Here is a 72,089-nt window from a genome sequence, read left to right as displayed (position 1 = left end):
CGAAGGGATAGAGGACTCTAGAAAGGAGTGAAAATTCTCGAGGGGATGTAGTCTGAAGGTAACCTCATGCTTTCTTTGTTGTCATATCTAGATTTTATATGCAACAACTAACCTAGTGGTTTTAATGTACAATACAAAATCTATAGCATGGCATGGTCACATGGGCAATATTTTTGAGTCGAGTGCATCGACAAAATATGCTCCACAACAAACTGTGGTATCACGTGGTATCACGATGAAGTTTGAGCAAGAGAGTCGACGACGGGCCACAGATCCAAATACTATAGTAGATGATATGGAGTATTTTGGCAACTTGCAAAGTGTTATATCAATGGATTATCATAGCTTCTTCATGATCATATTCGATATACACTCTCCAAAATGGAGCAGGGCCTTTGACTAATCACATCTCTCTCTCTCTCTCCCTCTCAATCTTCTTCTTCTTCTCTTCTTCTCCTTCTCTCTCTCTCCCTCTTCTTCTTCTTCTCTTCTTCTCCATCTCTCTCTTCCTCTTCTTCTTATTCTTCTTCTTCTCTTCTTCTCTTCTTCTCCTCTCTCTCTCTCCCTTCTTCTTCTTCTTCTTCTCTTCTTCTCCTTCTCTCTCTCCCTTCTCCCTCTTCTCTCCCTCTCTCTCTCTCTCTCTCTCTCTCCCTTAGCGCTGATCACCGGGGGGGGAGGGGGGGGGCCGCTACGGCGGCAGGCTGACAACCACCAGGGGGGACGTGATAATGACCAGGGAGGAGGGGCTGTGGACTAATGTCGAGGAGGAGGGGGGGCTGTCTGCTGCCAACGGGGGGGGGGGGAGGCATTATCCAGGTGGGGGGGGGGGGCTGTCCCGGATGACACGGGGGAGGGCTTCTTATAAGGTGGGGGGAGGTGGTAAGGGAGGGAGACGGCGCCACCCTCCATCTGGGGGGGTTGCATGCCCCCCTTCTCTACCTCTTACTCACACACACACACATTCTCTCTCTCCCCCTGCCATGCACACGGTAGGGGGAGAGAGAGGGAGAGTAAAAAAATTTCAAAAAATAAAAATAAAAAAATTTTGAAGGGGGGTTTCTCATGGGGGGAGGCACGGGGGAAGCACGGGGGGGGAGGGGGGGGGGGGGGGGGGGATATTACAGAAGTATATTTTTCTTATAAAGACTTATTACTAAGGATCTTTAGCTTTTGAAAACCAAGGTTTTGTTTGGTTTTTTTTTCTCTCGTACTTCTTGAAACATATGCTATGCAAAGAGTCATAAAGAGTCCTCTCTTTCTTCTTTGAAAATTGAATAAAAATCCTTGAAGCCAAGGAACAAAGGCCTCAATATACATGGTTGAGTGTAGATTCAAATCCCATGTCCACCTTTGGTGTGTGAACTCGTCCTTCATTCATTGGACAAACATAGAATCCATCAATCAATATATATGGTTGAGTGTAGATTCAAATCCCATGTCCACCTTTGGTGTATGAGCTCGTCCTTCATCCACTGGATAAACATAGAATCCATTAATCAATGAAGCTCTTTGATTAGGCTAGGCTGAAGCTTGGGATAATCACTTTGATGCTAACACCTCAAACTTCAAATTACTATCAAAAGCAACACAACAAAAAAATTGCAAGAGAGGAAGAGAAGAGAGTGTATGACACAATACTTCTCGTGCTTGTATCTTTATATTATGCTTCTCAAAATGGATGAACCAAAAACATAGTTGCAAAAGAATAACATTGACTACAAATAACTCCTTTACATTGACCAACACATATACCAATTTTCCCAAAGGCAAATTACCGAGTAAAGTACCTTGGGGTGCATAATGCGAATTGCCCAAGGACAAACTACCTATAAAGAAAAAGTGAGTAACTATATATCACAACATGCAAGTAGTATTTTTTGCAAATTACTAACTATAATATACTTTAGCAAGTTACTCTTAAGGAGTTGGTGAAGTGATTATGGTCTCTATTTGAAGAGCCCAAGGAATAAAACCTTCCATTAAAATAACAATAATCAATCATAGCTAATTATAATAGATTTGGACTAAATCCTAGATGCAAATGAATGTAGATAGAACACATAAGATTGAAACTTAAATCATTTAACTCGAATCAAAACAAACGGGAGCTTGTAATCATGATATATGAACATATCTATATTATATAAGGTTGTAAAGCTAGCTTGTGTACCATTACTAATAGGCTGATCTAATGGAAAATGGAGCCAATATTTCTTTTATATATATCCAAGTCTCATGCTAGAATCTTTTTAAATTAAATGCCACTTAATTGGTGCAAGAAAGCCATTGTAATTAGTAGCACCTTGACACATCAAAGTTCTTTTCATGGCATTGAACTTAGGCTAGCACTGCATTAAGAAATATGAACCAAAGATAGGTTATGTTCCTACCACATTGATTTAATCAAATGAAGAGTTCACATGCCATGTGAATAAGAGTTTTGATTTGTTCAAAATGACAAAATAAGAAGTAGCATGGAAAACATGTTGAAAACAAAGGGAATGAGTAAAAAACATTGAAGGAAAGAAGATGCAAATAAGAAATCTACATGTAAGAGCGATTATTGTGGCCTAACTATTAAAATAATCAAACAAATACTTGAATCACTCGCCATGGCTTGATCTTCCACACACACAAATTTTAGGAGGATTCGTAAGAAATCAAGAAAGCAATAAAGCATGGAAAAAGCAAGAGAGTGCATGAGACAAGATTGGGTATAATCTTATGCAATGAGAGGGCTCTCGTTAATGCATGTAGTTAAGTGATTCGATTGATCTTTTGCTAAAATAGCTCTTTTTACAAAAATCAAGCAAGTTTTTGCTTGCTTGATTGCAATAAGGTTTTTGAACCTTTGGTATCAAATAAATAATCTAAATCTATGCATACATAATTGTCCAAAGCTAATTTCATTATGCCTCACAAATAATGTACAGCAAATAGGCAACACCATAAAAATAAATGCGTCCATTGGTGTGCCTCTTAATGAATAGATAAATTGGATGATGAGAATGAATAAAATGTGAATTGTTCAAAATAGGTTGAATGCTTAGAATATATTACCAAGTCACATGCTAGTGGAAATCACCCATGTACACATGAGTAGACTCACGCTTAGAAATGACAAAAGTCTCCATCAACTTCCTACTCAAGGGAGAACCATCATCCCCTTGAGAACATGCCCCAATGCATAAAGAAGAACCCTCTAGATAATAAATGCCTCACACAAGCCATACGGACAAATAAATCTCCCATAGCAACATCCCCCTAGGGTAGATATAGCAATTGTTCTCACTTGCCCATACCCTAGTATGTAGAGAACAAAGCAGGAAAGAGAACACCATGTGAGTTGTCATTCATTAGGATCCTCAACAGGGTGATTTTTCAATTTTATTAAATATATGGAATAAGTATTTTCAACTTTGGTGGTCATTTGATCAGTGTCTATGATAGCTTTGTGATAAGTTTCAATGTCTTATTTTAATAAAGGTGGTAGTCACGATAGAATGAACAAATAAAGTGCCTTTAAAGATTGAAAAAGACTAATGTGAAACTTGGTATTCTGAGTTTTCTAATGAGAAGGAAGTCAAGTTTAAATGGATTCTCGTTGATTTTCTTAAATTTTGAATGGCCCATAAATCTAGGAGAAAGTTCAATATTTGGACTTTTCTTGGCACTCTTTAGTGGATGTTTCTTAATTCTTAATCACAAAAAATCACTATAAATAAATTCCATGGCTCACCTTTTCTTGTTGGGCTTTGGGATCATGTCTTAAACTTGAGCTATAATATATAAATGATCTTGTATGATGAGATCATCTAGGATAATAATTTCACTAATAATAGCTTATAAAGGTGTACCATCATACAACTCGAAATAAAGAATATTCAGGGTATTATATCTAGGCTCAATATTCTATTGAAAAATATTACAGATAATAGTAAATTTTAGATTATAGTCAATTTTAAATCAATTTTCCTAAGTTTCAAATTGCGGGGTTCTTCTCTAAGGATTTAATACTCTACATTAATTTTGTTGGTTTTTTAAAAAGTTAATCTAAAGTGCTAGGAAATTTTTGAAGCAAACAAAAAAGTGATCTACAAAGTAAATTTAAAACATATATTATTTGACTATCATCTTTCATTAAATGAAATACAAGAAGTATCTAAACAAAGCTAGTGAGAATATTGAAATTAGTATATTAAAGAGAAAGTCACTAAGGGAAATTTTAAAAATATATGAATAAATAAAATTCCATGAGTTGCCCTTTAAAATTTTAATAATATTTTACTATATTAAAAGCATGATTAATAGCATGCTTAATTTTTATTTTTTAATTTAAATCCTATAGATACCTAAATCTCAAACTTGGATTTCCTTGTGCTCATTCAATGCTAGAAATGCTCATTTTTTCTAAGACAAAGGTATAAGAGTATTGATGTGTTGAGATTAGCAGTATGGCAAGAGTAATTTGGTTAGGATAATCTTGAAGCAATCCTTTGGAGTTGCTCTTGAAATTAGACTGGCTTTTGCACTCTTCTTTGAATTGCATCACCAAAAAAAAGAAATGTAGATGTTGTTCCATGATAGGTGATGGCATTGGTAAATCGAAGTCTTTAGGCATTAGGTGAAATTTCCCATGATCTGAATTAATCATTGCTTGAATGTTGATCATGGTGTGGTTCTTTGGCCCATAGTGGCTTTAGGACTCCCTTAGGCTAGTGGATAAAGGATGTTCCTTAATGTTGATGATGATGCCCTTCATGCATGTGATGAAGCCATGGTTAAAAATGATTGCTAAACCAATTAGACCAAAGTTCTTATACCAATATTCGAATCGCTCATATTCTTAATCTTCCGTAGAGAAATTTTAGGAGAATTCACAAGAAAGGAAGAAAGTATGGAAAAGTAAGATTTCACAAAGTATAGAAAAAGCAAGAGAGTGTATGAGATAAGATTGGATACAATCTCCCCCATGCATTGAGAAGGCTCTCCTCAATGCATGTATTTAGTGATTTAATTGATCTTGTTTCCAAAAAATGACCCTTTTTATAAGCCATGGAGCAAGTTTTTTGCTTACTTAATTACACTAAGGTTTTTGGTCCTTTTTGTACAAAATCAATAATCTAACTCTATGTCAAAATAATTGTACAATGCTAATGGCATTATGCCTCAGAAATAATAGATGGCAAATAAGCAAAGTCGTAAATCTAAATCCATCTACTATCGGTGTACCTCTAAATAAATATACAAATCCAATGATGCTAGATAAATATGAATAGTCTAGAATCGATTATTAAATCTTGGTTCATCTCTACACATCAACCAAGTCTAATTACAGATATAGTTACCGTAAATAAATCATTTTCTACAACAGTTCAAATATAAATGATCAAACATTGGTTGTTACCAAAACAAATAGTCAAGGATACTCCAAAGACAATCACCTAATAAAAAGAGTGTTATAGCAAGAACTCTTAATACTTAAATGGTGACATTAGCCAATATCTATATTATGGAATCACCCACATGCATACAAGTAGTCTCATACTGATGATGGATAAACATCTTCATCAACTTCCTACTCAAAAAGAACCATCATCCCCTTGAGAACATACCTCGACGTATAGAGAAGAACCCTCTTGCTAATAAACACTTTACATGGGATAATGCCTCTTAGCAACAACAAATATTTTTAAAACAAACTGAAGAAAAAAATTCATTAACAAAAAATACCAAATTGGGAAATATGGGAATTTCCCATAAGTTTGGGACATATGGTCAAATCTTTGGATTTGTCATAACTTGAATACTATAACTCCAAATCGAGCACTCTATAGCTCAATAGATTCCATTTTTCAAGCGCTTTCCAATGATAGGTCACATCATATGGTTTTGAGAAACTTATGGGCATGTTATCCGGGTGCCACCTTTTTAGTATTCAAAAACTGGGAATTGGAAGATTCCCAAACTCACTAATATTGTGTTAAAAGATAATAATCATATAAACATTAGTTGAAGGGATTGAGCTCAAAGTGAAAGCATGTGAGTAATAGCAAGAGCTATGGTGGAAGGAGTAGGAGCAAGAGAGAGAGACACAAAATATGTGGGAACTCCAATAGTCACAATGTGTGATTAGCTTTCCCTTTATTCAAATGTCATTGGATGAAGTGACAGTGATGGACACCCACCACTTGTAGTGTACAAGTGTGCAGATACTATGTGTAGTAATACATGAGTGGCTAGGCACATGTACCTTTACCCCTAATAACCTCCCACTTAAAGGCGAATATGCCCCTAGTGAGGAAAGAACAAGGAAAAAAGGGACAAAGTACAAATGTGCATAAGTACAATAGGATGAGAAAAGACATCATCTCATATAACACCCATCGACTTCTTAAGGAAGGCAAAACACTCTATTAATAGACTTGTGCTCAACAATCTCTCTTATGAAGTGGTAACACACCTCAATATGTTTCATCTTCACATGGAAGATCGAATTCTTGGCTACTAACTGGATAGCACTCATAGAATCTAAATGTAGTGTAGGGACTACATTAGTGATACCGAGGTCTACCACCGACGGCCTAACCAAAGAGCCTCCTTGCAAGCCTCAATGGCTACAACATACTTGGCCTCAGTAGTAGAGAGGGCCTGCATTTCTACATCCTAGATATCCAAGAAACAACACCTCCAGCAAAGGTGGACATAGCCAGAGTTGGTATTTCTACTGTCTACATGTCTTGCATAATCAGAGTCAATGCATCCCACGACTCCTATATCCTAGCCACCATAACATATAAACATAGTTGATATACCCTTCAGGTTTCTCATGATACCCTTAACAACATCCTAATGGTGTCTACCAACTATAGCCATATAGCATATCACAACTCCTACTGCAAATTCTATGTTAGGACGAATGGCTATCATAGCATACATCAAACTACCCACGGCAGAGGCATAAGGGATCTTGGCCGTCTCAACCTTCTACTCATAAAACTGTGGATACTCGGCCTGACTAACCTTCACATGAGAAGGTAGAGGACATCCAATAGGCTTACCATCCCACATATGAAACCACTCAAGGACTTTCTAGATATACTCCTTCTGTGTGATAAATAAAGAAGCCCCTTAGAGTAATCGCAAGAATATGTAAGGCATAATACCATCACGAGCCTTCTTCATGTATAAACATTGATCCATAGCACTATAGCTATATCCCTATGATGAATGCATAAAAGAATCAAATTGCTGGTACCATTTCCTAGGTGCCTACTTAAGGCCATAAAGACTCTTTCTAAACTTGCACACAAGGTGTTCCTTGCCTATTTCTTCAAATCCCTTAGGCTGCTGCATATAGATCTCATCATGCAAGTCCCTATGTAAAAAAGTCGCCTTTACATCCATCTAATAAAGGTCCAGATCTAGCGACCAATGCTAGTACCAAGCATAGGGTCTTCATTTGGACCATAGGAGAAAAGACTTCATTAAAGTCAACACCATATTCTTACTTGAAACCCTTAGCTACCAATCTGGCCTTATAAGTTGCCTTGGGATGTCTAGGGATACTTTTCATCTTGTATATCTACTTGCATGGCAAGGCCTTCTTACCACTAGACAAAGGAACCAAATCCCACATATGGTTAGTCTGTAAGGAGTCAAACTTCAATTACATAGCCTTGTCCCATGAGTGACTATCATCTCTATGTATGGCCTCATCGTAAGAGAGAGGCCCACTTGCATCTATCATAATAACATTATATGTGGAGGGCATAAAGCATTCAAGCGGACATCTAGCTCTAGTAGAGCATCTCAAAGCAAGTTGATCTTGCATAACATGCAGGGCCTGGGCCACTGGAACATTAACTCTACTGCAAGTTGTTTAGCTAGTTGTGTGGGAGTAGGAGGCTTCTCCTGAAAGATCACCCTATGTATCTCAACCACTTGCTCAGGCTACTTATGCATCTTTTTCTCATGGAAAACTACATCACGGCTATGGAGAACCTTGCAAGCCTACAAATCCCATAGGCGATAGCCCATCTCACCTATATTCCCATAACCAAGAAAGATGCATTTCACGGACTTAGGATCCAGCTTATTGCACTTATCCTTGGAAACATGGCAGAATGCCTCACAACTAAAGACATGCAAATGAACATATGATGGAGGTTTCCCAATCCAGACCTCCTCTACAACATGGTAGTCAATAGCAATTTAAGGGGACCGATTAATCAAGTATACAACAGTAGTAACTACCTCAATCCCGAAGGGGATGCAATGGCAGTGGAGAAGGAGAAGAGGAAGATGTGGGAAAGAAGAGCACACACAATGTAGATGCTGCCCAAAAGTGTGTAGACAGTCTTATTGCACTATTATATATATATGAATAAAGAATATGGGCAGCCACTATACATGGGTAGGCCCAAGGTCCTTTTACCCCAACAACCTCCTACTAAAAGGCCAATGGGCCAGGGAGTGAAAAAACAAAGAAAAAGGAAAAGAGACAAGGTGAGGAATCATGACCTCTCACCCAACGCCCAATCGAAAAGTGAGCTGTGCAATAAGCGGGAACCTCTGCAAAAGAAGAGTCAAGCATCCCCAAGTCCATGACATCCAGGAGACAAGCCATCCCGTAGCTCCATACAACGGAGCAATCCAAGAATGCTTCTCATGAACCAAGCACAACTCATGAGTGCAAGGCTATAATGCATAAGCATCAGAGTAGCACATAGCATCAACATGGCACATAGGAGACAATTGAGAGCACATAGACTCTCCAAAATAAATCATAAAAGAAGGGCCAACATCTTGGACACATGTCAGACAGGGTCTCAAGATAGTATGCGGCCTCAGCGAAGTGGAAGACTGACATACGACTGTAGCATCAACCATAAAGCGCACCGAATGCTCATCAAGAGGCTTGAGAGATGTCTGTGTCTCATAAAAGACAGCACGAGGGCTATGTATAACCTGCTGGGCATCCAAATCCCATAATCTATAAGCCTGAAAGTCACCATCTCCATAACCAAGGAGGATACATTTGCGTGACATAGGCATATCTGGCATACATACAAATGCCTGGCAGTCAAACATCCTCAAGTAATCATAGGAGAGTCTCATGCCACTCCATGTCTCGTGTGGTATAATACCATCCAAACTCAGACATGGCATCCTATTAAGCAAGTAGACTACCGTCATAAGGGCCTCAACCCAAAAGCCATAAGATAACCCAACTGTGGTAAGCATAGAAGCAACCTTTGCCTATAGAGTCAGGCACATGCCATGAGCAATCCTGTAATACTGTGGGCATAGGAAATCAATGCCAGACCGCTGACAATAGGACTGAGAGCTGGGAGAGATAGCATGACTCTCATAATCCATTTGCAAGCACCTAGGATTGCAACCAACAAAATCCATAAACCTGTCAAGCATAACTACGACATCCTCAATCCATACTAAGGGAAAATCCCAAACACGGTGGGTAGCATGATCCACGAAGGTCATAAAGTACAATGCTCCACCAAGTGACTAGGAAGGCATAGGTCCATATACCGCACAATGGACAAGATCTAGAGGATCATGCCTCTCATGATTGCCATGAGCCAAAGGGGCTCTGCAAGAACCATAAGTACAATCAGGGTAAGCATCAAGATCTGCATGTGACAAAGGAGGCAACATGGAGTCTGAACGAGACAATATCTCCATCTCTCTTTGGTGCATATGGTCTAGGCAATAATGCCATAACAATGCATGTGGTATCTGGATAACTGCAACCATAGAATCTCCCACATGAGAGACATGCACTGAGTAATGAGAACCAACTCTAGAACCTCTGGCAAAAACCAAGCAACGATAGATCTTCCATGGCTTATCCTGAAGAGAGACAAAGTAACCTGCATCATGGAACTGACGGATAGACATCAAGCTCTTACTAAGCATAGGAACATGTAATACATCATGGAGCACAAGACAAGTCCCATCAGGCAAAGCTAGGTGTATGTCCCTTGTACCAACAACAGTATAAGTCTACTCAAGGCCCAAATCAATACATCTGTCAACCTCCTTGTAAGAAGAGAACCATGCTTTATGAGGGATAAAATGACAAGAGGCTAAAGAATCCAATAGCCAATCAAAGATGTAGGCCTTATCATTGAGCAAGTAAGCTATAGGGAAACTAGATAATAGGAGGACATGCTCAACTGCATCATCATGGGTAACTGCATGTATCTCACTACTAGAAAGAGTGGTAACACCTGTTGCATCGCTAACTCTCTACTCATGTTGAGTCCATCTCTGTCTCTGCTACTCTCTAATTCGTCTAAAACATTTTCTTTTAACATGCCCAAGCTTTCCACAATGGAAGCATACAACATCTGTACTGAAGAACCTGTAGAAGACGGCAAGGAATCCAAGTCATCATGAATAGGGCTATCCATAGCATCCACGAAGCTCAAGGAGTTGAGGACTATCCCAACAGAGGGGACTTGCTCATAAAGACAATCATCTGCAAGTACATCAGTGGTAGAAGCATGCTGCAAGGGCTCATGAAACCTCAGGACGGGAGGACATAAAGGCATCAACCAAGGATGCAAAAGCTCCCACATGAAGAAGAGTTATAGCCAATTGCATGACATAACCAACCACAATATGGTAAAGCATAAGACATCTATCATAAGAGCATACGGTATTCAGCCATGAAATCATCCCATAACCATATGCACACACATAGCTCTGTAATACATCATGCCACCTAGGAACATCCAAGTCAAGTAAAGGCCAACAAGTTGCAAAGCATCCTGCAAGAGTCAAGCTCCAAGAGAAGCCCAAACATCTGTACAACAACATTCAAATAGGTGGCTTTGTAAAGTACAAGACAGTAGACAAAGTGCATAGCTAGGTAAGCATCAAGAGCAACTGCTCTCTCACCTGTATGGGCAAAAGCAACCCAACTAGCACGGAAGCTAGGCAACACAGAAGCAACAAAGCCATAACTGTTAAACCCAAGCACTGTTAAGAAGTCCATTGATCAAGGAGTAACAAAGAACCAAGCAGCAATGAGCAATGAAAGCTCAATAACCAACTACCAAGACAATGGAGCAACCACTGCTCAAACATGTATCTACATCCAAGTAAATCCAGGATCCATAATCGGGACATTAAGGGCCAAATAGCATCCAAGCTGCATAAGTGATAAGCTGACCAAATGCAAACTGCTCCACAAAATTATCAAATGCAAGTCAATTCAAGGCCAAACATCTACCATACTGTACCCGAACCCAAAAGCATCCACATTAGACATTAGTCCCATAATGGTTAGCACGGGGCATAAACCTTGTCAAGTGAAATGCCAACTGCAAAGAAAACGACACTGAACCAAGAATTGAGCTCTACTCTTTGCTCAAGAAGCATCCGGGAGCATAAATGGCATCATCCAAATACATCAGCATATCATCTCGAGTAGTCAACAGCACCCTTAGACCATAGGCATAACCAAACTAGAGGTAAAATAACCTATCAACCAAGGTGGCATAAATCCCAACCAACAACAAAGTGTCCACATCCAAACCAAGGCTCAATAGCTCTCAAATAGCATATCTGGGCATAAACCATGATGACCAAGCATCAATACATCCAACATGACACCCGAATGTCAACAAAGAGCATTATGCATAAGCCGTCCCTAATAAAACCTTGCAGCCCAAACAATGTACAGCAGTAATCCCTGCATAAATTGAGCTATGGAAGCTCAAACCAAGTCCCAAAGCATCTCAAAACATTGGACAAACATCCCCAAAGCATTTGGGCATCAAATACCAAGCCTCAGGAGCATCACATAAGCTAAGAGCATGACATTTTCTTATTGTAAATCAACCTAGATCTATTCCAAAACATTTTGTGATCAAAATTCGGCAGATTTGGCATTGCCATTGCATTCGAAGCATGCCAAAACCCCAAGTTAGACTCTTATCTTGCCTAAATCGGGTTCTGAATGCCCAAGATATGAGAAAAAATGGGATTTTTAAGCCAAATTTTGAAACATGCGCAAAAAAACGTGAGCTACTACTGTGGGGCCTATTGGTTATCCTGAGGATAAGGGGGGAAATGGGGACATAAAAGGTGCCCAATGAAGCCAAGGAACACCTGCAAAGAGCCTACGAGGACCAGGGAGAGGCAGGAGATGAAATCTTACCTTGGGGGGAAGAGGCCATGGCTGGCATTGAAGCTCCAAGCTCTAGGTCTTCAATCCGGGCGGCCAAGCTCCACGATCAAGCTCTGATCCAAAGCTCTAATAACGGTTGAAGGGGATGCAATGGCAGTGGAGAAGGAGAAGAGGTAGATGCGGGAGAGAAGAGCACACACAATGTAGTTGCTGTCCAAAATTGTGTAGACAGCCTTATTGCACTATCATATATATATGCATAAAGAATATGGGCGGTCACTGTACACGGGTAGGCCCAAGGGCCTTTTACCCCAAAAAATCCAAAAGTGTTGTGGTAAGCCTCCCTGGTTAAGCATACTATGGACTCTCTCTTGAATCATCATATTCATGCATTTGATAATACTATTTTGGGGAGGGATGTAAGAGGCGGTCAGCTGATACCCCGCTCATTGCAAAACTATTCAAAAGCTTTTGAGACATACTCACACCTATTATATGATCCTAGGCATTTTAGCATATACCCAGACTAGTTCTCAACAAGAGTAAGCCAATGATGAAAGATAGACAAGACATCCGATTTCTACTTAATAGGGTAAGCCTAGACCTTATGTGAGTAATCATCAATGAATGTCACAAAGTACTTCACACCACCTAATGACTAATAGGGCATGGAAACACATACATTCGAATGAATAATAGCCAAAGGCTCACCCAAGCACTTCATGCCAATCTTCTTATGTATACTACATGTTTGCCTACCATATAAACAATGATAACAAGATTCATAACGCTTATAGTCCAGGAATGGAAGATATTGTAAGCTAGTAAGCATTTTCATTCCTTTCAAATACATATGTCCAAGGAAATGATGCCAAAGAGATACATGTGAAACTGCAACCATAGCCAAAACATGGTCAATTGACCCAGATACAAACAAAGGATAGAGAGTGCTAGACTTAGCACCACATTTAATAACAAGATTCCCACGAGTAATCTTCCATGAGGAATCACCAAAAGAGATAACATAACCTGCATAATCTAAGGTGCCAACAAAGATAAGGCTCTGCGTGAGAGCTTATACATGATATACATCATGAAGAGTGAATATACTGCCTGAACCAAAATGCAGCTGGATATCATCAATACTAACGATCTCCAATACCAAATCATTACCCAAACTGACAAATCTATTCATACTGTGATAGAAGTGAAACCACTCTCAATGTGAGGGGTCACATGAAAGGAAGCCCTTGAATCTATCAACCAACACTGAGTATATCCTAACAAAGCACCAATCAAGTATGAAGCATCCAAAGAAAAAGCTGCCAAGATAAGATCATAAAATACATCAAGCTGCACCATAATAATCTTCTCAATCTTAAAACTAGACTTACTAGGCACAATGTTGCGATCATCATTCTTGTCTTGCACTTTACCCTTTCTCTTTTCCTTGTGCTTGTCTTCAGGCATTTTATGGCATTGTGGCCAAATATGACTTGATTTTCCACAATAATGACAAGTAAGACTGGACTTACAGCCATGGAACTTATTGTGAGATTATCCATATGTCCTAGATTGAGACTTGTTAGAGTTTCTACCATGGCCATTTTCATCCTACTGGCCTCTCAAAGTCAATGCATGGGATGTATGGGAAGCATCCACATTCTTTGTGTTTACCTCTTTTGTTAAGAGAGCACTCTTAACATCCTACAATTTTAGTCCATCCTTAATATAGAGAGCCATACAAAAAGTGTCCCACGACTCAGGTGGAGTACCAAGTAGAAATAAAGGATGCAAAGTATCCTTGAACTCAAACTCCTGAAAAGCTAAATGGTTGATGATGGAGTAAAACTCATTCAAGTGTGCAGACATAGAAGTCCCTTCCTTCTTGTGAAGGTTCATAAACTATTTCAGCTAATATATTCACACGACTTTTCTTATCATAAAGATTCTTAAATGTGTCCAAAGCTCTTATGTAGTCCGATTTCCAATTACTAAATTGCAGTGAACTTGCTTAGAGAGTGATAAAATGCTTATGGACTTACATAGCTAATCCAGTTCATCATAATCCTTGATTCCAATGTTTTCGTGTAAACGCCCCGAACAACGTAGTATGCTTAACAATTATGATATTTGCTTGTTTTCGAGATTTAATAGAAAAGAGAATGAACACTTAAAGCTGAAAATGAAAATTACTCACAAAATTATAGCCATAAAAATGTAAAAGTAATGGAGACAAGATTGAGGGTTGAAGATGGGCAACCCCCCCCCCCCGAAGGAATGTATTTCTGCTCAACCCAAGTCCCTTAGGGAAGAGCTCAGTTACAATCAACCTGAGAGTGAGAAGAAGTACTTCTCACTCTCACAAGATCATGCAAAGATGTACAAACACACATGCATTATCTATTATGCAATGATAAGAACTGATTTCTTTACAGTATGAGAGAAGAAAAAGGGGAATTCAGCCTTTCTCCATCGTTGATCAGCAGTACAGGGATAGAGCTTGCTTCTTGTAGCTAAAATGGAAGAAAGAGCTCAAGAAGGAGGTGCTGTAATGAATTTACAAGCTTGCTGTCTTGTAAAACAGCAGTGATAGAAGAGGGAATATGGAGGAATTTGATAATGGAGAAGTGGGGGATGATGATGGGGATGGATGGGGCCAGTTTCTGGCTATCTGTGGGTACTGTACATGAGTTTACAGCAAAGAAAAATGATGCTCAATGAAGAAAAACGAGCTCTTATTTATAGGAGAGGGGAGAGCTAGTACAAAAGGGGAAAGTGGAGTAGCACAAGACAAGTGTCCAGCCACATGTCATGAGATGTGACAAGTGGTGGGACACTTGGAAACTTGTGTGACAAGTGTCTTGACACTTGTCTCTTCTTTATGGCCTTCCTTTTTGGGTTGAATACTGTCAAGAATAGAAACAACCAAATTTAGTAAGCACAGTCAGAGTACAGAACTTACTATTTTTAGAATGACATCCCTATTTTTTAGGACTAGCATTTTTAGGCTAATTCGAGGCTCCTAAAATTTAGGGACCTCCTAAAATTTAGGGATCTCCTAGAATTTAGGGACCCCCCCAATATGGGTATCATATGAAAGCTTTTTCCGTGTACATCGCAAAAATGGTATCCGAATCTTCATGTGACTTTCCTATGCAAAGAAATGTGCATTTCAAGCTTTCAGCCCACACATGCACATTATACAAGCATTTCATGATCATGCCATCTTGTTGATTGTAACTGTCTGTTCTGGTGGATCTAGCCCACACTTCAAGGCATCAATCCTTTCTGTGTGCGAGTCTAACCCTGATATGCGTGAGTTCTAGTCACAGGCGCCCAATCGGGTCATATAGGTGGAAGTGTGAACTATCTTTTCTCTAACCCACCGTGTGGGTCCACCATAACCTGTGACCACTCATCAGTGGCCAGCTCCAATGCACTTTTCTTTATATCTAACTAGTGCAAAGGAAATAAATTTAATAAATCATTATATAGATAAATTAATGAAAAAGGATACAAATTCTGTTTCTATAGAGTTGTGACATTTCGAGTTTAGCACCCTCATTTTTGAGTAGTCTAACATGCAATTTTTGCACTAAAACTTGTCATATTTGGGTCTTCTAATAGTTGTAATTGGTCCCATCCAATTTCTCAATATTGAAGATAGCATTACCGCGAGAACCACTAGCCATAATGAGATTAAGCAAGTACAAAGAAGGGCAAGATGGGCTATTGTAATACCTCGCAAATCAGACCCAAAACCACTACTAAATCAAGCGTGAGATTGGAGATACTACCAAAGTAATGAGCTACCCACAAATTGTAAGACTACCCTCAAATATAATGCATAAAACTAAAATGACATGCTATTGTACTAATTTCTAGCAATATGTCGATAATCAATTATGAACAACCAAGAGGGAAGAAGCTAGAAACAATCAGCACGGAAGACTATCACAACTCCAATGTGTCAAAAACCATACATGCAATAAGCATAGATGTCATACACATGGTAGGTCTTGAGGGTAAATGAAGAGAACTGCCATATGCATAACCAATTGAGCAAAAGCTCAATACATAATCCAAAAGCATATAAATACCACTAACAATACATTGACAAATATAAGTACCAAGTCCAAGCCAAGAGATCAAATCAGCCCATGATAGGGTAGTTGCATCTAATAAATATCAAAAGAGCATGTACATGTCACAATGAGTCCAATGTGACTATTGTGATAAGCTCAAGGTCAATTGCATAAACCAAATGCTCAGGTAGTACATCAAGTGCCAATGTGGCTCAGTACATAAAGCTGAGTAGCTCCCACTGAAGAAAAAGTTGAATGCCAAATGAGAAAGCAAAGCTCAAAACATCGTGTGAATGACCTCCAGGTATCCAAGATACATGAAGTATAAGCTACGAGCATAAACCCAACATATTCTTCAAGCCCATAACTACATAAGCCACTAAAGCAATGAAGGCATGTAACCATAGCCAATATCAATGTAATGGAGCTCAAATCTCAGCTCAAAAGCATGCCATAGTAATTTGAAAGCATACATAATGATCAAAGTAGTGGTATATCCACTGAGTATCTCGTAAAGCATCAATGAGCATTAGGCATAAGCTTTTCACCAATAAATGCTCATTGCCCTATTAATACAATACTGAAATGACTGTGAAAATCAAGTTATTCAAGCTCAAATTTGTCACCAAAAGTATAACCGTACCATCTAAGCACCAAAATAGCATCCTTGAAGCATCAAACATGCATTATGAAATTTATTATTTATTGTCCAAACTAGAACAGTTCTGTTTTGTGTGAAATAGATAATAGAAAACTACACATAATCAAATCTATGAGTGTCTATATTTATAGATATCATTGCACTCTTCATTTCTAGCTAATGTAGAGAGTGGAAAAAGACTGAATTTTTGATTGATTTTTGTTGTTTTTGAGGCCTGAATGGTTGATTTTTGATGGATTTTGAGTGATGTTTGGTTGTTTTGGAATATTTCGAGAGTGTTTTGGATGATATTGATTATGTTTTGAAAGCTCATGATGATTCTTAGTGGAAATATGAAGCTTTGTGATGTTCTGATAGGTTTTGATGCCTTATATATAGCTTCTGTTTTGTTCTGATTTTCTTTTGTATAAAGTATGGATTGATGATTGATGAAGGTTGAGATCTTTTGAAAGCTTATTGAATAGTTTTTGATAGTTTGGAAAGGTTTTAGTATGAGTTATAAGGATATGCTGTTCTCTGATGATCTTTTGTAATCCTCTGTAGACCTTTTGTAGAGCCTCTGTCTCTGCTCTGTTTCTGTTCTATTCAGTTTTATAGATCTTTTGTAAGTGTTCTGTAGAATCTATGTGTGAGTTTGGGAAAGTTTTCTAACTTTTGGAAATGATAAATCTAAGTTCAAAAGAGCTAAAACAAATGGAAGAAGCAGTTGCTGAAGATTGAAGAGAAGACTGAAGTGACAGTGACATTAGTGAGCTATGAAGAGACACTATAGTAGCTCTGGTGCCTTTTCATACCTCCCATACCTTCCATACCTCTTGGGAGGTGCATCCACGACCTAAGAAGGATTATTAAGTGCCATTATTGAGTATTGTAGTGAGGAGATGATGTACTATTGATTAATTGAGAGAGAGAGAGAGAGAGAGAGAGAGAGAGAGAGAGAGAGAGAGAGAGAGAGAGAGAGAGAGAGTCAATTCTATCAAAACAATGTATCTACTATGAGAGATTGAGAGAGAAAACTATGAAGACAATGAAGATGAATACTGTGTGATTGATTTCCATTCAAAAATGGTGTATTCCTTTGTGTTCTTATTTATTATGATGGATTCTACGAAGATGTTGAAGATTATGGTTGATTCTATAAAATCTATGGGAGATATCTACTATGATGCTGCGTGAAGATTTGCTGCTTTTCTTGTTTTGGTCATCAAAAGAATGAAATAAAAGCTTGTTGATGTTACAATATAGATTCTCTTGCAGTAGAATTCCCTTTTCCTTGGTGTTCCTCTTGGGGCTCCAGCTATAGAATGCCTAAATTTGATATCGTATGCAAAAGTTATGGCCAAAATATGATAGTATTGTCAAGTTACTATAGCTATCCATGACTTCTACAACATGCTATGTATCTACTCAAAATGGATAAAATGGCTACTCCTCAACTCAATAAGCACTCAACAAGGTATAGAAATTACATGGCACATCAATCAGAATTTGAGCAAGGAGTAGAGAACACACAACAAATATGAGAAGAACAGAAATTACTTTAATTTCAAATGAACTAATACAAAGATGGGTCTGTCCACCCTTGCATTTCCACAGTGAAGCTTAGATGATGATCCAGACAGATGATAGGTGAAGAGCTTAATGATAGTTAGAAGAATTCAGATTGGGTGAAAGATAGATTAATGATGGGTTTAGAGGGGTCTTCCTTTTATAAGTCAAGAAGATAGTCTGATCGGCATGTCTGACCATATTATGAACCTTCCCTAGTTGGTTAAGGAATATTCTCTTTACCGTTAAGCTAAGGGCATTGGCCTTGAATCCCCATCAAGGGGGCCAACGGCCCCCTTGGGGCCCCTTAGCTAGGGGCCGCTTTCATGGTCCTTGGACCTCAAAATAGGGGCCCCTATTAACTCCCACACCCTACAACTCGATGCATTATGCCTCGAATTGCTACCAACATAACTATTTTATCTAACCCAAAGTTTAGATCCACGAAATGTCACATTTTTACCATCCGATCACATAGAACTCATTTGATATACAAGTCTAGACACCCAACCAATATCCATGCTCACACATGGCTTTTCCTCATAATGGGAGCTTTACAACTTAGAGCACTATGGATAATTGGTGGTACCTTATAAGGATGGGGCATTGAAACTCCTCAATAAGTGCATCGCGAAGTAGAACAAGTTGGAAGAATAAAAGACTCAATGTATACCTCGAGAGAAAGAAACAATGACTGCCATGAAACCTCGAGTTGAAGCTTTACGTTTGGGTTGAACCAAAGGATGAAGGAGCTTCTTGAATGGTTGGCTCTGATACCAATTAAAGGGGGTGAGCTTGAAGTGGAAGCATGCGAGAGTGGAAGTAAGAGCTATGGTGGAGAGAGAGAGAGAGAGAGAGAGAGAGAGAGAGAGAGAGAGAGAGAGAGAGAGAGAGAGAGAGAGAGAGAGAGAGAGAGAGAGAGAGGATGTGGGAACTCCAATAGTCACAATGTGTGACCAGCCTTCCCTCTATTCAAATGTCACTGAAAGAATAAAGAATGAAGTAAAAGAGTTAGGCGCTCGCCACCTGCAATGTACATGTGTGCAGGTATTGTCAATGTAATAATACACGGGTGGCTAGGCACAAGTGCCTTTACTCCCAACTATATCTTTAAACCAACCAAGCATAGCCATGTCAATAGTTAAAGGTTCAATTTAAGTTAACCTCTTGATGATGTTAGATCATGAAGGGTGGGAAGGCTAATAGTGTCAAACCTACCTTGTCCATACTCTCTTTCTTTTTCTTTTTTGAGATAAGACACATGTACACCTAAATTCCCACAAGGGTAAAAGCTAATACAACAAACTTTATGAATTGTTCATTACTAGAAGTAAGAGAAATCTAGATACACGAAAATCATAATGTTAAAAATTGGTTTGTTATATAGTGACAATTAGGAGCAAGTAGTGAAAAGCATACACATTTTAGAGATTCAATCAATCAAATGCTAAGGATTGAAAGCCTCCTTATCTAACTTGTTTGCATGATAGGTTTAGAAAGTGTCATAACATTGGGATGTGCTAGTGCTTTGTCAATGTGTTATGTCTAAGCATTTGTCATACATTTGGGCCTTGTGCTTAAAGGTCGTGAGTTGGACCATGCATTTCTTTTTGGTAAATAGGAACTAGAGCCAAAAACTCTAGTCTTGCCCCACAAATAGAGAGAAAACAATAGAGACTAGAGAATGTTAGGTGAACAAGTTTTACAAACCTTTTAAAACATGGAGCATCTAAAAGAAGGAACTTTTTAGTTGAAAGGGAAAGAACATTTGATGGTAAGACTTTATCTCTGTGAGGGTAATGATTGTAACCATTGCATTTCTAAGTAAAAGGAGGGCAAAAAACCCTTAGAAACATTTGTGTTTATCTCATTACGAATTAGATTACTTTGGCTCATGCCCAGGGTTTATGATAAATTTTTTTGGAGGGACTTTGTATGAATGAAATTACACGTTTGCTAGTTTTACTCGCAAAAAGTTTTGCAAAGTTCCTGTAGATTTTGAAGGGTTATTTTTGTCAGATTTTTGCAATTCATTAAACCTCTGTTTTTCTCGTGAACGTTGCTCACGCATAAGTCAGGTTATGCCCAAGTGCAGGCAGCTTTTATCGGAACATCCAGGTTCCTCTCGAGCATTCGATTCGTCCCCGGATTTCTTAGCTCAGCGAAGGGGAAGAAGGCAAGGAGGGGAAGAAGAAGATGATCCGCATCTTGTCTCGTTCCTTGTGCTCTAAGGTCGCAACGTCCTCGCCTGAACGTGCAGCCGCCGCGCTCCTTGAGGCCGGAAAACTTAAATCAGGTTTCTGATTCCTCCTGTCGTGTGAGCAATTCCATTTCTGCAGTTTAGTGTTTTGGGATGAATAAGTGCTGCGAAAATGACAATGTAAGCATCACAGGCCCAACTGATTCGAAATTTGCCCTAGGTAACCTGCAAAGTTGCTATTTGTACAGCAAAGGGCGATTTTCATGCTTGTTACTTCAGTGATGACGATCGTGCAGAAATTGTTCTATTCCTGCCTAAACCTGTTGTTATCATCAACACATCCTCATCTATGCCTAAACTTTATTAGCTTCGTTTTGCACGTTTTAAAGAATATTCAGCTGTTCTAGGTTCATTCAAACGTTGACAGTTTGAGAGTCTCTGTTTGCTTTTTGATCCACCTTCTCAAACATTTCGAACCGTCAAAATGTCACAACTGTCTCAAATTGTCGCTTTATCCAAGGGCGGATTACTGGAGGTTATATCAATAAACTTTCAAGTTTGGGATCTGAGATAATCCTTTGTGGAAGCCCATGAAGCCTGAACACATGTTGGATTGGGAACAATTGAAAGAAGAACAGAGAGACAGATATAGTAATGTCTATTAGAGGCCAAATTTGTGTAGGAGACAAATGTAGATACTATTATCCGTATCTTGAGTAGCATGGGAAAACTGGTTACTGAATATTACTTTATCCATATCTTGAGTTGTTCGAGATTTGATGACCTCCAGGACAGGCATAGGCATTGTCATGGCAGATTAGGGCAGTTTATGCAGCATCACATTCTATACGAGCACTTCGGGCAGCAATTTTGCTGAGTTGCCAGGTTTGGGCAGCGATCAGGGCAGGTTCATGCTGGGCAGGTAGGGCAGATGTGTCATGTGGCAGGCAGAATCCAGCTGCAGCATTTACTGCAGGCAGCAGATCATTTATTGCAGTCTGCCAGTTAGTACAGAAGTCAGCCAGTTTTGACTGATTGACCTGGTCATTTTAATCATTCTTTGCTGCCTATTTAGGGCAGGCTGCCCCCAGTTACAGCCACTTGTTCTTTGTGCAGATTAAAAGAATGCACTAACTGTTCAGTACTGCCTTCTAAATTCAGTGTACATTCACTGCAGTCTTTAGCATTCTTCTCTCTCTCTCTCTCTCTCTCTCTCTCTCTGTCCCCCCGTTTTCCCCCCCCCCCCCCCAACAAAGCCCCCGCCCCCCACTTGCCTCTCTGTGTTCACTTCTTTCTTTCACTCTGGTCATGTGGTTCTGCATTTGTTGCACTCTAACATGGTATCATACAAGTGTTGAAGGGCCGATCGATCATGGGAAGATTTGAAGATTAGATTTCTGTGTGACACAAAGGCTTCGTTTTCAGCATTTGAGGGCGAGTGGGAGGGTTCTGCATTGCCACAAGGCTGAAGCAAGTAGACATGTGGGAAGGAAAGCTAATTCACCATGATACTTTGTAGTACGAAGACACTTTATATAGAGATCTCGAGATGCAAGTCAAGGCAACATAAGTAGGTAGTGGAGCTGACAAGCTTGGAGGCATTATCATCGCCAAGAGCTCACTATTTTCCAAAATTGGAGGATTTCTTCCCTTTTGATGGTCTCAACTTTGAGGGGAGATTACCAACATGGAGTGGCATCTGTTGCAAAGGTTGGATTTTTTTGTGGTCCTAGATTGAGTAGATGAAGAGTTTAGTATGGAGGTCTAGTGTTGCAATTGTTTGCTAGCTAGCAATGAGAGGGCTAGCAATGTTTGGATGTCTCTATTAGTACATTTACATGGAGTATGCAACATGTCTGGTGAGAGCACTCACCTACTTTTACTCATGTTTTTGACACCTTCAATTCTAATGCTACTAGAAAGAGCCTAGAGGAGGAATCAGCCATTATAAATTGGAAAAGCGATGATTAATACAATTAACTATTTGTTGCAAATAAATGCTTTATATATGAATGGGTAGTGCGTTTTGCAAGGAGTGTCTTGAGAAACAACAACTTGAAAATTTGGAGATTAGGGATGAACCTAAGGGCAAAAAGTCTAGAGCTACTTTTAGTTTCGTTTGAGATGTATTTGGTGAGTAGTCAAATAATAATAGCATTGAGCTGTGTAGAGCATGGGGCAAAATTAGAGATTAGATTACATTGATCTTCTTTGATCGTGAAGCCCATGTGGACTTTATTTTTGCAGATTTGGCTACTAAACTTGGTGTTAAAGAGGATGATATGGGACCTATGGGTAAAGTTGGTGTCACTAAATTGATTGCTTATTACGCATTCTCTATTTATATCAATAAACTAATGACTCACTTTTCTATTTTCTATTTAGTAAATTTATATCAATAAACTAATGGCTCACTTTTCTTTAAGTGTTGATGATGATTTAGCATGGTTATGAGACCATTTAGAGACTAGTATTCCTAGTGCATCACTTAATTGGGTGATCAGAGCATTGTGATGGGGATATCTGGTGGTACAGGCAATACAAGTTGTGAAGGGGGAAGGAAGTGTCTGCCAAGTGTAAGAGTGTATGCAAGAATCAAGGAGTTACACATAAATGAAGATGGATTGAGTTCTAAGAAGAGGAAGTACATTAGCATTGTGTATGTGTATTAAGTGTGCATCCGGGGACACCTGGGAACATTTATTTGTGTGTTATAAGCATTGCATTTATTTGGGGTCATCCTCTTCCTTACAAGTCAAGGTTTAAGGTATTTTTTCTCTTAATGAATTAAGAAGAGAAGTATTCTTTCACTAAGAAAGACGAGAGAGGTAATTCTCTCACTAAGAAAGACAATAGACGTGAATCTCTGGAAGTGAGGAGAGAAGTGATTTTCTCTTTCTAAGGTCTAAGATGACACAAGCTTTTGTGGAAAGTCAATCTTAAGGTTGAGGCCCAAGGCAATCTAATGAACTCTCCTTATCTATGGCTCAAGGTGGTTGCATGGATCATAAGTTAAGAGTAGAGTTTAAAAAGTCGCTTTTCATAAAATAGACATGATGAAACCATTTTTAAAATATCTTGCGATAGAAAGCTGATCTCTAAAAACGGCCCGCGTGGGTTATCAGAAACGGCGAGATCTACAACTTTCGTGTTAGACATTTTTCCACCCGAGCAATGCACAGAGAGAGATTTTGAAATTGATGCTACAAAGTAGGTCCTAGAACAATCATATCCTGCATGAAGATCAATCTTTCCAATCTTGGCACTTAAGTCTCTCTTCAAGAAGAGAAGCTCTTGAAGCCTATAAAAGAGGAGGCTCTCCTTGGGTGTGGGAGAGGTGAATGAAGCATCACTTTGCATGCATCCAAGAGAAGAAGAGAAGGAGCAAGTACTGCGGAAGCTTTGCAGGAATCAAGCTCCAAGAGAAGAGCCCTATACATATTATGTAGGAGAGGAGAGACTCAAGAAGGATCAAAGGGTGCCAACTTCCAAGTTGTGCAAGTGTTAGCCGGTTGTATATCGTGCAAGGAACCGTGATCTTGTTCCCAAGATCCACAAGTTAAGAATTGATTTATGTGTAATGGAGGAGCTTGCTCCTTGTCAATAATATAACTCCACAAGGGGGGGGACTGATCCATCTTCTAGTCCCTAATGTGTTGTCAATCTCTCTCATAGAAGTCAGAAACGTTAGAAACATTTAGAAACGAAACGTTAGAAACGTGTTTTGTAAGTTTCTTTCAAGAGGGGGTAAAATAAGAAACACATGTTTTTTTATATAGGGGGTTTTAATAGTTTTGACTAGGGAAAGAGGTTCTAAACCTCTATGGAACTCTCTCTTAAACAAAGAATGGCCAATTGAGCTTGAGTGATAATAGAGTCAATTGAGAATAATACGTTACATATCCATGATCCAATATTTTATTTGTCACTTATGTCAAAGTTAGTCTTTGGACAGCTATACTATGGTTTAGAACTCAAACATTATAATTCATACATATGATACAAGGAAAATTGAAATTAACATGTAAATAGCCTATCTACAATATGGACTAAGTCAAGTTGCAACATCATGATTCTCATTTCAAAACAAACTGACAAAATGTCAAAATCGAGAATGAATTATAATATATCATAAATAACTCATAAATGAGACTAGAGTCGTATAATATTCAACTCTCAAGACAAGAATAGATAATCGAGTAACAAAGTCCAATAACTAAACAAAATCACAAAAAAGTCACTCTCGTTCAAAATCTTGAGCCCTCATGAGTCATTACACATCATCATCATCATGTTTAATATTGCCCAATAGTTTTTGTCAAAAAAACCATGTTTTGGATTCCAACTCACAAAAAAAAAAGAGCCCATGGTTTTTACTCTCAGAAACGTTTTGTACTTTAAGAATGTTTCGTAAGTTTCAAATTCAAAGAAACACATTTCTTAGTTGCTATGATCTCTATCTCTCTCTCTCTCTCTGTGCATCTTTCTTTTCTCTCATTCGTTCTCTCTTTGCGCCAGCATAATATTGACCATTTATCTTTTAAGTATATAAGAAAGTCGAGTGTGTATCTTGGATCTTATAACAGTTGGTATGACATGTCGTGGTCATGCAAAACCTGTGGACATCAATCATCGGAAAGCTCCATTTGCACATCTAGAATTATGTGGCCATCAATACTTTTTGTATTGCTCCTTTTTATGGAAGTGATGTTTCTCTTGGAATGCCATGCTGCCATTGTTGAGCTAAAAATGCATTACAAACTGATTACCTCTTTATAACAGTCCCAAAACATGTAAATTACTAAAAGTTTCAATCGATGTACAGTCCTAGAGAGTTTTTGTGCCCCATAAGCAAAACCTTGATTTGGGAGGATACTTTTGCATCTATAAATAGATAGGTTGCCCACCATTCAGAACGATTGATGGTGATGATGGTGATGATGATGATGATGCTAAGCAGGTAGAACAAAGAGAGAGAGAGGGAGGGGGGAATACAAGCAAGAGGTAAGCAAGCAATCGATTATAACCATGATTGTTTCAACCCTTGGTGCTTGCTTTTCAGCTTTTGCCCTGTTGTCAAGAGATGCCAGATTGTTGTATTCTAGTTGATGTTAGTTCTTCTCCAGTCCAGCTAGTGTTTTTGTTGTTGTGTCGGCTGCCCTACCATAGCATACCTTTAGCTTGCTGTCGCCTGCTGTTTATAGCCTTGGTGATTAGGTTTCTAGCCTCTAGTGGGTGGTACATTCCTGCATTTGTAATATTTAGTCTCCAGACTGCTGCATTTTGGTGACTAGCTTGCTACTTTTCACATTTAGGACTCTTTTAGCTCCGATTGGTGGTGAAAACACTTGGGATTTGTCTCTAGTGGACATCACACTTTGACTACATTCCTTGCTCTGCTTTTGAGCACTTTGTACACTCTCTCCATTATTTACAACATTGATTCATTCACTTTAGAGTTCTCTTTCTTTCTTTGTTTGTGTTTGTGTTTTTGCATTTTGTGTTTAGGGTTTTTGCAATTATTACGTTACTATTTGAGTAATTTTGTTTTGGGCATCTTTGTACATTTTGTGTTTTTTTAAGTTCAAATTCTCCATAGCCATAGGGTACATGTGTCGGTTGATACATATGCTAAGGAGGTGATTTTGCTGCATAGGGGGAAAACCTAGGTTTTGGATGTAAAATTGAAAGGGAAATTTGTTCTTGTTATATAAACTTAAACCATACCAAAAGCAATGAAAAATCATATTTCTATATACTTGGTCTTAACAAAAGGTGTTAATGATAATGAATGAGTTAGTAATGTATACAAGTTGGATAAGGAATAGATAGCCTTATTAAGAGTTTGAGGATTGTTTTTTGAGTCTTTGCTTGGAGAATTACCGCAAGAATGACCAAATAATTATGCTATCAATTTAATTTTTGACAGTAGTCTAGTGAATAATTTGCCTTATAGAGTGACTGTAGCTCAACAGAGGGAAATTATGAATCAAGTGTAGGAGTTGTTAGGGATTGATTCAACCAAGTTCATCACCATATTGTTCTCTTGTTTTGCTTGTGCAAAAGAAAAATGGTTCATGGTGTTGTTGAGAAACACATTTATTAAGTTCATTTTTTTTCATTAATTCTTTTTGGTTTGACACGTGTAGCCCCAAAGAGGGCTAGGTGTCTACGTTTTAGAGCCGTACCCGAGATTGCCCAGTGCCTATAAATAGGAATTAGACTCTCACACATTCTTACTTATATCCATGAGAGCCCTCTCTTTATTCATCATTCTTCTCTTCGTTTCTTAGCCTTTTGTTGCTGTTTATACCTCAACTTGGAGGACATTGCAGTTCATAGAGAATTCTTCCTTCTTGTCTATTGCCAAGGACCTTGTCTCTTCATTTGCCGGCTGCGTTTTGGAGGAGTTTAGGTCGCCCTATTGTTCTCATTCTTTAGGCTGGTTGGCAATAGATCTCCCCCTAGCACTTGTTGGCGATCACATTCTATGTAGTTTTGACATGTATCTTTGCAGTTGGTCCCTTCTTTGGTGATACATGTGGCTTTTGGTTTCTCGTTGATTTGCGTTTTGCAGCTAGTGATCACCTTGAGGCTGTGTTTTCAGCTTGCTGTAAGCCGCTTTATTAGCTAGGACAATGTAGTCATCTCATGGCTTTGCTTCATTGTATCAATATGATTTATTCAACATGATTCGTTGTTCACCATTCTTCACTCTTCTTTTGAGTTTTCTTCTTTTAGTGTTTGCGGCACACTTTGTGTTCACTGTTTCTTCGTGCAAACCCTACTCTCTTTGATATGGTATGAGTGCATTCTGTACTCACTTTTCGTAACATGCTATTAGAGTAGAGGTGCTTAGAGAGCTAAAGATCCTCTGTATGAGTGAAGTCAAAGGTTGCAGATGTTGGAAGTGTAGCCAGGGAACCTCGAGTAAGCAAGGGTGCATGAGGGAAGGTGAGGTGTGAATGAATTGGAGGGTAGGGAAAACCCTAATCCTAGCCCACAATGAGGCTATATAAACAGTTTGAAGGTCACTTGCAATGGGAGAGAGAGTGTACTAGTTGTACTTGTGAGTAACTCATTAAGCAAGATTTTCTTGTTGTACTTGAGCTCTCTCTCCCTCTTCTGCATACGTCTTTTGGCTCGCGCTCTGTTTTTTCAACATTGTATCAGAGCCATCTCTGATCCAACAAGCTCCATCCAGCTCCATCTTGACCTAAGTGCATAAGAAGAACTCATTCTTCTCACTTTACCTTTCTCCACCACAGCTAGCCTTGACCACAGTCTATGGAGGACCTGGGGAGAGGAAAAGAGGCAATATTTCTACCTGGTTTCTTTTGGAGATATTTTCTTTTGCTCAAGACGCAATAGGATGGCATGACAGAGCCTGACATTGTCCACAATAGAAGCCAGCATTGGAGCAAACATAGAAACATGTACAGTTTTGATAGCGCGAAAATCAGCGTGGCTCCCTAGGTTGCAGGGGATACAATCATCCAAGCCACCATAGGGCATTTGTAGCCCCTCAAGTGGGCTATCTCCATTTTAGAGGGTTTTTGGAAATTTCATCCCTGTTGCCCATACAGAGCCAAACCCTAATTGTGGGTCCTAGCAGCCATGAAAGCTTCATTGCAAGCTTTAGGGTCTTCTTAAACCCAATCATTATTTCAACTCTAACAATAATTCTAATCATTGATTAATCTTCTTTGGAGCTCGTTGTAGATATGGAAGCTCCACCTTAGGCTGGATACACTTAATGGGCATCAATAAGTCCATCAAAAGACCGACATATCACATCTCAAGTAAGGCATGAACTTGAGATGAGTGCTTATAAGCACTAATGCTCTACTTCTCAGTCATAATCTCGGTTTTACTTAGTTGTGGAAGGTGTTTTATGTCTTCAGGGGATTAAGACATATTTCCTAAGCATATTTCCACTATTGATCATTGCAAAGCTTAACTCCCACTATTGATCATTGCAAAGCTATGTGTCAAGTATAAACACATAGACCATTTTCTTCTCTTCATCTAATCTATTTATCTGAGTTCACATCAATTATTGTCAACTTGATTGCTTTTGCTTGTAGAGCCAAACTTATAAAGGAATAGACATTGCCGTTGCTATTGTGCAATCGGTAAGACTTTCCTATCATGGCCTATGTTGATGTGAAACCTCAAAGCCACAAGTTTGATGAGAGAGACTTTTACCCATGGCAGGTGCTAGTAAAATATAAAACAATTTGAGAGAGGCTATTGGTCATTCATTAAAGGGACAAAATCCTTTGATCCATCCAATCCTATGGATATTAAAGATAATGAAGGAGCCCAAGCCATAATAATGTTGCACTTGGATGAATCCTTAATTCACCATATTGACTAGCTTGCAACTGTGAAAAAAGAGAAATGGGATGAGCTCGAGAAATTGTATGGCAGTAGAGGGAATAATTCCAAAATCTTCCTCAAAATAGAGTTCTTCAGCTTGGAATACAAGCAAGGAGAAGACCTGGGAAAGTTTATTTCCCACATGAAGGGTTTGATGGCTCAAGTAGCTCGAGTCCAAGCTCTGGTTATTGCTGAAGAAGATGCCATTGCAATACTTTTGAAAACCATAAGGAAAGTCTTTTTAACTCTTTTTACTACCCTAAAAAATGTATCAAATCCTATACTTGAAGGTGTCATTCAGTTTTGTTTGGATGAGGAGAAAAGAAACCAAAAAGAAGGCATCACTAGTTGAGTATCTACCTTGACAAACCAACTCTTAGTCCATACTGTGACTATTAAATGTTCCTTTTGCAATGCAAAGGGACATATTGTAAGCAATTGTTGGAAAAAATACCCCAACAAGATGACGTGCAACAAATGTAAACAAACAGGGCATATCACTAGTAAATGCCCAAACTCTCTTGAAGTTCCCAAAGAATTGGAGCTCAACTATGTCTCCAAAGCATTTGATGACAGAATTTTCTAGTCCCATTGTACCATCTTTCCATAAACATCATTGTAGTCTATTTTATAAATGCATCCCATTGATTCATTGAGGGGGGAACCATTTACATGCTATGTAATCCAATGCCCCCTTGGCATTGAGGGGGGAGGGTGTTAGAAGTGTAGCATGGGAACCCTGAGCAAGCAAGGGGGCATGATGGAAGGAAAAGTGTGAATGAACTGGAGGGCAGGGGAGATTCTAATCCTAGCCCACAATGAGGCTATATAAATAACTTGGAGGTCACTCTCAATGGTAAAGAGAGTGTACCAGTTGTACTTGTAAGCAACTCATTAAGATTTCCTTATTGTACTTGAGCTCTCTCTCCCTCTTGTGCATACATCTTTTGGCTCTCACTCTGTTTTTTCAACAGTGGAATCGGCAACACTCTTAGATTTCCTTTTACTGTTGTTTTGCCAGGAGGAAACCATTATTTTCTCCCACCCACGCTCCCTTTATAGGTTTGACACACTAGTGCTGTGGTTTCTACAGCAAGAACAGTCATACTACCGAAGAGCATTGTCATCGACCTTTGCTCCCTATCCCTGTTGAGGGCTCTGTGTATTTCCCGTGGCACTCCTTGTGCCACCTCACCCTTTTGGGCCATAGAGATCATTTTGCATTGGCTATATGAGATTCTTATACTCAAGGCAATAAAACAAGGCACACGATGCATACTAACTTCTAAGCCCTTGTGAGCAAAAGGAGGCTTTAAGATCCCACAAGGTGATAAGCCTTCCTAGAGACCACCATAATATACTACTCGTGTGATGGAAGTTTGAATTTTCTCTATTGTCAACATTCTCTCTCATTCACTGGCCATTCCTCCAATTATTGTCATTAGTATGAGAAACGGGCTTAATAATTTAATTAAAAATGAACTCTAATTTTGGGATAGTGACTATTGCACCAATAGCAAAGGATTTGACATTGGGTTATGCAGTGGACACGTGTATGGGCTATTGTGAGAGTGCGTAATAGAAGAGGAAACACAAACACAGAGAGAGAAGGGAAGAAAAAGAATGCAAAGAAAAAAGAGAACGGAAGAGAAAATTTTGGATTGAACAATGGAAGAATGTTGAATACAAGGTTTGAATAATCCTTGCATGAAACCCAAGGCCAAAATGAGGGCACTAGATTAGGCCAATGGTGGATGGTAGCATTGGAAGATTGAGAAATGTTAGAATTTCAGAGTGTATTGGCCCTTGAAAAAAAAAGATCACCAACCAAATTAGAGGTAGCTATATGTAGCCCAAATATGCGAAAATTGATCTATCAGTAGGAATGTTCTAAAAATAGTAGTTGGCTAGCTAAAGTTGGCCAACTAGTATCATTTGATGGTGAAAATGTTGATATGGCAATATTTGGGCTGATCGTTGGTAAATAAAGTTGATAAATGAATGTGCTAGTGTGAACACATCTAGATCTTGACTAAAATGAGAAATGCATGCTCTAAAATGAATTGCCTAATGTTCATGTTTGACTTAGACTAAGGCTCAGAGGTAGAAGAAAAAGTCTATTTCATCGTATTTTATTTTTGTCAAAGATTCTAACAAGGAATCTAGAATTGAAGAGTCCATCTTAGATATGAACGAGGACCGAATGAGTTTCTTAACGGAGTATGAAGATTGTTTGGCAAACACTTTACCTGACGAGTTACCACCAGAGAGACCAGAAGATCATCACATTGATTTCATTCCTAGGAGCTTATCTCCTAATAGGCCACTCTATCGTGTGAGTCTGACACAATAAATGAGCCCTTAGAGAAGGGTCTAATAAGACCCAATCTCTTTTTGCTCTCTAGTTCTTTTAGTGCAAGAAAATGATGGATCTTGGCGCGTGTGTGTGGGCTATAGAGTCCTCAATAAAATTACAATTAGGAATAGGTTTTTCATTTCAAGAATTGATGATAGCTTGGATAGGTTGGATGGATCCAAAGTATTCAGTTGGATTGACTTGAAGACTGGCTACCATTAGATAAGGATTGCTTCTGAAGATATTCATAAAACAACATTTAGGAGAACTTTTCGTCTGTATGAGTTTCTTGTGCTACCATTTGGTCTCACCAATGCTCCTTTAACTTTTAATAGAACGATTGAAATAATCTTTAGTGCATATTGGAAGTTTACATGTATTTTCTTTGGTGATATTTTGGTTCATTCAAAAGATGAAGAAGAGCATAAGCAATATTTTCAAGAACTTCGTAAACACAAACTTTATGTGAATGGCAAAAAGAATAAAATTTTCCTAGAAGAGATTCACTACTTCAGCTATATTGTGTTCAAAGATGGGATTTGGATGGATCTAGAAAAAGTCAAGGCTGTTGTAGAATAGTCAGAATTAACTAGTGTTCATGAAGCTTGAAGTTTCTTGGGATTATGCTCTTATTACAAGAGTTTCATTATATGGTTTATAGTGGTTGTTGAACCATTACATGATTTAACCAAGAAAGTAGTGACATTCAGATGGACCAGACCAGAGAAGGAAGCTTTTGAAGCTCTAAAGTACTATATCAGCAAAGGACTTATTTTGATTATACCTAATTTGTTGAAACCTTTCTTTGTGGAATGTGATACTTAAGGAGATTGCATTGGTGCAGTCTTAAACCAGGAAGGGCAAACAGTTGCCTGTGCTAGCAGAATGTTGCAAAATGTAAAAAAGAATGCTACTAGCTATGAAAAGGAGTTAATGGCCATCACTTAAGCTTTAAAAGATTGGAGGCACTATCTTTTAGATAAATAATTTCTCATCAAGACGGACCATGATAGTTTGAGACATTTTCTCAACCAACCAAAGATTTCTGAAAAGTATATTTGACGTGTCAATTATTTAGCTCAATTTAACTTTCAAATACCGCATATTCCTAGGAAGCAAAACAAGGTAGTTGATGCCCTGTCAAGAAGATCTTAGATTCATGTAGTGTCCATGATTCATCTTACAAATTTCACTAGTGTGAGGGACATATATGCTTTTGATGAAGATTTTGAAATCATATGGGAGAGTTTACAACTTAGTAAAAGAGTAAGCTCTTATGTAATCAAAGATGGATTTTTTTTGATCAAGAATAAGCTATGCATTACTAAAGATTTTAGGCCTAAAGTAATGAAAGATTATCATGTAGCTCCTTACATGGCTCATCGTGGTATTTTGGTCACAACCAAGGCACTTGAAATGTATTTCTTTTGGCCAAGTACATTAAACAATTTATCAAAGAATGTATTTTGTACCAAAAGAATAAGTTTAATTGCCAAAAGCATGTAGTGCTTTTGCAACCATTATCAATTTCGAGCCACCCTTAGGAAAGCATTGCTATGGATTTTATTTTTGGCTCTCCAAAATCAGCAAAAACAACAATGATGGCATATGAACTATTATTGACAGGTTTAGCAAATAGGCTCATTTCATTCTAGTCAAGAAGACTATTAAGTCTCAATATATGATTAGAATATTTATTTAACAAATCTTTAAGTATCACGGGTTACCACAATTCATTGTAAGCGATAGAGATTTACGAACCACTAGTCTCTTTTAGCGAGTTCTTTTTGAAAATTTAGGTACAAAGCTTACATTTTTTAATTATTATTATTTTTGAACAGATGGTCAAAGTGAGATAGCTAATCTCATAATATTGGATATGCTAAAGTTCTATTGCCATGAAGCTAACCAACAATGGAAAAAATATTTGCCTTTGATAGAATATGCCTGTAACAACACAATTCATACTTCTATAGACAAAGTACCATTTGAGATTATATATGAAAAACCACTATTATTACCTATTCTCAAAACCAAGGAGAAGATATTTCATGTCGATGAGTTTGTGTATATTATGGATACAACTTTCGCCCAAGTTAGACGAGCTATTCAAAGATCTTAAAGAAAACAAAAGAAAGTAGCAAATAAGCATCAAAGGCAATTGATTTTATAAGAAGAAGATTGGGTGTGGTTGACATTTGACAAAGCTCGTCTAAGAAGCTCTAACAAGCCTTCATTCCAAGTTACTGAGAAGTTATGTGCCATTTCAAATCACTCAAAAGATTAATGATGTTTATTACATGTTACAACTTCCACAACATTGAAGAATTCACAATGCTATATCCATCTTTTGAAGCCTTATGTAGGGTCTCCACCACTCGAACTTGTAATAGAGGATTTACTTGAAGTAGATGAACTTGTAGAGATACTTTAACTAGAGCAATTCATACGATCATGAAACGAGAAAGAAACATTTCTAGAAAATTCATTCTGAAATACTTGCATGAAACTCTAATTTAGATTCTAAATGGACGCTAGAAGAGTATTTTAAAGACTCTAGAAATACTTGCAGTTTATGAAGAAGTTGTAAGATCAGAAATACTTCAAGCAATGTCTTGAGGATAAGAAGGATTTCAAGAGAGAGGGATATAACAAACCTTTTGTATATTAATTGTTACCAAGATATATTTGCTCAACGATTCCAAATTAGTTTGATGGTCATGTGCTTTGAAAGGTCATTTGTATTATTTAAGTGTTTCAAAATATGATTAAATACTCATCTTTCTATTCAAGGGTGACCAAGGGCTAGAACACCCTATAATTATACTTGGGTCATCATTGACGAGATGTTCGAGAGTAAAATTAAAAGTTTAGTCGGGTGGTTAGATAGTCCAAAAAGCTCAAATGACTAAGACTTTTACACTCTAATAATCACATTGACTAGAAGCCCATGTAATGATTGGTTTCAGAAAGTGAAACTAGATGCTCATAATCGAAGAAACAAACCATGAATTGGTGAACCAATATAGTGAGCTCTCCAGAAGTTAAATTTGATGACTCCTAAAATTTAGAAGATTACTATTTTTGAAAGTTGTTTAAATGGAAATTTTGTTCGTGTCAAAGGCTCTGGAATTTTCACAAGGAACAATTTTGTCTTTAGCAACCATCTCAAATCCTTAACCATTTGAGAGATTTTTAGAGTAGAAGGTTTGGAAACTTTTTTATCTAGAAAAGTGACGTGTGGCATCTAAAAGAGGACATATGGCATTTTGAAGTGATAGTGTTCCTACACTTGTCATTTTCAGCAAACGCTTGTTAGTGTGCCTCTACTTTCCACTTTTGAGCACCCAAGCTAGCTACCATTTGCTTCAATGCCGATTACATGTTGCACATAGCTATGGCACAATTGTGCTATACCACCATATCATCCAAGAGGATTATTAGCCACCATTTGCTTCAATGCCGATCATCATTCCTACTTCTCGCATAGCTATGGCACAATTGTGCTATACCACCAGCATCCAAGAGGATTGTTGATCGGAGATGAAACATTTTACTTATTCTGTGCTTGCCCATTGTGAAGTTGTTGTATCATGTGGATAGTGATGTTCCTTACATTAGGAAGATTTATGAGGCAATGGATCAGATGATAGAAAACATCCCATCCATTGAGATAGATAATGCTAGATTACAAGAGATTGAAGAACTTGTGGTAAGTAAATGGAATCAGTATTACTCTCCATTACATCATGCAATTTATGCATTGGATCTTGAGTTCCAATACAAGGGAAAAGTTCTTCAGGCAGATGCAGAGGTGGTGGGAGGTTGGAATTCAACTCTTAAGAAGTTGATTCCTACTCTAGAGGAACACAGGTTGGTGAAAGATCAACTTGCAAACTTTCGTAATAAGGAGGGAATTTTTGGGTGGCTTGATGCTCAATATGATAGGTAAACCCATGTACATTTTTAAAATCTCTACGTAGCGATTCTTTAGTATTATAATTTGAATCGATAAGGGATTCTTTTCTCAATGTTGTATTTATCTTGCAGATTTCCAATTGGTGTTGTGACTTGGTGTGAGGACTATGGAGCAGACTCACCCGAGCTTCAAAACTTGGCTATCAGGATTCTTAGCCTAGTTTGCTCATCATTAGTACTAGAGAGACTTTGGACCACCTTTAGTCACATCCACACGAAGAAAAAGAATCACTTAGGGCTTCAAAGAGCAAATGACCTTGTTTTTGTCAATGCAAACCTACGTTTGTTGACAAAAATGAAGTCAGAGTATTCTCGAGACATATATATAGGATTTTATAAAAGTGAGTAGGATTTTGGGTCTATGCAAGATGCCGGTGATGAGGAGGAGGATGAAGAGAATCTATCTATAGCAACTAAAGACTATGAAATGGATGAGGAAGATGGAGATGGAGAGGAAGATGAACTATGAAATGATAATTAGTTATCAATCACTTTCTTTTTGCATTTTGCACTTATTTAGAACTGTTCCCTCTTTGCAATTAGCATATGAATTATGTTTCAAAATCCTTGTTCACATTAGGAAGCTCCTTTTAGCTTATACCTTTTGTAGAACTCTTCAAAACTTGGAAATTAGAAAGCTTTGATTGTGAGTATGAAACTTGTAATCTATATTGTAACTTCCAAGCACCTGGGCTCTCTCTCTCTCTCTCTCTCTCCCCCTCTCTCTCTCTCCCCTCTTTGGTGATGTGGCTTTTCGTTCCCCTCTCCTTGAAAAAATGTCATTTTTGTTTTTGTTTCGGTTTCCTCGTTTCCCTTAACTATGAAGTATATGTCAAATAACCAAAGACACGAATATGTGATACCACTAGTTTCTGGCCATTCTAAGTCTCATAAGGTGCACGTTCAGCCAATGCTTTAGTGGGGCTGCGATTCAGTACATACATGGCACATATAATAGCATCAAGCCAAAACTTTGGGGACAGCTTATTGTGTGACAGTATACAACATGCCATTTCCATCAAAGTATAATTTTTTCTTTTAGCCACATTGTTTTGTCGAGGTGTGTAAGGCATTATACATTGATGTATAATGCCCCTTTCAACCAAAAAGGAGTTAAACTCTCGTGACATATATTCCCCCCCCTTGATCAGTACACGGTGTAATCAGCTTGCATTCATTGCCATTTTCAGCCAAGGCAAAGAAAGTTTTAAAGCATGCAAATACTCCTGATTTGTACCTCAAAGCATATGCCCAACAATAATGAGTCATGTAATCAATGAAGGTAACAAAGTATAAGTATTCTTCGATGGATTTGACATACATGGGTCCACAAATATCACCATTCACAAGCTGTAATTTTTGATTAGCACGCATAGATCCACTTTTGGGAAACAAAGCACGATGCATTTTGCCAAGTACACAACTTTCACATACATTGTGAGTAGGTGCGTTTAATGGAGGGAGATCAAGCACCATATTTTTACTTTTTAGGCGAAGCAAAGTTCCATAATTAAGATGACCAAACCGAGCATGCCATAACTCAAGGTCATCCACAATGGTGGCATCAACTTGTAATGCATCCTTTGATACTCTTCTCTCATATAAATCAAGCTTAAAGAGTCCATCATACAATGTGCCAATGATAATGAGGACATCTTCATCACTACAATCATAGACATTGCATTGATCCATGTGAAATTTAACCACAAAACCAACATATGCAATGACTGAAACTAAAAGTAAAATTTTCTTTATACTTGGCACATACAAGATCTTTCCAAGCATGATGGTTTTCCCATCTATTGCAATGATGGGAATTCGACCAATGCCTTGGATTGCATACGAAGCATTGTTTGCACATATAATGGATCCCCCCTTTCGTACATTTGCATATGATTCAAACGAGTCATGAAAGGATGTTATATGCTTGGAAGCTCGGCTGTCAAAATACCGCGCGTTGCAATTTTCAGCCACTAAAAGACCATGTTCATATGAAGAAGAATCATACGAATAATGCACACAAAAGCATAATATTGACCAATGTCCAAATGTGTGGGTGTATTCTTTGTATTTGCTGATTTTTTAGCAATGCTTATGCTTGATGTTTCTTCTTTTCACTTGCCATTCTCTTTTTGCATTCTTCAATAATATGCTTCTTTTTTTGCAATAATTGCTTCTCTTTTTATAAGCACCATCATCCTTGTTGCTTGAAGAGTCCATAGAAGAAGTTGCTTTGCCTTTACCCTTTGAGTTTGAGGGCTGCCATGGCTTGCTGCAAAAGCTTGATTGTCCATACTTATGTTAGAGCGATTCACCTTTGATTGCTCTTTTGGTAATAACAATGATACCACCATATTAATTGTGTATGCATTGGCATCTCCTTTTGCAAGTAAGTGAAGTTTAGTGCCAAAAATCTGATAAGTATCAAAAGATTCATTGGTGACAATGGATGAACTAGGAGAACTTGTATAATTTTGTGTAGTCAAGCTTGTGGGCCTAACTTTTGAACCATGTACATAATCCCAAAGCTGCTTGGCAATAAGAACATGCTTCATCATGTATGTCCACATGGGATAATTAGTGTCATTTAATTTGTGACAGTCCCCAAACATATTTAACAAATCATTTTGCCTTGCCATTGCTTGCTGCAAATTTCTGGTTTTTGTGACTAGTTGTTGTCCAAAGTGCAAATGTAGGGGCAGCACAAAATAAAGCTTAGCAAAGACCAAAAACTTACAAATTTTTGCAAAATTGATGATGGCAATGAAGAATTTGCAGCTAAAATGGCTCTGATGTGTGCGAATGTCATTGTAAAGTGTATAATTAGCCTCATTGTCGATGAATTTGGGGAAATTTCACAAAAGCCCCAAACTTAATTGCTGAAATTTGAGTTAGAATGTGAAAAGCTCTAAATTTCGGCATGAAATGGAGCAATTTTTGAGCACCGAATGCAAAATCCCTAAAATTTTAGTGAGATTTGGGGTCTTTAAGCAAAAGCTGCAAAAATTTTGAAGGGATTTGGGAGAAATTGATGCATGTGGGAAAATCCCCAAAATTTTTGCATTGCACGTGAACAAGAGCTATTTTGTGTGGCTAAATGCGGATTAAGGCTATGGACCATAAATATTTCAATATTTTATTGATTGTTAGGGAGAAATGCAGCACATGGAAATTTAATTGGTGCTTGGCGGGGTTGGCATGATGTGGATGTGTTGTCAAGGCATGTTGGCCGCGTCAACTGTGTGGACAGGTTGCGCTTTGTGAAAGGGGCTTGTTGGGGTACAACAGAATTGGTCAGTGCATGCTAGGGGCTGTCGCAGAGACTCTTGGGCAGCGTGGTAAGAATCGGGCAGCGGGAGAGCTGATTGAGCTATCAATGCAAAAACGGAGGCTACTCAGGCAGGTGACATGCAGCACATGCAAAGGATGGTGAGCAGGTTGGTGACGAGTGTAGATCACAAACTGTTGTTGACAGGAAGCAAGATGCAAGTGTAATGAGTGTAGGCAACAACTAATTGATGGACAATCGGTGAGGAGAAGAGCGACTGAGCTCGAGGCTCAATGATGGCTAAGGCGGTGTTGGTGGCGGTTGCAAGGTAAGCTTTGATACCACTGCTCGGTTGTTGGGGTTCAACAGCATGCACACAAACGCACTCACAGTGAACAATTGAACAACAACAAGAGAGAAGAGAGTGCTAGAATGTCACATTCACTATGTGAGAAAAATATGAAAGTACAATTCCTAACGTTCTAAGTACCACAACCACTTACAGGTGTTCACATGAGGAAAAATCCTTCTCTAGCTAGAAAATAAAAAGTGTCCTTGGATAAGGGAGCATTTATACCAGAACTTAGGAGGAACATGATAAGTGCAATAAGTCTCCATGGGGTGTACTTGTCTATCTTGCGAAAATGAAGGATAGTACGATGTGTTGGGTGTAAAGTCCCTTAATCTCTGTGTGTATAAACTTATACGGGTGTGAACACACCCTTATTTTACCCTAACGTATAAATACATCTTATTCATTGTGTAGTGTCACTCGCTGTACACTCATCTTGGGATTCTCTCACTCTCACTCTCGACATTGCTCTTGCTCCATTTTTTTCTCGCACCTCATTGTGCACTCATCCCAACAAACTAGTATTAGAGCTGCGGCAAGGGTGTGCGCGCTTCTCGAGGACAGTGCGAGTTAGTTCAGCGCACGTGCGAAGAAGGAACTAGGTTGTTCATATTTCAGCCAATCGATGGGCAGTAGCCATTCGGCTTGACTAGACGACTAGTTAGGTTGGCTAGTTGCATTGTTTCAGACCAATGTGGGTAGCGGATCAGCAGGCGATGATCGTTTTTGACCAAACAGGCTAGGTGGAGATCAGCTGGCAATGGCGTGAGCAGACAATGGCTTGCACAAGTCAAGCATGAGCAGGCGTGTTTGGCGTGAGCTGGCGACTGTGTGGACAGGCGATGCTTGGTGAAGTCCACGTGAAAGCGGACAGGTAAACGGCAGCGCATCTGTCATTTTTTTTCGTCAGTTTTTAAAAAAAAATTCTGCAGTTTGCCCCCCCTTCTCATTGACAAGGGTTTGCATGTGTAAGCACAACTCTCACATTTGTGCATATTTATGCTAGAAAATTTTGGGTTTTCCCAGATTTGATGTTGTTCATGCATAATAGTGACATTGGACCCGAAAATTGCAGAAATTGTGCACACTAGCCTTGAAAATTTTGGGGCTTTTCATGTATTAGTGAAATTTTGCTCAGCTGAGCCGAATTTATTGACATTGGTGCACACTTGAACTTGAGAAATTTGGGGCTTTTGCAAAGATTGCTGAGTGAAATTTTTGGGCTTTTGCTGAAATTTGTGAATTTTGGCAAAATTGATGTGTGAAATGCACATTGGGGACATTGCTGAAGCAATCTTGGTGCTGTAAGCAGTGAAATTCAAGTTTATTATCTCCCACTTGTGAGATTTTGAAGAAATTGCAGAGAATTCTAGAGTTTTTGTGTATTAGAAGTGCTTACATGTGTATACAATACACATGTTTGGCAACTCCCATGGAGTTGATATATTGCGGAATATTCATGGTGCAGCAGTCTTAATGATGATTTGCAGATCTGGGATTGTTGCAAAGGTATTTTCGATGATATTACTGAAGTGCGAGTCACCTTGCAATGGTGTATGCATGGATTATATGCTGAAATCTTAGTTATATTGTTGAAAGTCATCCCTTCTACTGTTGTACATGAATTTGGATCAAATCTTGCTCTTATCGCTTGAAATTTTGGGCTGAAACTAGCTGAATGTTCAGCCTAATATTTAGTGTCATAAATGTGAGATGGAGAGGATTGAAGCTCAACTCAAGAGTGCAATAGACAGTGTGGAGAGTGAAGCATGACATCCAATGCAATAGACTGAAAGAGTGTAATCTGAAAGTACAAAGTACAACCCTTAAACCTTAGGGTTGTAGGGGGTGTTCACACTTGAACACGATAAGTGCCTGTAAGTGTGTGACATAAGCACATACGAAACAAGACAATAAGTCTGGGGGAAAAAACCTCTCGTATCGTGAGTAAAAAGTGCTCCAGTGTCCTACTGATCACACTGTCACTTCTTTGTGAGCGTAGGCGTGAGTGAAAACCCAACAAACCCCCCCTAGAGTGAAGAGTGATCAAAAGTACAAGGATCATCTGCCACCAAAGGGGATCAAATTTAAAGCATTGCGAAATGCTTCAAATTTGTCACGAGGAAGAGCTTTGGTGAAGATGTTTGCCACATTACTGGTGGTAGGACAATAGACAAGGCTGATATCACCTGCCTGTAGCCTCTCTTTGACAAAGTGATAATGTATCTCAATGTGTTTGGTGCGTACATGAAACACTGGGTTCTGTGTCACTGCAATGGCACTTTGACTATCGGTGAACAGAGGAGTAGGCTGCGTAACAGATACATCCAGATCAACTAGCAAGTTTCTAATCCATACGCATTCAACTGTGGTAGTGAAAGCTGCCTTGTATTCAACTTCACATGTTGATGTGGCAACAATGGATTGTTTCTTGCTAAGCTAAGATATACAAGATGAGCCAAGAAAGAAACAATTGCCACTAGTGGAGTGACATGAATTATAATCACTAGCCCAATCAGAATCACTGTAAGCATGTAACTACAGTGGTCCCCCCTTGGCATAAAGCAATCCAAGAGATCTAGTACCTTGCAAGTAACGAAAGACATGCTTAAGAGCTTGCCAATGTGACATGCGTGGCTGATGCATATATCTGCTCAAGGCTGAAACTGCAAACTGTATGTCCGGCCTAGTATTGCATAGGTAAATAAGACATCCAACTGCTGGAGCATATGTGTGTATATCAAACCAATCACTGTCATCATGTAATGACATCTTTAGTCGAGGTTCCATTGGTGTACAGACTGGCTTGCAAACTTGTAAGCCAAACTTCTCAAGAAGTTTACCAATGTATCTTGACTGTGATAAACCAATACCTCTAGCATCATGTATGAATTGAATGCCCAAGTAATATTGCAAAGACCTCGAGTCTGACATCTCAAAAGTTTGCTGCAAATTTTGTTTGAATGCTGAAATCTGATCAGCATGTGTCTCTGTAAGCAAAAGATCATCAACATATAGACAAATGATCAGCATGGATCCCCCTTCTTTACATACGTAAAGGGTAGACTCAGATGAGCTATTTATAAACCCTTGGCTGAGCAAAAAGGCATCCATCTTTGCATACCAAGCTCTAGGAGCTTGTTTCAAACCATGTAAAGCCTTTTTCAGCTTGCAAACCAAGTGTTTGGATCCCTCAACTACAAAACCAATGGGCTGCTATACATATACTTTCTCATGAAGTTCCCCATGTAAAAATGCAGTTTTAATATCCAACTGATGCACAGTCCATCCATAATGGGCAGCCAAACTTGATGGTCGTCATTCGGGATGGAGGAAATGCCTCCTCATAGTCAATGCCTTTCTTTTGCGCGTAGCCTTTAGCTACAAGCCTTGCCTTATATTTGTCAATGGATCCATTTGCATTCTATTTCAGCTTGTAAACCCATTTTGTTCCAATGGCTTTCTTCCCAATGGGCAAAGATACTAAATCCCATGTTTGATTCTTAGTTATAGAATCCAATTCAGCTTGCATTGTTGCCATCCAATGCATACTTTGTTGTGCATCCTCAAAACATTCAGGCTCCTCATTATCAAGTGTGCTTGCTGCCATAACAAACTCCATGGTATGTACAGTATCATGCATATGAGCTTGCCTTCTAGTACGACCAGCCATAGGTGCATCGAGATGTCTATCTTTTATAATCTATAAATACCATCTAGGCATTTGTCTTGCCTCCTGATTGTGCATAAGCTCTGACTGAATTTCAGTTTCAGCAATTTGCTGAATATTTAGATTAGCCAATGGCTGATTTTTTGCATTTTCCAATGGAGCAGGTAGCTGAACATTGAGTTCACTTAAACTCCAGCTGAATCACCAAATGTAATGGGTAGCAGCCCTTCAAATACATCATGGGCAGTCTGATATGTGTTTAAACAAGCGAGGGATAATTCTGATTTTTCATCAAATAGTATATCCCTACTGACAAACACCTTTTCAGAGACAAGATCATAGAGTTTGTAGCCTTTGCTCTCACTACTATATCCCACAAAAATGCATTTGACAGCCTTGTTATGCAACTTTTTTCTGAGTACCTAGGGAATGTGTGGATATGCAAGACACCCAAAGGTACGAAAGTGTTCAACACAAGGTTTCCAGTTGTTCCAAGTCTCAAAAGGTGTAATTTTCTTTAATGCTTTGGTGGAGAATCTGTCCAAAACATGGCAAGCACACATAATAGCTTTCATCCAAAAACTGTGTGGCAAGCTCTTTGCTTTTAGCATACATCTAGCCATCTCCATGAGTGATCTATTCTTCCCCTCTGCAACCCCATTCTGTTGTGGAGTATAAGCAATAGTGAACTGATGAACAATGCTCTTCTGCTTCAAAAAAGAATTTAGTATAGAGGACATTTATTCCCCCCTCGGTCAGAGTGGAAAGTCTTTATTTTACAGCCAGATTGGTTTTCAACAAGTGCAACAAAAACCAAGAATGTGTCATACACTTTTGACTTCTTTACCAAAGAATAGACAAAGCAGAATCAAGTAAAGTCATCAATAAAAGTCACAAAATAGTAACATCCTCCCAATGACTTTGTCTGCATAGACCCACATACATATGAATGCACTAACTGTAACTTGGTTGTGGCTCTAAAAGCAACATCAAGGGGAAACGAAAACCGATGCATTTTCCCTAAAATACATCCCTCGCACAAGTGCTCAAGATGTCTCTCCAGAAGAGGCAATTCATCTAGCATCTGTATACGCTGTAAGAGCGTCAAGCTACCAAAGTTCACATCCCCCATGCGAGCATGTCATAACTCTGCCTGTATCATAGCAAGAGTAATAGTGGATGTGTAGTATGCTGGTTGATCAATTGAAAGAGCATCCAACTCATATAACTCATGACATAAAGTGCCAGTTAAGACCAAAGTCATGTGTTCTTTGTCTCTCACCATGTATCTGTCATTATCGAATGTGACCTGCAATCCACAACGTGCCAAAGAAGAAACAAAGAGTAGATTATTCTTTATACCTGGCACAAACAAAGCATGCACTCTACCTGAAAGTCGGTATACTTTCAGGACAGCTTTGACTAATTTGAATGCTCAGCTGTTATACTTTGATGTGGAGAGTTCTTTGCTGATGGAAGAACTCAATAAGCAGAATAACTTAGTAAACAAGTTCTCAAATAGAGCATGCAATAAATCTCATGGAAAGAATGTGGAGTGCCATCATTGTGGCAAAAATGGGCACTACAAAAGGGATTACTTTCAATTGAAGAAAGAGAAGGGAAAAAACAAAAACAAGGAAGCCAACAAGGTTGAAAACAAGGACAATCAATATACCTAAAAGAGCAATGTGAAAATAGAAGAGTTTAATGTAGTCACTCATGATAATGACAGGGATGGTGATATACTTTTTGTTTCTTCTTTGGATGCACATGCATTGATTGCAGATTTTGAGGTTGATATTCACACTTGGATACTTGATTTAGATATGTCCTTTCATGTCACACCACATCATGAGTGGTTCTCTGACTAGAATGGTGTTGTATGTGGTGTTGTCCACTTAGGGAATAACTATGCATGTAAAATTGCAGGCATTGGCAGTGTGAAACTAGAATCTTAGCATGGCTTCATGTTTGATTTGCATAATGTGAGACACGTATCTCAACTCAAGAAGAGTTTGATAAGCACAGGGCAACTAGATGATGAAGGCTATCACACCACCTTTGGGGATAGCAAATGGAAAATATGTAAGGGCTCCTGCATTGTTGCCAAGGGGTCCAAAAGTGATACTTTGTATCCTTTGTATGTATCTAGTGTGCGTGACCATGTTGTCGCTATAACTGAGCAGCCAAGTGTTTCTTTGTGGCATAGCTGGTTGGACACATGAGTCAATTTGGAATGAAAGTGCTCTCTTGTTTGGGTTATTTACTGTCTTTGAGGTATGCTGATTTTGAACAGTGTAATCATTGTATTTATGGTAAACATGCTCAAATGTCACACAAAAAATCTCTCTCTAAAGTCTTCACCCTTAGAGTTAGTACATTAAGATGTCAAATGCCACAGTTATCTCTAGGAGGGAAGAAGTATTTTATTACCTTTGTTGATGATGCCACACGCAAAGTATGGGTTTATCCAATCTGTCGCAAAGACGAGGCCTTGGATAATTTAAAAAATTCTTAGAATTTGCTGAAAATCAGACTAGCAAGACGCTAAAATGCCTTCGCTTTGACAATGGTGGGGAATATGTATCCAAATCCTTTCAAGACTTTTGTAATAACAAAGGGATTAAAAGGGAGCTTACTGCTCCTTATAATCCGCCCCAAAACGGTATTGCAGAGTGTATGAATAGGATCATTCAATGCAAGGTCCGTACAATACTGTCACATGTTGCTTTACCCCATGGTTTTCGGACAGAGGTTGTTATGATAACCGTACACTTGATTAATTGGTTACCAAATGGGCCTTTGGGGTGGGGAGGGGGGGAGGGGGAGTCCCTGAAGAAGTGTGGTCGGGCAAGCCACCTTTGTATGCACACTTGAAAGTGTTTGGCTACTGTGAGACATTTCTGCACATTCGCAAGGAAGAATGCAACAAACTTGAGCCAAAGTTCTATAAATGTATTTTTCTAGGATATGGTCATGAATGTGAGATGGGATATAGATTATGGGATCTCGAGAAAAGAAAAGTTGTACACAGCAATGATGTTATTTTCCAGGAAGATCGCATGCACAAACAACCCGAAAAAACAGAGGAGGTCAGAAGGGTTGTATTCCGGGAGGATGTTCCAATAGGACAACAAAGAATGCTCGTTAGAAATCAGTATACTTGCTGAAAATGTCCTTGAAAATGTAGGGAATGATGTTGTAAATGATCAGTAGGATGTTGCCCATGACGTCCCACAAATTCAACAAGAACATGTGCACTTGGAACAACTTGAACCAATTATATAGCAAGTTGTACCTGTAGAACAACAAGCTGTTAATGTAGATTTACAAGTTGAATAGCCAGCAAATATTGATCACTAGGTCTGTAGGTCGACTGGAGTGCAAAAACAACCAAATAAAATTATTCGTGGAGTAAACTATGTGGCTGATTATGCCATGTTAATAGATTGTGGTGAACCGTCATGATTCCAGAAAGCAATGGACAGACAGGATAGTAAGAAATGGCAAAAAACGATGCTATCAGAGATGAAATCTCTTATGAAGAATGGCACTTGGGATTTGGTACATTTTGCCAAAAGGACAAAAAGTGTTACCTTGCAAATGGGTTTACAAAATGAAAGTTACTTTTGGTTCTTTGCCCAAGTACAAGGCATGCTTGATTGCTAAAGGATACAACCAAGAACATGGAATTGATTTTGATGAAATCTTTTCTCCTGTAGTCAAAATGACTACTTTGCGAACCATCTTGGGCTTAGTTGCATCTGAGGACATGGAACTCATATAGATGGATGTAAAAACTGCCTTCTCACATGGTGATCTGCATGAGAAAATCTATATGCAGTAGCTTAACGGTTTTGTTGCAAAGGGAAAAGAACACATGGTATGTAAACTCAACAAAAGTTTGTATGGGCTGAAGCAGGCACCACGCGAATGGTATCACAAATTCGATACATTCATGCAATCTCAGGGATTTCATCGTTCTCAAGTTGATCATTGCTTATATATCAAGAAGGCAACAGATGACAGCCTTATTCTCTTGGTATTGTATGTGGATGACATGCTAATTGTAGGCAAGGATGTTCATGCCTTGGACTCCTTGAAGCAGAGTCTACACAATAGCTTTGATATGAAAGATCTTGGTGAGGAAAATCACATTCTTCGCATGCGTATACTTAGAGACAAATCAAAGGGTCTTCTTTATCTGTCACAACAGGAGTATATTACCAAAGTTCTGCAACGTTTCAATATGGAGGGGGGGGGGAAGCTATCAGTGTACCATTGCCTCCATATGTGAAACTTAGTGTAGATGACAACCCTACATATTAGATGATGGGAAGGCTGAAATAGTCAAGATACCCTATGCTTCAGTTGTTGGTAGCTTGATGTATGCTATGGTTGCTACACGTCCTGACATTGCATTTGCGGTGAGTGGTTAGCAGATACATGGCATATCCTGGCAAAAAGCATTGGGAAGCAGTGAAGGGTATCATGAGATACCTTAAGGGTACAAAGGATTTGTGTATCTGCTTTGGTAAGTAAAAGTCATTTGTTGTTGGTTTCACTGATGTAGACTATATTGGCCATCTTGATTGCAAGAAGTCTACTTTAGGATATGTGTTTATGTTCACAAGAGGAGCAGTCTCTTGGATATCTAGGTTGCAAAAGTGTATTGCATTGTCTACTACAGAGGCGAAATATGTGGCTGCCATAGAGGCATGCAAAGAGGCTTTATGGCTTTCATGTCTGGTGAGAGAGCTTGGGATTATAAAGGTTCCTATCCTCCACTGTGATAGTCAGAGTGCTATCGTGCTAGCACAGAATCTTGTCTTTCATGTAAAGACAAAGCTTATATAGGTGAAGTATCACTTTATTAGGGATGTACTTGACAGTGAAGGCATTGAGCTTGTCAAGGTACATATAGATGATAATCTTGCAGACCTTTTCACAAAAGGTTTTCCAGTCGACTGGTTTGCTCATTGCCGCCAGATGATGGGGGTTGGATAGTATATATATGTCTTTCAGCTTTGTACATACATACACTTACTTCATTTTTTCCTCTATCTTTAGGCATGTTGCCTTTAGGTGGAAGATTGTTGGGGATAAAGGCTCACCGTGCCTTTTATCGTGTTCGGGTGTGAACGCACCGTTACACTTTTGTACTTTATATATATTTAAAACCTAAAATGTGGTACATAAGTCTTTGTACCAAACATCAAGTGTCATGCTTACTCTCTCTCTACTGCTCTCAACTCTTTGCACCTTCACTCTTAGCTCAGCTCAAGCACAGCCTTCACAACAGAAAGAAGTTGCAAAGGCAAATGTTGCATCTAGTGTGGTAATTGAAGAGCTCTTTGACACTGGAGAGATACTTGTTAGAGTCTCATGCAATGATGTAGATGTTATGGCATTAGTAGGTGATATGCACATCATAAAAAAGGAGGTGATTAATGCCTTACTTTCAACTCATGATGGGCTATCTGAATCATGAATAGTGGACAATAGTGCCTCTTTTCATGTTACTCTCTCTTTGGAGTCATTTTTTGAATACACTGCAGGTTGCCTAGGCAAGGTTTACTTAGGCAACAATTATGCGTGTGAAATAGAGGGTGGAGGTACCATTCACTTGGCCCTTGAAAATGACCAAGAGCTGATTTTACAGGATGTTAGATATGTACATGGCATGAAGAAAAGTCTGTTGTCAGTTGGGCAGCTTGATGCAAGAGGATATTTTACTACCTTTGGTGGTGGATCTTGGAAGGTTCACAAGGACTCTATGCTGATTGTTACAAGCAGCAAAGAGGGGATTTTGTACTATTTGCATTATAAAGCATTACTTGGCAAGTTTTTGGTTGTGGCTGAAGTTTATTCACATATAGAACTTTGGGATAAAAGACTTGGCCATATGAGCTAGAAAGACCTTCAAGTTCTCTCCTCTTTAGGGAGATTTGATGTAAAAGGCTTTGGTCTTGACTTTTGTAATGATTGCATATATGGAAAACATGTGAAGTTCCCTTATTACTTTGGTATCGTTAAGAAGTTCAATATTCTTGATTTAGTTCACGTTGATGTGTGTACTTTGCCTATTAATTCACATGGGGGTGCACGGTACTTTGTCACTTTTATTGATGGTTTCAATAGAAAGTCATGGGTGTATGTGTTAAAGAGCAAAAAGGAAGTGTTGGATGCCTATAAAAGATTTCATGCTTTTGTTACCACATAGAAAGGGTTCAAGCTAAAAGCTATAAGAATGGATAATGGGGGCGAGTATGTTTCTAATTAGTTCAAAAAGTTTTGTGAGATACATGGCATTAAGAGGGAGTTAATAGCTCCTTACAATCCTGCATTAAATGGCATGGTTGAAAGATACAATCGCATACCTTGTGAGAGAGTCAGATGCATGTTGTCCACAGCTAATCTCTCGTAGTAGTTTTGGGGAGAGGTTTTTAAAATTGCAGTTCATGTATGCAATTGCTCTCCCAATTGTGCATTGGAAAAGGGCATTCCTAAGGAGGTTTGGTTTGACAAACCTGCTTCATATGACCATTTGTGTGTCTTTGGTTGGGATGCCTTTGTGCACGTTCTTGTAAATCAGAGGACTAAACTAGATATGAAATCCATCAAGGGTATCTTCATGGGATATGGGGATGAGGGAGAGATGGGTTATAGAGTTTGGCTTCCTCAGGATAGGAAGATAGTATGTAGCTGAGATGTAGTATTTAATGAGACAAAGTTGTTGAAAAATGCTACATATGGTAACCTTGATAAAAAGGTCAAATTTCAGCATAAACAGTTAGCCATTTAGCAACCATTAACTGAAGATGTTGTTTCTTTTGATGCAAAAAATGAGCAACAACCTATTGTGCTATAGCTAGAAGATAATGGACAAGAAATTGATGCATATGATGGAATAGGACAATAAGAAGAACATGCTGAAAACAGGTTACAACAGCAAGAAAATGCTGAAAATCAGCCACTAGGTGATGGTGTGTACACATACCTGAGGATGTAGGCCCATTGCCTAATGACACGGATCATTGGGTAAGAAGGTCTATATGTATCAGAAGACAGCCAGAAAGGCTTCAGCCATCTTTGGATTGCATTTTATTGACCGATGAAAGTGAGCCTCTGACATTTAGAGAGGCATAGTCATGTGAAAACAAGAGAAAGTTGGAGCTTGCTATGCGGGAAGAGATAAAGTCTCTGTATGCGAATAACACATGGGAGCTTGTACCTTTGCCCAAGGATAGGAAAGTATCCCTAATAAATGGATTTACAAGGTGAAATGTATTGATGGAAAGCCCAAGTACGAGGCATGTTTGGTTGCTAAGGACTATACAAAGGACGAAGGCATAGACTTCCAGGAGGTTTTTTCACTAGTGGTGAAGATGACTATGCTCTGTGTGGTTTGTTTGCTCTCACTGCATCCTTGGATTTAGAGTTGGATCCAAATGCATGTGAAGACTGCTTTTCTTCATGATAACCTGGGTGAAGAGCTGTACATGAAACAACCCGAAGGTTTTGCTATTCCAAGGAAGAGCATTTGGTTTATAAGTTGAAATACAACTTATATGGGCTGAAACAAGCCACTAGACAGTGGTATAAAAAGTCAGATACCTTTATGCTCAGCCATGGATTTAAATGTAGCTATGTAGATCATTGCTTATACACTAAAAAGGCTAATGATGGAAGTCTTATTGTGTGTGGATGGCATGTCGATTGCGAGAAAGCATAAGAGTACTTTGAATGTTCTTAAAAGGCAGTTGAGTTCAGTCTTCTCAATGAAAGATTTGGGGGTAGCTAAACACATTTTAGGTATGCGCATTAAAAGAGATAGAGGACAACACTTCTTGTTTCTCTCACAGGACAAGTATATTAGCAAAGTACTTGACAGATTTAATGTGGCTAATGCTAAGCCTCTTGGTGTGCTTTTACCGCCACATATAAAGCTTAGCAAAGCTGATTGCCCAAAGGATGATGCAGTTGCTATTGCTATGAAGGACATACCTTTTCATCAGCTTGTGGTTCTTTGATGTATACCATGGTTGCAACTCGCCCTGACATTGCTAATACAGTGGGAGTTGTTAGTAGATTCATGTCTAACCTTGGCAAGCCACATTGGGAAGCAATGAAATGTATCTTTAGATACTTAAAAGGTACACATGAGAAGTGTATATGCTATGGAAAGGGTATACTAGAGTTGTAGGGATTTTGTGATTTGGATATGGTAGGAGATCTTGACACTAGAAAATCTACTAGTGGGTATGTCTTTACTTGGTTGGTGGGGCTATTTCTTGGTGTTCAAGGTTGCAAAAAATTGTGGCATTGAGTACTGTAGAGGTTGAATATATTTCAGCCACAAAAGCTTCTAAGGAAGCTGGCTTGGGTGTTTGGTCAAGGATTTTGGTCTTTCTTTACATACTCCAGTGCTTGGTTGTGATAGCGAGAGTGTTGTATGTCTGGCTAAGAATGCCATGCACGTACCAAACACATAGATGTTTGGTACCACTTCATTTGACAGCTCTTGGATGATGGTCCTGTCACATTGACTGAGGTCAAAACCCAAAATAACCCTGTAGATGTTCTCACAAGAGTCTTGCAAAGGTTCAGCATGAGCATTGCATTTGATTAGTGGGAGTTGGCTAGCTTAAAGATATCACTTTGGGTCTTTAAGTGGGAGGTTGTTGGATGTAAAGTCCATTTGGGTGTAAAGTCCCTTAATCTGTGTGTGTGTAAACTTATACAAGTGTGAGCACTCTCTTATTTGTACCCTAACATATAGATTCTCTCACTCTCACTCTCAACACTATTTTTGCTCCATTTGTCTCACATTTCATTGTGCACTCATCCCAACACGATGCACTTTTGTGTGGATTATAAGGATCCCGATAAAGCGACCATTAAGAATAAATATCTATTATCTTGAATGTATGATCTTATAGATCAACTTTGTAGTGCATGCTACTTTGCCAAGGTTGATCTTAGATCCGGATGCCATTAGATTCAGATAGCTCTTAAGGATGTCTTAAAGACTATATTTCATATGTAGTATGGATATTGTTAGTTTTTGATACTATCTTTTGGATTAGCAAATGCTCATGCTACTTTCCAATAGATGGTGCTTCACCTTATCACTTCTCCTACCATGCATTCTACAACCTCAAGGTAAGAAGTGAGCTCATAGTATATGCTTGAGGTACTCATAGTCCTCAACTCACTCGAGATGACAATTAAAAAACTCCACTCCAGGTAAGAAAGCTCCACTGTCAAGAAGAACAATGTAAGAAGGAAAGAAGTATCTTCGCTTGCTCACAAAGAAGAGGAGGAGAATTGTGAAGATGAGGAAGAAGAAGATAATGACTTTCCTTTCCTTGCCAATGTGGACCTATGGAATGCAAGCCGTCTCCTTGGTTCTTCCCAGGCCTGTCCTACAGACACAAAGGCCGATATCATTGTATCATCATTGTATTTCATTTTATCGGTATGTTATTCATGCTCTATGTTTCTGAGTTCATTCACTAGTAGTGCTGTATACACTATGTTGTCTCCACTATAAACCCTACTGTTTCTTTATGAGAGAGAGAGAGAGAGAGAGAGAGAGAGAGAGAGAGAGAGGCTAAAATGATTAGTACACCTAATCCATGGTATGTATCGTCATAGATAAACAAAGAAATACGAGCTAATATGATCAATCTATACAAGAGCTCTTGGCTCTTCTACCATCCTACGTGATCTGTGGCTCCACTACGAGAGAGCTTGGTGAAGGGATTTTCTTCGGGGATGTCTGGTTTTGGTCAGAGATGATAGCTTGGATCCTCATATGATCTTGTGGATGCAGCTCGACCCAGGAATGGAGCCTCCCAACTCTGCCTGTACTTGTAGTTTTGTTCATGGTCACTTTGAATAGTCCTCTCTTGGCACACAACTGCTAATGTTGCTCAGGGCCTGGTCAACGAATCATAATGTCTGCAAATCTTCAAAAGGTAGAGTCCTAGGCATCTTAGCTTAGAGAATGCCATTATCAGATGTAGGGGACCAAATGCCTGCAGCTGGCATCTTTGAGATATCTAATAGACTATTATTCTGATAGCCCTTTAACTAGGCATTCTTACTCGAGTGGCTGGCATGAAGATATCTATTCTCTATGTGCTTATCAACTCATTATTTATGAAGCTTGTACCTTTGTCTTTGAGGCGTTCTACATGGAAAGTTTTCTGTTCTTCAAAAACTGGATGGATAAAGGTAGCAGCACAAAACATACCTATCACAGGTCATATGATGCATAAATTGCAGAAAGTGCAGCTGGGAATTGCTAAACACAGCAACTGGGAGACACCTTGCAGCCAGATGACTTAACTAGTAGTTCAGAACTGCCTTGCATCTCACAACCTTGTACTCTTCTGACCACAAGCTTGGCAGCTCAGACCTCTGTAGGATTATTTATTAACAAGCTGAAAACTTTGATTTTGTGCAAGAGGCTTTCCCACTCTTTATTGTGTCTACTGTCTTATCCCTTGCTTCATTATCAAAAACTTACTGAACCTGGCAACTGCCATTTCAGGTGATGTATTGGTGCAGAATGAGGCTGATAGTGAGCTGGGCCAAGCAGTAATCCAGCTTGCGAGAGAACGTGGTATCAAAACCATCAATGTTATCACAGATAAACCTGGCTTGACATTGTTGGTGGAAAAGCTGAAGCATGTAGGAGGTGATATTGTTGTTAGTGAATCCTATACAAACACCTGGTATGGTTCTGTTCCTTACTTCTGCGTTTCTCACTTTTCATCTTGTTCTGTGGGAAAAATCAGAAGATAGGCTGTTTACATTTTATTTGCATGTATTATGGAGCTGCTTGATTTCGCCAAAATCAAGACGTTCATGCTATTTGTAAATTGATTGGGTATGACCCAATTTGTGCTTGACATAAGCTTTTGAACGTTTTTGCTTGATGGCTATTTACAAGGGGTTTGAACAGGGAGTTGATTTTTCTCATGTTTGTGCTCTAAATGGAATGTTGCAATGCAGGTACATCAAAAGGCTGTTGAGTGATCTCCCCAAACCATCCTTAGGGATTACCTATTCTGATGGATCGGCAGCAACTGCTGTGGCAAAGCTATTACCAGAAGGAGGAACCCTTTTAACCTGTGGTACACAGCTATCAGACAAAGTAGCATATGGCGGTGCAGAGAGAAGACCAATTCTTTGGAGCCAGTACCTTGAAACAAAGAATCTAAAAAGCCAGTCGGTCTGAGTACGCTGCAGTTAAGTGATTCTTGATTGGCCATCTCCTGGCTTAGAGCTTGCTTTGGGGCATGTGTCTTATCTGGGCCACAGAACATATGTTCCACAGATTTGCTTTCTTGATGGTCATTTGAATAAAGCTGCAATACAGCAGCTCAATTCAGGTAAACCTTTTTTTCTGTGCTAAGTGATGCCCTCTTTCCTGAGATGACTTCAGGCTCACTACAATGATCAAAGGCCTGCAACTTTGCCCCCCAGGGGTTTGCTCATTAATGAAAATTTGCGGACTTTCGATGCATGCATTGTGACTGTCAGACGAAAATAAAATCGTGGATACAACATTCTTCTATGATTTAACTAGGACTGATGGGGCTTGCCAAGCCTGAATGTGTAACCTGTTTTGTAATTATCTTTTGAGCTACAGTTTCTGGTGACTGGTATTGAATAGCACTATATGATGCAATATACAAAACCAGCTTCAAAGCTCAGTAGTGTCATTAATGTTTCACATTTTTACCATTATCAACGGATTGCTTTACCACTGAATAATAGCCATTGAGTGTAGGCAGTCATATTATACTCGTAGATTATGCCTCCTACATGTTGCAACTTATTTTGTGGCCTGCAAAGCATGGAATTGGAACCAACATGTTACTATGATATACATCACTATTGATATTTTGGATGGTTGAAAGTTCTTTGGCACATGTTAAGTTCATTGACAATTATGACATTCACTTCTTTCTTTTGTCCAAAGAAGTCGGACTTGGGGATATGCAAGTTCAAATAGAAAATTTTCATCCAAACAACTCTGCAATCATGATACACTAGGATTGTCCAGTTCTTAGACATGCTACAAAGCCAAGAAAAAGAAAGGACCTAGTGCTGCAAAGTAAAAGTCAGTGTGCTAGACAATTGCTGTACGAGGAGAAGTATACACTCTATTGGTTGGGTTTTCTATGTGCCCCCCCCAGTCTCAACAGATAGGTACTAAAAGTAAGATTAGTTGATTGGTTGTGTCTTAAGAGTAAAATCATAAATAAAAGATTAGCAATGTACGAGAGAGATATAAAGGACTGGAAGAAAGTGTAGAATGAGAAGGCAAAGGCTAGAAGAGTTCCTACAACCTATAGGCTAGCTACATGACCAACTTGCAAAGAGGTGGGTTTTCAATGCGAGGGAATGATATATCGTATAACACCTAGTGAGTTCCACACCATTCAATGAAAGCCAAACTACTTGTATCTCAGCTTGTATAAAGAAGGGATTGTTCCTGTGCATCTTATTTTCTTGTTTTCATGGTTACGCATGAGCTCTCTAGAGAGTCTGGAACTGTGGCTGATAGCCTTTTAATGTCTCTCCCAAATTTAGATCAGCCTTGATTAAAGTAGGTGCCTTTACATTGTTCTCTTGTTTCCTATTTGTTTGTATGAATGCCCCTTTTTGGAAGGCTTCCAGCTTTCGATCCATCTAATTGACTCTTTGTATGCCTATGATCATGGTGGATGGACCCAATGCCTTGTCCTCTTGGAGGAGGAAAGCCCTGCAGTGGTATTTTTTTGGTGCAAGTGGAGTTGCATGTGAAAGCCTTAAGGTCAAGGTTAATAAGAAGTAAATTGAGATTTTACCATTGCCATGGTTGAAGAGAAAATGAATGCGAAGGACTTTTTTTGGATCAAGCCAATAGTTTAATCAAACAGAAATTATGACTTGTTTAGAGGTAAAAGAGGTTTTGATGCCATATTTTGTATCAATTACACTTTTGGATCTTTAATGCTCGACATGGATGTGCACATGATATACTTTAGGTCACATTGACAAATTTGTACCATTTGCTCTATGGTTTCCAATTTAAGTCGCAAGATTGTCGACGAGGATCTAAAGGTAACCATGATGATGATAGACGAACAATAACACAAGTATCCCTCACTTGTTAGATTGATACACAACTTTTGGAATTTAACCTAAAAGTAACTTAGTGCTTAGACTCTCAAATTTTTTCTATAAGGCCTTTTCCACCTCAATAGATTGCTCATTTACCTCCCTTTTTGGTTAGCATTATCTTAGTAATTTCATGTGGTCATGCTTTGAGTTATATTGGCATAACTTGATGTATGATCCACGCTTTATTTCGCTTGAAACATTTTGATTGATTTAATACTTTTTTATCTTCCATGCTTTTAAACTCTAAAGTTGCTTGGTTCTTTCCTTGCTAAATAATTTTCCATGGTATCAATTAATTGGGATCCTTTTTCTTCTAAACTTGGCTTCAATTTAGTCTCTAGCCCATGTGTCTCTAAACATCCTTGGTGGTCTTCATCATTTAGTTTCTCTTGTGTTTCTTCATGCCACCTCTCAAAGACGCATGGAGTTCAATATTATTTTGCAATGTAACTTTGTTAACTACTTACAAGATATTGGCTACAATACCTTCCTTAGTTGCCTCTATCCTCATTTTGACTTCCTTATCCACTTTGGTCAATATTTCCTTGACTTCCATCTTCATCATTTAGTTTCTCTTGTGTTTCTTCATGCCACCTCTCAAAGAGGCCTTCTAAACACGCATGGAGTTCAATATTATTTTGCAATGTAACTTTGTTAACTACTTACAAGATATTGGCTACAATACCTTCCTTAGTTGCCTCTACCCTCATTTTGACTTCCTTATCCACTTTGGTCAATATTTCCTTGACTTCCATCTTCAATCTTCTTGTTTGATGTAGCCACCTCTATTGAAAACTTTCCTTCTAGCTCCACCAAACACATAAGCACTTTGACAAATGAATTTTTCCAAAAAAACATTCTTTGCTTCCAAGTTGCAACCTTCTTGACATAAATATTCCTCCCATGGGCTTGATAGGCTACTAAGAGTAAATTACTATCGGAGAGAGAGAGAGTGAGAGTTTAATAAAAGGGTTAAGGTGATATGTGGTGTACTGCTTGTTTTAATATTTGGAGTTATGGGAGCACTATGCTTAAGTTCTAGTGAATCCTTGTGTTTGGAGAATCCACTCTTTGTTTGTTGTTGATTTGGTGGATTTTTATTTGTGATGTGAGGTCTTGGGATTAGGTCCCAAATGGTAGCTTGGAGTCAAACTTTGACTCTGTAGTGGGCCTTGAACTTCGAGTATTTGAGTAACCATGTTAACTGTCCAACATCTAGGCATGAAGCCTACTGGTACTTTTGAAAAAGGTCATGAAAAATGTTGTGAGCTTTGACCTTTGGGTGTTTTGAGTATCCACTTAGCCACAATGAATATTATATTAATATGATAAGGGGGCCAATAGCGAAACGGGTGTCAAAAAGCAAGCACCTTGGGGCTAGCAATGTGACTCACAAAAAAAAGGGATATGTTGAGAATTTTGATTAGGTGTCACTCATTGATTTGCTAATAAGTGTTACATCATTGGCTCTCAAGTGTTCCACTACCTCCCAAAATTGTATTTTTTTAATTGGATAAAAGATTCTAAAAACAAAAAATTCAACATTAGACTTGTCCAATCCTTATGGGTATCCCCTAGATGCTCACGTATTTAGATCTCAAGAAAAAAATTATGAATTGTAAAATCCTCGCCAACTAAAAAAAAAACCCATCATTTTCCATCTATGCTTTGAGAGATTATTCGACTCCTACAACAAACAAAAGATCTTCGTCCAATTCAAGTTCATGATCTCTCCACTACCTCCTTGGATACACCTCATTAATAGGTATTGTTTGACATCATTGACAAACCTTCATGGACAACCATTGAGAGTGATGTGAGATTTCATCCTAACAGGATGGAGATGTGAGCATGGGTTACCTTTTGTATTCATCCATAAGAGTGTGGGGCAAGTGACCAATCTATTTCCTTGTAATCAATGAGAGGTGAGCTATGTGAACGAAGTGCTGCATATATAAGTTGGGCCTTTTAATGCACAAAGTAAGATCTGTTATGTGCATGGCACTATAAGGTATGGCCCCTTTACCCTAGTGTAGCTAGTTAAGAGGTGTAAATATTAAATATGGATAGACAAATAGTTTTGCAAAGGCCATTAATAATGTGGTTACTAGTATAATAAGCTCTGGTAGCTTGGCGACCAAGCCACTGTGCCTCATTAAAGGCGACTTGTCTTTGCATTGAAAAATCAAAACCGCCGAGTCAGAAGGAAGAACCGGAAATGGGCCCATGTGGTTTCCCCTATATAGAGTCGTATAGTGGTAGCAACTTGCAAGTTGCAAGTGCAGGGCGACCCAAAGAAAAACATGGGTACGCGGTGGACGACACTGGGAGCTGTCCTCCTCATCGTACTCTCATCGACAGCTGTTGCACATGCACGCACCATCTGCACAGTCTCTTCTCCTCCTCCTCCTTCAGGTACTGCCTCAGCCCTTTTACATGGGTGCCATTGACTCCATTAAGCAGCTTTACGCCTGCTCTGATTGCATTTTTGCTCTCTTCTCATCTCGTGACTGTTTGCCTATTGCAGACGCCAACGCCCCTGATCTAAGCGTCAGCACCGCCCCGCGCCACGCGTCGACTCCTGATAGGCGTCTGGTAAAATCGATGGCCCCTTATCATGGGTATAGATTATTCAGAACCATTGACTCAAGTAAGGTTCGGATTTGGCAGGCTGGAAGCACGACACCCGGACCCCCTAACTCGAACGGCTGAATATTATTAGCACAAGAGGCGGTTCCCAGTTCCCTGTTCGGGGGGAAAATATGCAGTCGGAATATAGCCTATAAGGCGGAGCTTTCAGAACATTGGAATGGCTATGAGCAACCCCTGAAACCTGGTCGGCGTATCATCCTTTCTACATGGATGTCAGGGAAGACCCAACACGCAATTCTGAAATATATCCTCGAGCTATTAATCTCTCTCCAGAACCCAAGTGGTTTCACAGGGTTAATCACCACTTCCATGTCAATTTTGTACTTAAGATCTCACAGCGTCAGGGATTTGTTGCTCATTGCGCATTACTAACCCGCTTGTAGAAGTGTTTACGTTTGCAGCCCATTTGGCATCAAATCAGGCCCATAAATTCGAGACAATGTTTCATAGGTGAATTTGTTGGGTCTCGAGAAATTATTGTATACAAGTACTTAGTGGTGCAAATACTACATATGTTTGATGTTCCAAGTATGGATTATTGAGCTAATCTCAAAGTAATCTGATTCGTCTTCCCCCAAGTTTTCCAATTACATATATATGACATTTGTAAATGCCATCGGTGCCATTGTTTTTCATTTGAAGCTTCACATTAGGCTTCAATTGTACAACTAGAATTATCATCATCAACCTCTTAGAAGTACATCTAGGCTCTGCATGCACAAGGCAAGTCATAGTAGCCTGATTGGAAGAACACGGTACCTAATCAACTTCTCAAAGTATATCATAGGTTGTCATAATTTCCATTCTGAGACCCATAAAACTTGAACCTACTACATCTCCATGGTATTAATTAATTGCAATCCAAAAAGATAAGCAAATATCAAATCTTCCACTCAAGTACTAAATAAAGCAACCTCAAGGATTGGCCTATATTACACTTCAACCTTATGCCAAAATTTTTGAAATTGCACACCAATAATAGCATAAGTCTTTTAAACTTCAGATACTTTATTGACTTTTTACACAATTTGAAAACATCTACTTAAGTAGTTAACAAAGTTACATTGCAAAATAACATTGAACTCCATGCGCGTTTAGGAGACCTCTTTGAGAGGTGGCATGAAGCAACACATGAGAAACTAAATGATGAAGACCACCAAGGATGTTTAGAGACAGATGGGTTGGAGACTAAAATGAGGCCAAGTTTGGAAGAAAAAGGATCCCAAAAATGAGGCCAAGTTTGGAAGAAAAAGGATCCCAATTCGTTGATACCATGGAAAATCATTTAGCAAGGAAAGAACCAAGCAACTTTAGAGTTTAAAAGCATGGAAGATAAAAAAGTATTAAAGCAATCAAAATGTTTCAAGCGAAATAAAGCGTGGATCATACATCAAGTTATGCCAATACAACTCAAAGCATGACCATGTGAAATTATCGAGATAATGCTACCTGGAAAGGGAGGTAAATGAGCAATTTATTGAGGTGGAAAAGGCCTTATAGAAAAATTTTGAAAGTCTAAGCACTAAGTTACTTTGGGGTTAGGGTGTATTTAACAGCTTTCATAACTTAAATTGAAAATTTTCATTTTCTACTAATAATGAATCGGGTTCTTTTCATGTAAACTATGAAGTAGAAACCTTGATATTTGTCTCTTTGTCCTATATACCTTTGACATGTTTAAAAGGATGTCAATACAACTCTGTCTCTATCTTTGAGGTGTCTAAAAGGACATAAATACAATTCCATCTCTATCTCTTCCCCCTCTCTCCCTTCCTCCTACTCCCTCTCTCTCTCTCTCTCGTTAGAGAGAGAGAGAGAGAGAGAGAGAGAGAGAGCAACACTTGCATTTCAAGTTCTCAAATAGCTACAATTATCATCATATATGGTCATCAACACGTGATAGGTAAGGAGACCTGTAAACACACAAGAGTAGAGAGAGATGAAGCAACCAGGAGCACATACATACAATGCAAACTTGGGCACACAGAGAAGTAGGGATGAAATCTTCTTTTTCTTCTTTTTTTCTTTCCACACAAAAGAACTTAGTCTACAACATAATAAAAGACTAATATGAGAGTCCTAGAACATATGTATATGTAGTCACTAAGATTGAACCCACTAAGGATAGATGAGGTGGCATAATAAATGTGCCACAACCAAGAGTCTAGCTATACAATCACTGACATATCCTTCATATTAATTATCTAATGTGCTAGTAAGTAAAGTCCTACCACATCACCAAGACATGTAGTGGATGCCAGCTTAGGTGGAGTTTGATATCTCAACATGCCCCCTCAAGCTTAGCATGAGCTCGTGTACTCCAAACATAGTCTTGAAGTGGCAGAGCTTCTCAGCTCCCAAGGCCTTGGTGAAAATATTTGCAATGTGATCATGTGCAATAATATAAACCAAATCAGTATCACCTGCTAGAACCAGCTTTTGAATGAAATGGTAATGGACCTCTATGTGTTTGGTTCGTGCATGATACATTGGGTTCTTGGCCATCTGAATGCTACTAAGGTTATCACAATAGATGATAACCTTCTTGTCTACATGCAACCCCAAATCAGGAAGTAGGTTGCATAGCCAAACTACCTCACCTATTGTATAGAGAACAAGGCATAGTTAAGTGAAGACTTGACATAGTGCAATGTGTAACACACTGCATCCAAATGTGGCTTCCATGGAAGCTATATGAACTAACTCTCCAAACCAACTATGTAGTTTAGATCTGGCCTAGTGATCATCAAATAAATAAGGCTACCAATAATCTTTGTATACATAGTGACATCCTTAATCACATCACCCTCGTCATGTACACTTAGATTAGCATTGACATCCATATTGAGAAATAGACAAATGATGTATGCTCCAGGAAGAGATGTCCCAAATCCCATATGCAGAGTGAGGAGAGTGGTACAACCCAACTTCTATAAAGCATTGTACTTGACTATCAGTTTCAAAATGATGAATATGATATCATGATGCTTTCCTCTTTCAGTTAGTGTCATTGTCATTGTCATTCCAATACACAAGATTGTCTTTATGAGTCCAAGCTTCCATCTTGGAACCTAATACACTTGTGTAACAATTGTCTACTCATTGTTCATGCTAACAGGAATTTAGTCTTCGCCTTCCAACCTCCATAGCTCCTTCCATGCTCTAAATCTGACATTCTCACATGGTATCAGAGCTTAACTAAGCATGACATAACTCCCCTCTCTGCTCTCTTAGTCCCTCTTAACCTCAGGTAAGCTCAAAACTAGCTTATGGTTCCATTTCTCACTTCCACCTCCACTTGACCTTGTGGTAGCCATAGCTAGGACAGTACCTACCCTAGTTTGAGTAGCTTGATCTCTCTCTACAAGCCATATCTTCAAGTGATTCCCTGTGGGAAAATGTTTCTTGACTCCCAAAGCTTCTCTATGTGGCACATCAAGCACCAACATTGTTTCATCAACAAGAGCCCAACATTATGTTTTTTGTTAGTCGCTGCCCAATCTGCACCTGCGCATGTTCGTACAACCTGCGCCACATATACAGACCACAATGTTGACGATGATCGTGGGGCATTTGAAGAACCCCAAGTGGGCAATCTCAGGCTGAAAGGAATCCCCAAAATTCTCTCTCTATCTCTCACAATTTGTGAAACCCTAACTGCCATCTCTGTGGGCAACCATAGCCCAAGCTTCAAAGCTTGACATTTTCACTATTTCTTCTCTCACTGAAGCTATGAACAACGATTTTAATCATGAGCTACACTCTCTAAAGTTCACTACAGATCTAGAAGTGCCCAAGGAAGCTCAGAAATCCACAAAATTTGTGAGAGAAAGCACTGACTAGTATCCATTAATACTCAACTAGTGTCAATTTGACACTGATCTTCTTGTGTCTCTTGACACATTGAACTACAACTCTTTTGTTGGTTATTTGAAGCTTATCAACATGGCAGAGCTTGAGAAAATAGCAAATTTCAATGGAGAAGGATTCCATGCCTGGAAGGAAAAGACCATGTACCACCTCATGAGGAAAGACCTCTGGAATCTCCTTGAAGATGATGAAGGTGATGCAGATGACGAGAAAGAAGATTCAGAAAGTGGTATCCTTGCAATAGCTCCACCAAAAAGCAAAGAATGGAAGAAAATGAATAGCAAGGCACTAGGCATCATTGCCTGGGGAGGACTAAGTGATGATGTGCTACATCATATCTCTGGCATTAGAGATGCTAGAATTACGTAGGAGGAACTTGACAGGATGTTTGGTGCCCAAGCAAAGAATTCAAATGTAAAATTACCCATGTAGTTTTATAAATTGGATATAAAAGATATTATTTCCATGTACCATACACATTAACAAGTTCAAGAGTCTAAAAACCCAGCTTGCAACTCTTAAGAAGAATATTGATGAAGATGAAGCAATAGATGTACTGCTTGCAAGTGTAAATAAGGATCCATATGAGAATCTTGTGTCCACCCTAAGTAATGTTCCAAGTTTCTAAATTAAAGATATTGAGCACTCACTACTTGATGAAGAAAGCAAAGTTAAAAGCAATGATGCAAAGGAATACACTACCAAAAACAATCTCTTGTACACCAAGGGCACTTATGGAGCAAAAAGCCGTGGTCAAGGACTCAACACCAACAACAACAAGGATCGGATTCTATGTCAATACTATGGCAAGACTGGCCATATAGCCATTGAATGTTTCCATAAGAAAAGAGCACATCAGATACAGAATGATCACCACCAAAACTAGTTCATGAATGAAGAAGAAGAAGAAGGAGATACTTTCGCTCTACCATCAACAACTCTGACAGATTGTTTTAAAGAAATTTCATTGTATCTTTCATATGTGTTTCCCATAGTGGATCTCTATTTTTCCCTTAGTGGATTTACTTTTTGTAAAAACCCTTGCCAAAGATGTAAAGTTTCAAGCTTTAACTTGACTATGCTGCCTATGAGCTAGTCTTCTGAGCCATGTTACCATGTGGTGGGGGGGGGGGGGGCGCAAAAGCCAACAAGTGTAGGGACTCATCTTTTGAGGGGGGGTGTTGAGAAATAGAAAAATGATGTATGCTCCAGGAAGAGATGTCCCAAATCCCATATGCACAGTGAGGAGAGTGGTACAACCCAACTTCTATAAAGCATTATACTTGACTATCAGTTTCACAATGATAAATACAATATCATGATGATTTCCTCTTTCAGTTAGTGGCATTATCATTGTCAGTCCAATACACAAGATTGTCTTTATGAGTCCAAGTCTCCATCTTGGAACCTAATTCACTTGTGTAATAGTTGTCTACTCATTGTCCATATCAACATGAATTTAGTCTTCACCTTCCAATCTCCATAGCTCCTGCCATGCTCTAGATCTGACATTCTCACAATCCAAAGTTATCGAGGCAGGCTTACAATCAATCATACTATATCTTTTAAGCATACTTAAATCATATTGTCTCTGTGACAATATGTAACCATATATCTTATGGAGTCTTGACTATGCCAAGAAAATAACACAACTCTCTCAAATACTTCATTTCAAACTTAGCCTCGAGAAGACTCTTCATATGTCAATCTCTATCTCACTGTTACCCATGATAATCAAGTTATCTTTGTATATAGTGCTGATCAAATACCCACATCACCCTCATATACATAAAGTGAGCGATCATCTTGTGATCTGCAAAATCTAATGCTAACAAGATATTCTACAATCTTGTCATGCCATGCCTTGTTTCTTGCTTCAGCCCATATAAGGACTTCCGAAGCGTGCATATATAATCAAAATAACTGTCATCCACATAACTAGGTGGCTACTCAACATAAACTTCTTCTTGCAACTCCCCATGCAAGAAGTCATTTTTAACATCCATTTGATGCATGCTCCAACCCTTTGATGTAGCCACTACTATGATATCCCTCACAGTAGGCCATTTTAGCTATTAGAGCAAAGGTCTCCTCATAATCAATACCATGAGTCTGCACATACCCTTTGGCAACTAACCTTGCTTTATAGCACTCAATCGATCCATCAAATGCATGCTTCACTTTGCAAACCCATTTTCAGCCAATAACTTTCCTTTTGGTAATGGCATCAAATCCCATGTGTCATTCGGTTGATGTACATCCATTTCTGTCACGATTGTGGGAGAGAAGGAAGGAGTCTCACTTGTAGCTTTCTTGCTTGCACAATGGGGGAATACACACAAGGGTGGAGCCTGAAAACAATTTTCCTCTTCTTAGTTGTGTAAGCCAAAAAGAACTCAAGTACAAAGAAATAGAAGAACCCTATATATGGGTCTCAAACCAAACTCAACTAACTAAGGTGGCATACTAGCTGAGCCACGAACTAGAGTAGATAAGGATAGCTATCATGTAGCTATTATTCATGGGCGGTGTACCAACCGCATCTGCAACTGACAAGTCGGTGACATAAATACACAACGGTCACCCTGGCGTATCACGAGTGGAGCTCGATATCTCAACAATTTCTTTATCCATAGCATTATCCCAATGCTCATTTTCCATTGCATCCTCAAATCTAGTAAGCTCTATATAACCTTAGTCAGCATTGCAAGTTTGGTGTCTCTCCATTGCTTGGCCTTGCAATCTGCTATTCTTGCCAAGTGTAAAGGGAGAATTTACTAATTTCATAACAATCATGGTCTTGTTTGTTGTGCAGATCTAAGGAGTAGAGGTTTATGTGAGACTTGATTTCATGACAAGGATTATTCTTTGAAACACCACATACCCCCTTATTTTCTCATCCATCCCTTCAGCCTTTTGCTGGCTTATCCACCAATATCTCCACTATCATAATCCCACCAACATCCTCTATAGCCATCATTGTTACTCCACCTGCAACCATTCTTCACTTCTCCACTACAACTCACTCCTCCACCAACTTCTCCTCCACAAATTCTATCCCTTTTACACCCGCCTTCTTCCTCCACTCGCAATCCCCATCATCTCCACTTTTGACTTACTCTACATTCTTCCTATACTAACACCATTACCTCTTCCTTATCTTTACCCTATCTCCAATCCTAGCCACCATGCCCTAACCATTGTCTAGAAAGTAGGAAGCCACCATCTAGTTGGCACTTGAAGAGGAAGAAACCACCACAAGAGGAGCTACTTGCTGTGACAAGCAAGGAAGAAAGAAAGAACTATAGGACCCCCTCCTGATCTCAAAACAATCCATTGATATGTTTACATACTAAATGGTGCCCAGATTTAAAAAAAAAAAGCTTGACCTTGTGGTTTAACATCTTCAATGCAAGTTGATTGGTGGGGGTTCCATTCCTATCAGATGCCAAAGACGCTTTACTTGAAAATGTGTTATCATTTAGCACCTTGGGCGAGGAAGGATATCAGGATGGGGGATATATCTTGCCTTAGAAGTGTCCAACGTCCATGAAACATGTGATCTATGTCATTGTGAGACATGACCGACGGACACTTACTTTTTTCAAACTTGTCCGTCTACACTGGTGTGTAACTGACCTCATTTGTGGGGAGTGGACAACATATTAGTGAGAGTGGAGTGGGGGGTACTGATGCATTGAAAGCAATAAATTATAACAAGAATTGGTTGCTTGTGGTTGTCCTTTATACCACATTCAAAATATATATGACTTTGAAACCATACTAAGCTTCGAGATGCTTCTTGACAATGTAGCATCACTTTTGGACCTATCCTTTTTGTCTCGATCTGTCTCTATTGTAGTCATCAATGACCATATCCTCATCTAAGATTGTGTTCAAGTCAGACTTATCTAGCATCAAATTATTGGCCATAGCCTCATAGATACATTCCTATCTAATTCTCGTGGACAGTTCTCTTGAGATGGCCTTGGCATTTAGCCTCTCAACAAGGGGGATTCACTTATGTAGATTTTGTACCTTGATGACATATTCACATATACTCTCTTCCTCTTGTTGCTACAAGTTCATGAGCCATATGATGAGCTTGTCCCTATACCTAGTTTTTTCAAATCACATATGAGCAAGTCCTTGAGGTTAGAAAATTGTGCTTTCTTATTATCATCCAGCCTTATAAACCACATTCCACCCTTGTCACTCAAGCAAAGTATGAAGGCTTGAGCCTTCTTGTCATCAATGTGGTGAGGTTGTGCACCTCACACACTTGCTCATAGGGGTCATCCCCTATTTTCTACTTTTTTGTTTTCTTGGAAACCAAGGAAATTTTCACTTAGTCCCTAGAACCTAACACAATGCCAAGTCTTGCCAACAAAGAGTTGGCTACATATGTTCCAATCTGGAGGGCATATGAATTATTTAATAGTGTCCATTTTAATTGTACTAAGTTGATTATATAGAGTCAATAGAGGTTCCAATGTTGGATTTTGCAATAGCCTCCTTATATCATCCATCTTTCATTGCATATCTTTCTTCTCACATTGAATGGATACGCTCAAGTCTATTAGCTTATCCAACATGTGTTTGCCTTTTTTGGCCAAGATATTATATTAATATTCCAATCCTATTGGTGACACTCACTAATACTCCTATTGGCTATGCCTTGAAAGATTTCTAGTGCCACTTTCAAATCCTCATGTACATCCTTCGACAACACATCATTTTCCATGGTTGTGCACCCTAGCAAGGCTATTAAACAATGCTTTTATCAATATGTTCCTCAAGCCTAGGTTGGGTTGGTCTATGTGTTGTCTAAATGTTCTTTCTTTGAAGTTTCTAAGTTTTACCCTTAAGGCTTTGGTATGTGGAGGGTTTCCTTAGCTCTGTTTTCCTGGTTGTAGGGGTCTCATTTGACTTTAAGTAGCAAACTTAAAGCCCTTTAAATAGTGTATTACTTGGATCGTGGAACCCATCTTTGAGCCTTCTAGATTTGGACTACAATGTAGTAAGTTGGTGAGTTTGGTACACCTGGACTTAGATGGCCACATCAATGAATGCAAAGCAAAAGTAAAGGAGCCCACATTGTATTGCAATTCTCATGTTATGTTTTGAGAATGGAGGAGCTCAAGCTTTTTCTTTGACAATAACAAAAGAATATATAGAAGAAGAAGAGGGGGAAGAAGGAATAGAAGGTGTCTACTTTTCTTTGTGAGGAGAAGAATAAAGAAGAAGAATCATGCTTATTTTTTGTGAAGTAGAAATATAAAGAAAATTATCCTCTTTCTTCAACAAATCAAGTTGAAAATTTATTTTTCAAAGCCTAGCAAGTATTAGGTTTATGTAACCTTTGACTTTAGTACAATGGATAAATCAAAGAAGACAAAAAGGTGTAAACTTTACTTTGGTCACTTAAGAGTTTTTCATATATGAATGAAGAATGTTCTAAAAGTAAGGCATGCAAGTGTTTTTATATGGCCGATTTATTCAAGGACCCTAGTGGTATTTGTAAGAAGTTTTCTTCAACACAACAAAGAAAGACTCAAGTTCAAAGAATTTGAACAAAGCATGGAAAAAGTTGAATTCTTTTGTGTGTGTTCTTCATGATGCTTATGAATGGCATGATAATTGTGAAGGCAAGAAAGTTAAGCCTTGCTCAAGTGTTAAGCATGTTGGATGCTTGCTTAGAGTAGTTGAAAAGTTCAAGAAGTATTATGATGTTTTGGATTTAGATTTAGATTCAATTCCAAGTGATGATAATGATGATTGGTGCTCTTTACCCATGGTCTTACCAAAGATTGAGGCAAAGGGAGAGAGAGGATAAGAGTCAAATAAGCCAACAATCCTTGAGTACCCCAAACCCAACAAAGGAGCATGATAATAGGAGAGTGGAGCATCACATACCTTGCATTGAAAATTAAAGGTATCTTCCATATTTTGATATCTTATAAACTATCATAATCAATCTCCAATTAGTTTTATTTAAGAAGAAAACAAGGAAATTGATCAGTTTGGTGACTAAGAAGATCAGCATGATGCTATTTTCATGGATGAAAAGCTTGAGGATTATGTTTTCTCAATGAAGATGTTATTTTTGATGATTTCTAAGTTTTCTTATTGATTTTGAGGAAGATAATGCAACTAGTAAGTTAGATTTCAATGAAGAGGATTTGCAAGCACAAAAAAGTAGCATTATCCATAGTGTAGAATGCACCATCTTTGGATGTATTTGTTCAAGATATCCACATTTCTAGCATATGTGAGACAATACTTTATGCCATTGCATTGCTTAGTTTGAAGAAAAAGTCAAGATTCCTTTCTAGGAATTACACAATTGTAGGATTAGCAGTGCATTTTCTTTGTAGGAGTTGGCTAATGTTAAGAACTATAGAAATCAATTAGTGTGTGTGGTTTTCTTGAAGATTCGCAAGGGATCTATTCTCTAATTTCCAATTGAGATAATTCAATGGCTTTCTTCTAAGCTTGAAAAGGAAAGGAATGCAACAAAAGTTATAGTTGAAGCTTTATTTGTTATTAATCAATGTCAAGAAGAGAAATCATTGTTGCAACAAGAGGTTTCTCAACTAAAAAATGTAATGGAGTTGCAAAATTCTCATCTTTAAAAGTTATTAATGCTCTTGAGGTATTTGTGTTATTAATGCTCTTGAGGTATTTGTGTTACAAAAAGATAATAAAATGACTAATTTGCTTATTCAATTGGCATTTTCTCATGTTTCAAGTAAAGATGTCAATCCAAAATGATATTTTGGAAGTTTTTGAGTACCTATAGTGGATCTTTATGTAGCTCATGCTACAACAAGAATGGTTGATATTTGTTAGGTTGATCAATTTTTGAGCATGATAATGATGATTTTGAATGAGCTAGATACTAGTAGTAGAAGGATGTTAGAGTTTTCTATATCAAGAAGTGTTCTGGTCCTTTATCCAAAAAGTAAAATTTCAAGTTAAGAGTTTTCAAATTTATTGAAATGTCAGGTTTATAGGATGGATTGTAAGATCACAAATTTCTATATGAAGATTTGTACTATTGTAATTCTTGTAATACCAACCTAAATCCTTGAAGTTCCTAGAATAGCAATAAGTGATTCTTGTGGCAACAAGAAGTGCCACAATGACTGGAAAAATAGCAAGTACAATAGCAACCTAACGATTTCAAGAACTTGAAAGTAGACCTAAAGTCAATAGATGTAGATTAGATTAGTCTAGGTTGATACTAGGAAAGACTTTGCAAATGATATGATGCAAATTGAAGTTGTACAAGATTATGATGCATATGTAGTTTTGAATTGTTTTCTTAGATTTTCTTACATATTTCTTTGGTGACACAATTTCTTACTTCACATCCAATTTGTGTGGCACATTGCCATAAATTTCTTATGATGTAGATACTAAAGCATCATTGACTAATTTTTGATTGATATGACTACTCTTTGCCATTGGAGCAATAATTGACTACTTCATTCATGGTTCTATATCTTTATGATGTATGATGTAATGTGGGTGCTATTGTATGTGATGGGTTCCTAGCCTTGGGATGTTGTCTTAGAATGGTTGCACTGTATGACACTTGGATAAAAGGATATGTGGGTTCAGGCTATATCTAGCTACCCACTAGACTATGCCATTTTAGTGGCCAAAATACAATGTTAGACATTATTATATGTTTGGCATATGCATGTACCCATAGAGGGCTTAGAACTCTTTAAAAGGGCACATTATTTTGTGTATATTGAAGAAAGTTATAGACATGGGTTTCTTGGGAAAGAAAGTTGAGGAAAGAGAAGGATTCTTGTCTATTCCAGTCTTGTATTGTGCAACTACGATAGTATCATAGTGTATCTTTGTGGAAGATAAAGAAGACATAACTATCTTTTCCCCTAGTATCCATATTCTTGGATATCTTCCTATGTCTTTTCCATTCTCTTTTTTATATTCTTGTGTTGAACATAAGTAATAGACAATGTTTATAGTAGTTTACTATAATTCTTGCAATAGTTTCTGATGCCAAGAGGCATATTCCACGGTGGATTCCATGAGATATTCCATGGTGGATTTTGTGAGGTTTTTCGGTGGATTTTGTAAAAATATATTTATTTGCCGAGGCTTGTACACAAGGTACATTCCTTTCCTTTTCGTGTGTCAGATTAATTTAATGTGTATGTGGGTGATTACATAGTAGGTGATTCCGCAAAATACATATCAAATTAATGGACGTTTCTGCGTTTAGAGTGCGCACTCAAATTAAATTAAGGTTAGGACCAGAGTTCCAACCTATTTAATTATTTGTAGCTAAAAACTACTAGGTATTCACTTTTGTTGGATTTTATCTTATTATTTTCTAACAATTATGAATGCTTTAGTTAATGTATAGAGCAAGCGGCGATGGCATTGAGTAGTGATCTGGGTTTTTACAAACTGGATTTCTACCACAAAATTTGGCCAAAACCCCTATTAAGAGCTTTACCCATAGCTTAAACCCTACATCTTATCACTTTGGGTTTACTCTTCAAGTAGTAGGTATGCTACATTGCTTCTCGGTTATGATAACTCTAGCAAGTGGGAAAACAAGTTCTTAAGAGGGATGTTAATGTAAAGGGTATAAGGGATGGGTTATCTTAGTGAAGGTGGAAATGGATTACACCTAGGGGTTGAGTGAGTACATAGCTTTTTTCAAAGGACTAGCCTCCAACTAGATGTGGGTTCCACCTGCATCACCAAGATTTGGGATCTATCACCATCATTAGAGGACACCTCACCCTTGTACATAAGTCAATGTACACATCATGGTGTCATTTGGATCTTACACAAAAGCTTACAAGCATGGACCCCCTCTATCACATGTTTATATGTATTTATATATATATAAGGGACTAAAGTCAAAGCAGCTTTTGGAAGCCGGTAGTCATGTCAAGAAGTAATATCCTCCCACGCATCCTTTGCATGAGCCACCAATGTTGGAACCGCCTATCAAAGTACGAGTAGCCACCATCATCAAAATCGATAATGAGAATGAGAAAATCGTAGAGCCCACATACTTGCACATCACAGTCACTGCCAAGCAAACATGTGTCTTCAATGCCTTGATTGATGAGGGAGTAGACTTCAGTGTCTTGACTCACGATCATTGGACCCAACTTAGCAAACCACCACTACAACCCACTAACGCCAAATTAAGCCCATATGGGGGCCGTTCATATGCACTTCTCGGCAAGTGCAGGGCCGCTGTTTCTATTGAGTCTGAGAATGTACCAATGATCTTCTACGTGTTGCCAGAAGCCAAGGACGCAGGCACGGAGACGTTGCTAGGGAGAACCTTCAAAAAGAAAACTCATTGCAATGTTGATTATGATTGCAGTGCATTCACCTCGCCATTGACAACATCCGCATTGTTACAGCTTTCAGCAAGGGTTGCGCGACCTCACCACAGTTCGCACGGCCACTGGTAGAAGTATTAGTAGCCAAATCTAAGGAGAAGGGTAGTGCTCGGCCACCACCCATCACCTCTCTAGAACCGCTACTCATGGAAGAAAAAGCTAAGGCCCAACAATCTAGGTTTCAATGGAGGCCTAAATAGTCGCAACCGCCACCTAGGAGTCGACGCACACATCCTCATAAGGCTCGAAGCTCTAAACCTAGGAAACCAAGGCGCAGTTACAGAAATTGGCTCATGATCAAGCCAAGGTGGG

General features: G+C 38.7%; 1 protein-coding gene and 1 long non-coding RNA gene across 4 annotated transcripts; both read left to right on the top strand.

Annotated features, from left to right (window-relative positions):
• Positions 1–20,481: 20,481 nt before the first annotated feature.
• Positions 20,482–54,453, top strand: LOC148028172 (uncharacterized). Of its 2 annotated transcripts, XM_087689866.1 has the most exons (4): positions 20,501–20,753; positions 52,324–52,646; positions 53,225–53,408; positions 53,689–54,453. In XM_087689866.1, exons 2-4 carry the CDS (start codon positions 52,595–52,597, stop codon positions 53,912–53,914), a joined length of 462 nt encoding a protein of 153 aa, XP_087545992.1. In that variant the 5' UTR covers positions 20,501–20,753; positions 52,324–52,594; the 3' UTR covers positions 53,915–54,453. The 2 variants fall into 2 exon arrangements, with proteins under 2 accessions (XP_087545991.1, XP_087545992.1); XM_087689865.1 differs by lacking the exon at positions 52,324–52,646 and having other exon boundaries at positions 20,482–20,753.
• A 1,959-nt stretch (positions 54,454–56,412) lies between these two features.
• LOC148028171 (uncharacterized) lies at positions 56,413–59,095 on the top strand. 2 transcript variants are annotated; one of them, XR_015692566.1, is made up of 3 exons: positions 57,823–58,263; positions 58,376–58,443; positions 58,519–59,093. It is a non-coding gene; the product is annotated as an uncharacterized LOC148028171 (long non-coding RNA). The 2 variants fall into 2 exon arrangements; XR_015692565.1 differs by having other exon boundaries at positions 56,413–58,263; positions 58,376–59,095.
• Positions 59,096–72,089: the final 12,994 nt, after the last annotated feature.

Source organism: Lygodium microphyllum, chromosome 12 (assembly GCF_053477565.2).
Source record: "Lygodium microphyllum isolate KBCC chromosome 12, Lygodium_microphyllum_v1.1.10, whole genome shotgun sequence".
NCBI classification, from domain to species: Eukaryota; Viridiplantae; Streptophyta; class Polypodiopsida; order Schizaeales; family Lygodiaceae; genus Lygodium; species Lygodium microphyllum.
The sequence above is the reverse complement of the archived record's forward strand: the minus strand, read 5'-3'. Positions and strand labels throughout refer to the sequence as shown.

Bases quoted from the DNA above. Each gene is read 5' to 3' on its own strand.
- LOC148028172 (XM_087689865.1), top strand. From the start codon at position 20,654: ATGATCCGCATCTTGTCTCGTTCCTTGTGCTCTAAGGTCGCAACGTCC. The intron at 20,754-53,224 runs GTTTCTGATTCC...CTGCCATTTCAG, and splicing joins GGCCGGAAAACTTAAATCAG to GTGATGTATTGGTGCAGAAT. The intron at 53,409-53,688 runs GTATGGTTCTGT...GTTGCAATGCAG, and splicing joins GAATCCTATACAAACACCTG to GTACATCAAAAGGCTGTTGA.